We start from the raw sequence: 65,438 nt of genomic DNA on the forward strand, positions 1-65,438 counted from the left end.
TTTGCTGAAAGGCATCTTGCTGTTGCAGTCACATTCTTCTTACATCTTAATTTTAGAAAAGTACTGCCATTATTTTTGTAGAACTCGTGTTCTAATTTGCAAATGACAGTTCAGAGCAAATGTCAATAATTCTGCTCACTTTTATATTGTGTGCACCTACTTTGCAGAGTGGCGATAGATGTCCGGGAGAAGCTCGCTAAATTCTTTATGAATGAGGGCCAAGTTCCGTGGCAAGAGCGCATCGTCACTCGGGCAGGTCAGCGGGTAAACTGAAGCCTGAGTAAAGGCAGATACCCTTTATATCACTTGTTGTTCAAATTGTATTGTCAGTATATATTGTATTGTTCCTCCTTCAAAGAACGGGACAGCGTTATAGCCTCAGTATGGAACTGGCATCCATCTTAATTTGCTTTATTCCCAACTTCATCCTTCTTTTCTTTCCTGTTCCGGCTCTCGTGCTTTTTCTTCTCCTGTCCCAGGGCTCGTACCATTTCACCTAGGGCTCATACCACTTCACCTTTTCCGGTTTCTTGTAATTACTCCTACTGGGGTAATATTTGCAGACTTCCAATTGAAGCATATTCAACCGATCCACGTTCACCAGTGTATTAGACAGTTTTCAAAATTCCGTTCTGTGTGGCTGTCTTGGTCACAGAGTAAGGACCGTAAAATTTGGCACTGTCATCTCTTATTCCTTTCCTCACTAATACGAGGTCGGTGACTTGAATGTCTGGCATGTCTGCTCGATGCCTCTTGTCGAAAATTTTTTTCATTCATTTTCGGTATCTCTCCTCCTGTGATTTTTCTTGCCTCTCCTCAATGATCTTGATGTTTTTTAAGAGTCCCAACTCACGGTGTGCCTGCAAAATAGGGGTTTATACTGAAAAAACGTACTGTAGACTGCACCCAAAGCCACTTGTATAGGATCGATTATGATGTATCACGGCGGCTTCCAAAAAACATTTCCATCCACTAGGAAAACTATCGTACATCTTGATGTACTGTTTCACGTCCCGTATGGCACGTTCTGCCTGCCCATTCGCTGTGGGATGGTGTGGAGCACAGAACTTGATCGATATATTGTGATCCCGAGCCCATCTTGCTAGGTTTTCGCTCTTGAACGCAGGGCCCTTATCGCATACTATTGACCGCGTAGTCTTGGACATGCCTTTTTCAAGGAGGCCTATGACGCTATTTGCATCTTCTCTTCCTGCTTGTGCCACGACCATCCTCGTGTACTCATCTATGGCCAGAAGAAAAGCTTGCGTTTTATTGACTCCGCCCGTTTCTTATTTAGTTTGGCAAAATCCAGGTGAACTACTTTGAAAGGCACGTTCGAGTGGCAAGGTAGTATCATAGCATCCGTGGGCTGTTTATACTTGACTTTGTGTACTTGACACACATGGCAGGAATGAATGTACTGACTGACATCTTTCTTCATGTGAGGCCACCAATTTGTTGTAGGTGCACCGAAATCCGTTGTCTCCTCCAGATTCTGGGCTATCGTGGTACAAACAAAGGACTCTGGAAACAGGTGTTGATGGGACTTCATAACAACTTTCAGTAAAAACCAGTTGTCCGGAGCCATCCAACAGCTTCACTTCATTGATTTGTTCAGATTTTTCTGCGTTCCTTCGTACCATCAACCTTGATGGAGCATCTGCATCGGTTAAAAGTGGCCCTGATCGGTGCAAGATTGTAAAGTCGAATTGCTGCAAGTAATTCACCCATCTAGCAATACGTGGTTTAGTTTGGCTCATATTCAAGAGATTAGTGAGGGCCTGGTGATCGGTGAACAAAGTGAACTTAGTACCTTCCAGGTACAAACGGAAGTACTCAGTCACGTTCAGAACGGCCAGGACTTCTTTTTTCGTAGTAGTGTAGTTAGTTTCAGATGGCTTAAACGTGTAACTGTAGTAACCTACTACAATTCGCTTTTCTCGGCTGGATGCTTCAACATATTTTTGATACAACACTGCTCCAGTCCCATAATCTGAGGCGTCAGTGTTCAATTCAAAGGGTAAAGTGAAGTCTGGTAGGCATAGGACAGATTCTTATGCAAAGAGATTCTGAGCACCAAGTCACGGTAGACTCTCTCACATTCGTCACTCCATTCAAAGGGGACGTCTTTATGTGTTAAACATGCGAGACATCTAGTTTTGACAGCAAAGTCCTTAATGAAAGTTCGGAAATGTCCTGCCCATCCCAAAAACACACGCAGTGAATAGACGTCATATGGTTTCTTCAACTGGCAGATCTTCTCAACGAACCCGTTTCGTGCTTTTGGTGTTCCCATCGAAGACTCATTTAAGAAACACAACTTTTTGTTGAAAGAATGCACTCTTCTTAAAATTTACCTTGAGATGTGCCAAGCTCAAGGCGTTTCACACCTGAGACAGATGGTCCTGATGCTCAGCCTTTGTTTTGGAGAAGACTATTATGTCGTTTATGCACACATTACAGAAAACACCAAGGAATGGCTTTAGCACGTCATTCATGGTCTTATGGAACTATGCTGGCGAGTTTTTCTAACCGAAAGGAAGCCAGTTATACTCGTAGAGATCGGGTGGTGTGATAAAAGCTGTGCACATTTCTGTTTCTTCGGTTAGTGGGATCTGCCTTCCGAATGCGGTCAAAAGTTTCTTCTTCCACTGACTCCAAAAGCCACCACTGTTTTTCTGAATGCACATTTCATACCACTTGAGCACAACACCTCTCAAGTAAAAACGCATGTTAGTGATTTTATCATCATCAGAGAGCCACCTGTTTTTTTTTTTTTTTTTTTTCAGCCACATATTCATAGAACTCAAGCAAACTTTCTGGATTTGAAGAGATACCGTCGAAGGCATCAGGCTCTACGAATTTAGGCACCGGTTTCTCAGCATTCAGAGAGCTTATAAAGGATGTCATTATTTCGTTCTGTTGCATAATCTGTTCATGTTGCAGCTGAAGAGCCTTCAAAACGAGGCTCACCTCTTTCGTCAAAGATCGTGATCCCGAGTCTCTTTGACACGCTGGTTCATGAACTAGGTTGTAGAAGGTCGCCACACGCAAGATCACTTTTACAGCACCTTTCCTTTGTAGTTCAGTAGCGTCCACAGCTGCCTTTCTCACAACCAGGTTTACGAGTTCTTCCGAGCAGAGCTCACGAGGTAGGTCCACCGCTGCTTCATCTTGAACTTGGTACTTCGAAAAGATGATCTTGTCCGTGGAGGTCTCGTCAACGAAGAACGTCACCCACATGTTGGCTTCGCTGGCCCGCTGCGCCAAAATAATGTAGTGTTTCAACTTAAAAGAACGGAGCAGCATTATAGCCACAGTAGGGACTGGCGTCCATCATTCCCAACTTCATCCTACTGTTCTTTCCTGCCCCAACTTTCGTGCTTCTTCTTCTCCTGTCCCAAGGCTCATACCGCTTTATATATGTGTACCTGTTTTTCTTAGCTAGGATCCTTTTTTTGTTCTTTTTTGTTATGTTGTATGTCGCCATATATATGCTTGTTTTTCCCAACAAAATTTATTTCTGAGTCAGCACCCATACTGTGTTTATTCTCATTGTTCCGTGTGCGCTGTATCAACCAAGATTAACGCGTACCTACTCACTCAAGCTTTCATTCTTATGAAGATGCAGTTGTTTTATTCAAGCAACAGTTCTATTTTAATAATCTGCATGCTCTGAGAGTCTACAGTGTAGGTTCACTTTGAACACAAATACATGATACTGTGTTTATCATACTATCCTAACAGAGTGTCTGTGCTAATGTATATCGTAACATAGTATCTTCCAGAGCTAATTGTTATTTATATACAACGTGACAGACGTACCCCAAATAAGCATTTGAGAAGTGCCGTTGATACTGCTTATTCATGCTCTGGCAGCTCATTTTAGTGTTAATCAGAGACTGTTAACCAGGAAATGTCCAGGCTTGCCTTTCTAGCCACTCACTGCCAGAAAGGCAAGCATGGAACACATTTTCTGCACTAAAGAATCATTTTTACCACTAAAGAAGCAGTCGTTCTCATGCACTTTTCATTTTCCGAAACCGGGTATCCCGGCCATCCAACCCATGACATCAGTCTAAATTTCACCCCCATAGGTGAAGGCTTGTGGCCTTTGAGGAGTAAATGCTACAGACATCTAAAGCTGTACCTGACTATATTGTTCGGGCTCTGCCTAAGCTTAGTGATGAGTGTACTGCGTGTGCAACAAAAAAGGTCCCCATCGAGGAAATCATTGACAATAAACTCTAAACGGCTTATAAATAAACAAAGTACACGACTTTTTGGAACGATTTCAAACAAAATACCAAACACACAGAGGGACATCTATAAAAACAATATCGCAACCTTAAAATGCAAACCTACATTCGTAGTTCTTTTGAAAACAGACAAAAATTCCCGTGGTTTAAAACACATCTGAAAAGGAAGGCTCCTCACCAGGAAGAGGCTTCATCACAAATCTAATGGGACAAGGAGCTTCCATCAGCAAAATAAAAACAAGAACCCATCGAGGGAAGTATTCACTGACTATAAATTATCAATTGCTTGTAAACAAAGTGGGTCACTTTTGACAACAATTTTAGAGAACATAGCAAACACTGTGGAAAATCGATAAAACATTAAGAAAACCTTGAAAATTGAATCTATACTCGTGATTCTTGTGAAAACAGACAAAATTTACCCATGGTTCACAAAAGACAACAGATCAAAGCACTTTCACAAATCTAGTAGGACAAGCAGCTCCCGCTAATCATAAAATCATTATTGCCAATGTGTGAGACAAGCAAAAACTGGATTCTTCTAGTTTACTCAGCACTGCATACAAACCCTAGACAATTCTGGAGTGTCGTTGTAGCCGATGGTCGCACACTTAGTTACGCTTATTAATGACAATATTGAACTAATCAGATTTGAGCGATGCATAACAGCCACTGATAATTACTTCTTGACTGTTTTCACTGTCACTATCGGCTCCGAATTTGTTTTATTCCTACAACTGAAAACCAAATAAGTGTACATATTTTATCAAAACTTATAGATAAGTTAAAGGGGTACTGACACCTTTTTTGGGAGGCAAGTTTACTCTGCCATACAAATCTCCTGTATACAGAGACTGCTCTGAGCAAGTGTCACACTCAGCAAATGCTGATCAAATATTTTGTTTTCATGTGAAACTTGTTTTTCTCGTGTCGAATCTACAAACATTGACACAAACTTGATGTCGAGCTACAGTACTAATCCTGGTGACTTTACATAGCAGTGTGGCTAGTTGTGATGATGTCGAGCACCAAAACAAAACAAAAAAGCTAGCTTCCGCCTCACCTTCTCAATCACCTGCTCGCGCCTTCCAGTCACTATCATTCAGCGTACCTGTGAAGCCAGCTAGTGGACTCTAGAACAGGGTATGCGCATGCAAACGCAAGATATACGCTTATCAGAGGCCAGAGAAGTCGTTTGATTTCGAATTGCTACGACAGCTGCGACAGGTGCAGCATACAGCAGACGATTGAAGAAGCGATCTGCATACAGCAGACGATTGAAGAAGCGATGTGTGGACAAGAATACATCGCAAAAACTTATGCATGCATAAACCACCTGGTGGCGCTGCTCGTACTATGCTATGATGCCAGGGTACAATAGAATCAAAACTAGCTTTTAAAGGCCTGCTGTAATTAATTTTCCGGGGCGCACTCATGCTTACCGGTATATTTCCTACGCTCTTGGGGTGTTGGCCTGTCATTTGACACATAAAACAATAGACAAAAAATTTCGTGTCAGTACCCCTTTAAAAAAAATAACATCATCAACTTTTCACCAATCCTTTCATTGTTTATAACCCTAATCATTAACAAAAGGAGGAGAGTTGAAGGGCTAGTTTTTTTTTTAACGGATAGTATAGGGGAGATTTTTCGTAGTAGTTACAGTTAGGTGTGACAATAAAAGTGGACAAAAAGGCAAGTTGCTGTCTATAGCAACCGAGCCTGCAACCTTCGAATAAGGCACCTGATGTTGTACCAATTGAGCTAAGGCAGTTGCCCGTCGGGCCATTCACTTTATCAGGTGTATCTCTGCATGTAAACCTGGGATCGCTTGTCAATGCTGCTCGTACCGCGATGGCGACGGCATGGTTCACAAGCACAGATACATCAATAAAGAGGACGGAAAAGACGGTATTATGATTTGGTCGACCTAATTGACATTAGGTTGACATAATTTCGATAGAATCGCTATATGATGTGATGAATGATTTATAATTGTACACTTGTCCAAATTTGAAGTAATGCTAGTCTCATTAATATGTACTATAATTTCAATCGGAATCCTCCAGACATTCCATTTCAGCTTCATGTAGAAGCTTGTGGATCTCAAAAAGCACCTGTGAGCGCTTTCTCTTCGGTAATGCCTTGAGTTTGACAGCTACAAGGCTTCCAGCTATCTCGCACTCATCGGGCTGCAGTGCTTCTTTTTTCTTTGAAATCGCTTGAATGGAGGTGGAGCAGCTGCCAAGCAGGTCTTTTATACTCGCTTCGATGTCCTCACCACTGCATGTTTTTCTCTTCCTGCAAAACAAACTTACACTTACCGATAAGTGCCATTAAAGTGTTTGCAAAAAGTGTGGAAGGTGTAATTACCGAGATGGTGTGAAATCTGTGGGTTTCCCGGTGGGCCTGTAGAAGAAACAGAAACAAGGCACGGATTAGAAAAGCTGTCGTGAAGTTCATATGCAAGTCTGGGCAGCTTAGTTTCACATGTTGGCACACAGAGTGATGCTAAGGAAAGGGGAAGAAACTGATGATTGCCAAGTGAGTGATTATGCCTGTAGAGAATAAGTGAACTAGCAACACAATGTTAACAAAAACAGACAATTAAGTTGAATTGCGTGATGCAACTGTACATTGACAGCAATACTCAAAGCATGTGACTGCCAACCTGCAATAGGCAGTACAAGCAGAGCACAGATGACACCTGTCCTATGAAAAAAATTGGAGGCAGCTCATGCAGGATGACTTAAAAGATATCTCCAAGCTGCTATTCATTTGTACAATCCAAAAAAAAATTAAAATGTGTGCTGCCAGTCTGTTATCATTTTTCTTGTATGTTATCTATCTCTTCTGACATCACAAATTTGTACTTGCTCAAGCATGATACCTCTAGCTTGATCAAACCCTAGCAGCTTTAATATTCAAAGTTCACATGGGCATTCTTACATTGAAGGTGTGGTAGGTGGCACAGCCGAGCAGTTGCTTCTGTTCGTAGCCTGCGGAGACCTGTAAGAACTGCAAAAACGATACATCAGTGACATCTAGCATACTGCATGAAGCCAAACACGAACTAGCACAACATAAAATTGTAATTATTAGAAGAAAGAAACCAACATTGCTAAATTTGCAGTGCATAAAAGGGTTAGACACTTCTCTAAACCATGTGATCAGATATTCATGAAAATAAACATACCGGGACTCCTACAGTGACATATTGAAGCATCATTTTCATGAATTAAGAAAAAGTAGATGATTAGCTTGCATTTGTATGTTACAAAAAAACATGGTACGTCACACAGCCTAGTCACGCTACATTGTGGAGTTGAACATTCTCTTAGCTGCATGTAGGCTGATGCTCTCATGTGCATCACAATTACTGCCCAAGATTACAGTGTGTTGTTATTATTTCTTACCGCTCTATTCTGAGCTGCTTACAAGGTAAAAGGAGTTAACGCTGTAAAGAGTCGCTGTGTTTGCACCAACTAGTGGAACACGTCAGCCATTGTGTATGCGGCAAAGCTGTATACATGCACAGGCAACTGCACAGCACAAACCTGAATTTCATTACTGCATTCACTTTCCAGTGCTTCCAGCATGCATTTTGCATACGGCTCCACGTTAGCACTGAATGAGAGATTCTGATAAACGCGGCACATTGTTTTCCATGTTACCATTCCACGTTTAGACACTGAATGGTAGGCTTTCTGTTGCACTAATTTACTGGTCCTGCTCTACGCCATCTACAGACGCCGACAACATCTCTCGCAAGTGTACCCCGTCCTCAGACTCCAGTGACCGTTCTTCCATCTTTCCTGTCTCTCCTATCCCCTCAGTTTGTTGTTGCTTCTTCTTCCTCTTTTCTATACCTTTACTTCTACCCTTTTATCCCTCACTGAAGCAGACAATAATGGGGCTCACTTTTCTCTTCCTTTCTCTTAAGAACCACTCCAAGAAAACAGGTACCAAAAGAATTTCTTGGCGGTCCCTATAAAGGAGTTTTAGGGCATCTATTTAGCGTAAAAGAAAATGCTTATAAACAAGTCAATGCTCCTCTCAGCATGTGAACCAAATATGTAACTGAAAACAGCAAGGATTCACAATTATGAACAAAAGACAGCCACGAATTGATTGCTGTGCCGTTAGCAAACTATGTTACAGGTACAACTGTCACAGGCAGATTTTATGATAGCGAAAAAAAGTCATTGAAACTGAATGCTTGTTTTGATTGAATATATTAAAAAAAGGTAAAACTTTAGAAATGTGGCTTACCCTTCAGGGCATTCTTCTTCAAGGCATACCTCTCTAATAAAAAAGAAGTAAAAGAATAAATATGTACCACTAGTGAAAAAGCGTCTGTGCATGCTGCTTGTTATTTTTTGGCATACAGTGTGGGTTTATGCAGAAACTGTTTTTACAAATGAATATTCCAGATTTCTTCACGTCATTCTTTGAAATTTATGAAATGTCACAGGGATGTCCTAATATCGCAGCTTACTCAAGAAAACAGCCGGCACTACGTAGTTGTTCACATTTACCTGTTGAACTATGACCGTTCCTTAAAACTTCAGACAAGTTCGATAAAAGCTATCCTGCATTTAGGTTAGCAGCACAAAAACATTACTTGTGAGCTGTGCCAACAGCAAACAGGTTAGAAGACAGACAAAGCAGTTCTATTTCAATGTGCTTAGATTAGTAGAGAACTGCTTTTGAACACTGAAAAATGAGCATTTGCTGCATCAGCATTGGCATTCATGATGAATTATAACATTTTTTGTTTAATTCATATTTTTTAATTTATTAGATACGATCATAACACAATGAGCAATATAAACAATGTAGTTGGTACATGGGTGACACAGGCCAGTTCTTCGAAGACGACATTTGCAATGCTGTCCTGACATATCTTGCAGTGAAGTGAGCTGCCTATTTATTGGCAGTAAAGCAGATGTGATTCATTTGCATCCCTGTGGAGCACCACACAGGGACAGAAAAACACTCGGGATCCTGTCCTGAACAGCCAGCTGTTACTTCAAAGCTAGCGATCACTATAGCATATGAGAGGTGGGGGGGGGGGGGGGGGGCGCACTTTCCATCATGCACCTAGTATGTGTGCTCTCAACACTCACTCACAATTATGAAACGAGATGTGCTGTGTCTCGCGACAGCTGGCGTGCCCTCGCCGTCATTGTAGGCCTCACCGCATGACCCTACTGTATGAACCGGTCTGTAGCACAAATTCATTGCAAAAAGTAGAATCGATAAATCAGCGTACAACACTTCATTTACGTAGAAGCACTTTTCATGGCCTGCGGTGTTTAAAACGGCATTCGCATGGACGGCGGGAAAGAAAGAAAAAAAAAACGCTCGTCTATGAGTAGTAAATAGTTTTTAGCAGCACTTGTCGTGTCATTTCTCGTACGTGTCTTCGTCGTAACGCTGCCCCATTCAATTCATTATCAACTAGCCCACCTTTCTTATTCTGCAAATAGTTTTCTTTGAGCGATAGCTCGGGAACGTGCATGTCGACCCGGAGGGTCAGTCAGTATTGAGGAGTCTCCCAGCAAAATCAAGATAGTCGGCAGGCATGAAACAGGTTTCATGCGTGCGCTGCAATATGAGACGGCACGTCATTGATCACTTACTTTTCCGCATAATGAGGAGTCTGCCTCAGCATGCTGTCAATAATTGAGAACAGGGCAAGGTTCCTTTTGGCGTTGCTACCTAGCCACCAACGTTACTAGATACGTTTGCTAGCCGCTGGCGTTGCATAAATGGTTGCCAGACTGGGAGGGTCAGTGTTGCCAGACTGCCGCTAAATTTGACTGCGAACATTTTTTTTTTTGTAGTTGTGGTTTTTTTGTGAGATTTTGGTGCCATCTGCGGTGCATTTCGTGAACGAATGACGCTGGCCGTTTTAATTAACGGAATAAACCGCGCCTAGCAGTAGTCGAGCGTGGCGCTGCCATGCGATTAAGAGGCCGTTTTAATTAAGAGAATGAACCGCGCCTAGCAGAAGTCGAGCGTGGTTCGATAAAGCACCTCGATAAAGCAGCCTTCCAGGCGCACATCTAGTTTACTATACATGGCACAGAAAGCCCACGGAGGAAAAAGCCAAACAATTTTTTGCTCTTGTTGGATTGGCTGCGGATGGTTCCAGCTTGTTTTTTTTTTTTCAGTTCAGACTGTGATTAGTTTCGGTTTTGAAATAAATGTGAAATAAGAGTTTATTAGACAATTTATTTAAATACTGCATTTTACGTATATAAACGCCGACTTCCTTTCTCCGTGAGGGTAAACGAAAGAAGCGAAGTCGGCGCAGTGGTTCGTTGTTACGAAGTCGTCTTTGTACCATCTCCAAGAGTCTTGACCATACTACACCATGATTTCATCACTATCAGACTCCTCACTTTCATATTTATCACACTGCCTCTAACTTCCATCGTCACCTTTCCTTCCTCCGTGGCGGCAGAAATTCCACGACGCTCGGCGGGAGAAATAGGGAGCCTACATACGCCGCGTCTTCGTCGTTTCCCTAGGGAGAAAAAGAGAAAAGCGGCGTCACGCGAGCGGCGCGCGACAGAGCGTGGCGCCGCCAGTGTGTTTGTGCCAGTGTCTTCGGACGCCCAACCGCAGCCACCGCTGTGAATGTTCATTACAAAGTTATTCAATCATATAACTCCGTGTTCATTAACCCCCCTTTCCAACCACTTGTCGAGAAAAGACAAAAAAAAATGAAAAGATAAAAATGAAGCGACGATATGCTTCCACAGGGGCCTGCCTTTGGTTCCTGGCTTCACGGTATTGAAGATGGGAAGTAAACGGTTCTTGGAATGCCACATATCGAGGGCTATATATATTATTGACGGGGAAGCACTTATAGCTCAGCGTAAACTGTGTGGCCATGCCAGAAAACTGCCATCATTATGAACGATTTGTGTGTCTCACTACTCGCCGTGACGGCAGTTGCGCCACATGCCCCCCGCCCCCTCTCCCTTTTCTTACCCTTGTTCATACTAATCCCCTCTCGCCCAACTTTCTCTGTGCTCAATGTGGATACCTATGATGTAACGACAACAGTTCAACCACTACATCTAGCACCTCTGGCGCCTCTTATGCTGCTTGTACCTCGCTTGCCGCGATTGCCTTAAAAATAAATTTCATGAATAAGGTGTTGCACGGCGGGCTTGTTGGTCATCCGTAGTATCTGGTGTATAGCGCATCTAGGACGGGACAGAGATGCGCCTTCTTCTCTGTCCCGTCCTGGTTGCGCTATATTAGGCACCTTATGTTGAAGTAAGCGTCAAGTGGAGGACGAGTTTGTCTGCGGTTTTCACAACTCTAATCTCACGCAGTGTCTATGAGCCATCACCATGGGAAGACTAAGTGAAACAACGCTTCGCAAGAAAACGCTATTAAAACTACTGCTTGCAGCAACCAGCTGTTAAAGTTCTTGTGGAGCTCGGCCAACGTGAATTAAAAAACTTATGTAGACGACGATATGACATGAAGCGCAATACTGCTAAAATATGCTTGACATTTGATGAAGGCCATACAAATAAATAATCCCCACTTTTTTGATAGACGACAGTGCAGTGTGACGATGGAAGTTAGAGGCTGTGTGGTGAATATGAAAATGAGGAGTCCGATAATCACTGGAATCATGGTGGAGTATGGTCAAGACTCTTGGAGATGGTACAAAGACGACTTCGTAACAACGAACCACTGCGCCGACTTCGCTTCTTTCGTTTACCCTCACGGAGAAAGGAAGTCGGCGTTTATATCTGAAAAAATGCGGTTTTTAAATGAATTGTCCAGTAAACTCTAATTTCGAATTCGATTTCAAAACCGAAAGTAATCACAGTATGAACTAAAAAAAAAACGAGCTGGGACCGTCCGCAGCCAATCCAACAAGAGCAAACGCTGTTTGGCTTTTTGTGCCATGTGCGCGCTTGTGGTCGTCGCTTTCAATTGATGATAATTTCGAAAATGAGTCATTTACACAAGCTCCTGAGGTTTCTGAGGACAAAACCCTGCATCTGCAGCGTTCGGGTGAGTTTATCGTGGGAAAATCTGGGCCGAGTATTTACTTTATGAAATGTATGTCTGTTTTTATCTGTTTTAGCTAACTCATTTAAGTTTCGTCTACAGTTACTTGTCGAGATTCCTTGCGCAGTTCCACGGATCCTTTAGCTCATCGATAACGCTAAGGCCTCTACGTTAGAGGTTGTGTCGGACTGTCGGGTTATGCGCCGAAGCTGCTTTGTTCTTCCTTAGTGTCGTCTCTGATATTGCAATTTTCTTGACGCAGCCGATTACTAAAGCTAGCAATGCCGTCTCACTGCCGAGCGAGCTCAGCGATGCACTCGATGCGGCCGAGATCAAACACAGGAATCACCCTGGAGCGCGAAGACGGAAGCAAGTCAAGCTTCCAGAGAAACTACTGACGGCGGCCGAAGCTGTTCTCGAAAGTAAGTTCTTCCTCATGTAATAACCACCCGCAGGTTTGAGCAGACGTTGATGAAGTTGCGGCATAGGGGCAATGACACTTACGAAGTCTATCTATATCCCGTCATCGAGTTCGTTGGTAGTGGGTGGGCACCAGGGTTGTGCCTTTTAAATTGCCTTCGTTCTGACGGGCTTTCCGGATGCATGTGCTTTTGATACCCTTTTAGTTGAATAAACAGAAGTTTGCCTATCAGGGTAGCATTGATCATGGAAAGGAGCGATTATCCGTCAAGTTTTGATAATCGTATCACTTATTTTTATGATCACCGCTATGTATGTTACACTCATGTGTATCACGAGTTCCATTGAACATGCTTGCTAGTGCATGTATTCTGCTGCAAGCGTTACTAAACGTTTTACAGAGAAAGCTGTTATCAGATCACAAGGGCGCCGCCGCCTGTGTCCTTAACCACTATCGCACGAAATAAGAAACAAAGCTTGTAAAAAAAAAAAGAAACCGAAGACACGGCGGGATTCGAAACCGGGCTCCTGTGGCACAGCCCAGTATTCTACCGTAGAGTCATGCCACTGCTTGAAAGTCTAATGCAAACTTGCCTTAGGCTGGCTTGATGTCGAGAAAGGAATCGTGTTAGTATGAGTAATAAAGCAATTTGAAACAGCAAGTGAATAACCAGACGTCACACAATGCGAATTGCATCACGATTTGGTCATCCAATGCTCCAACCCATTACAAAACCTTTTTATTGATCTCTTATTAACTGTGGCGCATACCCACTTCAGGCATAATTCTTTATCCTCGTCAGCCACTGGATAAAAAATATGCACAAAATTCCTTGCCAGTGTGCAGCAACCACTCTTCTCCGAAGAATGACGAAGAATAGCACAGGGAATGCCGGCCTACTTCATAAAAATAGTGGTTATTCATGGTGCAGCGGGTATTAAGCAAGTGGGCTTGTAACAGTAACCTAAAGAGTGTTAAGAAAAGGCTTTGAAAAGTCACTGTTCCAGCTTTCGCTGTGACTGTGCTGTGTGTTCTTCACAGGCATGGTGGTTTTTCTGTCCGACAGTTTGTGAGTGACAGTAACGGCTATGCGCACTTTCTGACTGTAACAGCATTACCTGCTTAGAAAATCACTACTATACAAGGTTGCACAAATCTGCTTGTAGTGTGGTTGCCAGACATTATCTGAAGTTGTCATACTAAGTGCTCTCTTTATGTTATCAGAATTACTATAATCAGAGGTGTTGTTATTTGCCCATTTTCGGAAAGGGAGGAGCCAAATGAACTGCGTGGTAGGGAAAGCTCACAAACTAAGTTGTTGTCATGATCAGTATTTCAGGCTTAGTGTGCACGGTTCATTTTAACAGCATGCATGTACAGAAGAAATTCCACTGGTGTTTTAAAATTTCAGTTTATCGCCCAGTGTGTGTGTGTTGGGGTGTGTGAGGGTACTTTATACCTTGCCAATAGTTTATGTGGGATAAGCGTACCACTGTTCTCCCTTGTAGCTAATACTTTTGGCTGTGACATTTCTTATGTTGCATTCACAGCACAAGACATAAGCAAATTACGCGAAGCAGCCATGGTTATCAGGAACCAGCTCTGGTCTCGGCACCTACCCATCGAGAATGATGAGCTCAGATCCCGAGCTATGAACATTGAGAAGGAGCTCTTTGGAAACTGTGAGTTTCTTGCCCTTTTGCTCATATGTTTACTTTCGTTAGTCATAGCTATATAATGTAAATGTGTTGGTGCTAATTTTGCGAGCATCTTGAGATGCCAAGATTTCCATACCTTTGCACGCTCTTCAATGGGTAGTCTAAGATTTTATGCAAACTTTCACAAATCTGTGCAACTTGATTTGTTTAACATTGTTAGCTCACCTCATACAAACAGCACTGGAAGGCAGAGATATTCTTGACATCATCAGTTTCAGGCTATGGTGTGACAATCTGAACTACTTTAATGGTTGTTACTTTTTAATGCTATGAATGATTGTTGCTCATATCACATTTTCAGCACTTGGTGAGCTGATGATTGCTTTTAAAAACACAGTGCTTCAAAGTTTGCGTGGTTGTAAAAGTGGTGTAATTTAGACAGTGGCAAGTTCAGGGCAGTGTACCATGAGCACGAAAGCAATGGTGATTGGTACTGTGAAAATAATGATCTTTGTGAATGAAGTGCATCAAAACCAAGAACACTGACAGAAATAATGAGATTTATTAGGTTACACTATTGATGAATGCAGTTGAACACAAACTTCCATGTTTTAATAATGAAGCCAGTTTGTTCATTGCCAAAAAATAACATGATGCACACATTTGAGGACACATTTCGAGGCAGAAGATGTTAAATAAGTTTGTTTCATTATATTGTTATCTCTATTCCAGCATGTTTTAATAATAAAGTCAGTTTTTTCATTGCCAAAAAAATAACATGATGCACGCATTTTAGGACACATTTCGAGGCTGAAGATGTTAAGTTTGTTTCATTATATTGTTATCTCTATTCCAGCTATTGAGAGAATGAGCCAGGAGGAAAGAGATTACGTTGAAGAAGATGCGAAAAAACAAGTATTTGAGCGCCTGAAGAAGCGAGTGAGATTGTGGAAGCCTATGAGGCGAGTATAGGAGCTATCATTTTTTTTTTATGTCATTGCCGCATTTTTGCTTAAGTTTCCCAAGATAACTCCAATCAGGAGTTCGTTTATATTAACACATTTTGCAATAGTTCAACGAGTCTTGCACCACTGTCACACAGTGCTCCACTGATCACGATTAGGATGGCATTCTACGATAGGGATTGGCTCTCTTCTGCAGCTTCCTTAAACAAGCCAATCATCATCATCATCATCATTATTATCAGTCTGACTACGTCCACTGTAGGACAAAAGCCTCTCCCATGTTCTGCCAGTTAACCCGGTCCTGTGCTTGCTGCTGCCAACTTATACCCGCAAACTTCTTAATCTCATCTGCCCACCTAACCTTCAGTCTACCCCTAACTCGCTTGCCTTCTCTGGGAATCCAGTTAGTTACCCTTAATGACCAGCGGTTATCCTGTCTACGCACTACATGCCCGGCCCATGCCCATTTCCTCTTCTTGATTTCAACCACACACAAGCCAATCACGATCAGTGAATTTGGTCCGGATTCAGGCCTGATCATGATCAAACGTCACCGTGTGACGCAAGTATTAGGTCATAGGCTAAATTTCCAGCCAATGCAGTTAGAGGTTGCAGGGCGCACATGTTTGAAAATGATCATTTACCATGTTTTAGTGCATTCCAGAGGGCCCTTCTATGTCTCTGGGCATTGCCAATGATCAGTTATTGTTAATCAGGAATTATATTGTTAAATTACACAGTACATATATATTTCACAAATGTGTGGTCGAAAACAGCTGAAGTATCGAACAACATTTTGCGTACAGTTTGGGCTGAGAAAGTTCGGTTTCTTGCCAGAGAGCCGGGATCACGGGCACATATGTCTGTCTATCCTGAGGACTACATGCATCGCCACAAATTATGCCGTGTGATTCCGGTAAATTGTTCCGTGAAGAATCTGCGGGTCTGCCTTTGGAACTTCTGCATGCGGGAAAGCACAAAAGCAGTTTAGATGAGTCTCAAATTGCATAAATGAAACTTACCAAAGTGGCTGACTGGGCTAGTTGGTTGTGCATACTTGCGGTTAACAGTGCGAAAATGTGTGAGGGTCGCGTAGCAGACTCAGGGATTGTTGATGTTATTTCGTATCTTTGCTTCCGTCTTTTTTTTTTCTTTCACTGTTTTTTCTGTTCACTCGGGTATACTATATAATAGCCTTCTTGTCAACGAAATTTCACTTTGAAGTCAGCGCTTGTCCCGTATTTTTCCTGTTTCCTGTCCGCTATGCATTATTTTCGCTGTTAAACTTATGTATAAATGATATGCAGTCAGTAGTAGACTTTGGTTTGGAAGTATATGATAAGAAATTTACTTGTAGACACTTATTTTAATAAATCTTGATTTGTTTAGGTATTGATAAGCACCATCTATCTCTCCTCTTTTCCCAATAATAAATCAGCGTCAAACATTCACACAGCGGAACACTTCATATGCATTGTTTCATGTGTAACCAGCATTCCGTACAGAGGCTAGTGACGTACCCTGCTGTAAGTTACATCATCGCTGTCATTGGAAGAGAATCGATTAGGTATTTGACAGTTTTAAAAAAGTGAATTCCGATGTCAAGCGTGCAAACTAGTAATCTCTAGCTTTTTATCACCATGTACCCCTGTCATAGATCACATGAGGAGGTTTTCAAGCTTACCTGTGACATTTCTATTTTTCTCCAATTTCTTTTGTTGTCAAGAAGAGAGGAATGAAGATCTCGTTGAGTTTCAAGTACAACCCAGATAGCCTAGACCATTCAGGTCCCTCAGGATTTTCAATTTATGCGTGCAATCGTTCCTTGTTTTTCTCGGAACCGTGAAAAGGTTTTCCCATGCTTGTGATTTGCTTGGTCTGAATTTATGCTTGAGAAGTATGTGGATTCCATTGCCTTGCACCCTCTCTCGTCGCTCTATGCAGGTATGATGATTTCGGAGCTCGTGGCTACCTTGTCGGGAAACTAGCCGGCGACTATGCAGTTGCCCACGACGTCTTTCACGAGGTAAGATGACATTCCAGCCGTAGAGCTGTGTGGAAATGCTTTTGATGCCAGCATTCGCATTATGTTGCCTTGCGGCTGTACGCAGCTTCTGTCGTTTGTCTCTTGTATTTTGTTTATTGATTTGCACATTTCAGATTCAACATTTATATCCTGCTTTCGCCCCTAATTCTATCATGGACTTTGGGTCAGGTCTTGCTTCATGTTTCTGGTAAGTTTCGTTGGTTCGTAGCAGGAAGTGCTAGAAAAATGAAGAAAATTGGCTATTGTATTGCTACCCAATGCAATGTTTTTTTGTCACTACCGTTATAATGTATACTCATATTGGACAAGGGATTCAGTCAATAGCCTACGTAATGTATGTCAGCTGTAATCTGCGTTACCGAATGAGCTACCATACGTACTTGTAGAAGACCTGCATTGTTTCATATATCTTTTTTTAAACATTAGCAGGGTGCAAATTTCACAGTAATATGTTATCTGACCAACCATTAAAATTGATAATGTATTTTGAATGATGTACTAAATGCTAACACATACACTGCTACCCACAACAAACACACTTGTGTTTGCTTTTCTTTCTGTGGTTTGATGTCTTGTTAAACATGTGCATAATTTTGCTCGTTAGGCAATCTGTAAGCTCCGATTTCTTTAATCTTTTCTTTGTCTTCTGTATATTATCTTACCTATCATGCAATTCAGCATGTAGGTGATTCTTTCGAAGCACTTTTTTCTTTTGTTCATTGATGCACTAACCCACATCACTTTTACGAGTCAGCAGTCATGTGAATTCACATTTTATGACCGGTTTTCTTGTTCCATTCGAGATCTCCTCATCCAGGGTGAACTTTTACCCATTTGGCCTTAAGTGGCATTTCAATAACTGCAAAAGAAGTCACCATGTTACAGGTCACATGACTAAACGAATAGCTTTTGAATTCATTTGGAGCTGCAACAAAAGTGGGTCATAGACCCGTGTTCGAGTGGTTGCTAGTTGATCTGCGACATTTGTTAACTCCACCGCTTGCGTTGCCCTGACTTGTCACATAAGTTTTTCCTGTTGAACTTTTAAAGTATAGAAGTCCATAAAAGCCATTCTTTTCTCCGTATTACTCATTGTTCAATTTCTTTATTGCTTATAAACCTTTGATTTGCCCATAACATGCGCTGCCAATGTCAGTCACATGGAACTAGACTGAAGCGAGAATTAAGAAGCAACAGCTTTCTTACAAAAATAAATCTTTCTTACAAATCAAGCTTCCGCTCATACCCTAGGTTCGTGCTGGGCATTGGTGTAATAGTCAAAGTTTTCTACTCCTTGTGTAGTAAGCCTCAGCTGCTCGAACTTTCTGATGTAGAATCTATCAATCCACTATTTCCTCCTGAAGAAGAGTTTGCTTCTCCTCTCACTAATAACAGTGGTAAACTAGCGGAAATGAAGAGAAAAACATTTACTACCAGCACTACCACTGTTTAAGTGTTCTCAATTGCCATGACTCTACGGAAGTAGGCATGAATCTAGCATGAATGTTCCTTGGATTTTACAGAAAGCGTTAGTTGTTGTTTTTTTCCTTCCACAGGGCTGCAAAGAGTATATGGCCAAAATACTTTCAAGAGTACTTCAGTGTTGACATCTCAAATGAAATGCATGCTCTGGCAAGGCTTTTGGCAGCAGGTAATTACCTCTGCTTGATAGTGTTTGTAATATCTGTGATAAGTTGTAACCAACCGTATGGAAGCATTGGAGCTCACTTCCATTTTAAGAATCTCAAGAGCTATTTGAAGTTGGACACAACGCCAGGAGCTATTTGCTGCTCTTCAAGATGGAGTTCCTTTGCTCTCGTTCCTTAGGGTCGAGGGATGTCCGTTGTCTTGGCACAGCACCATGTAAAATGTTAACGAAAGGTTAACAAGAACGAAATAAAAGGCCACAACACCACTAGCATTTAAGCACCCCTCAATCAAAGCATATGATAAAAAATATTTTTAACAATGAATTGATAGGAATCATAATTGTGACAGAACAGTGTGAAACACCTGCAAGCACAAAACTCTTTATACTAGTCGGTGACTTCAGCGTTCACAATACGGACCTTAGGACACAGCTTTGTCATTGACTCTAACTGTGTCGTGTCAAGGTTTATTGGAGAAACAGTTGCTATAGTCCAAAAGTGTGTATATGTGAATTAAAAAAAAAAGGGTTTTCAATAGATGAACAGCAATCATAATTGTGATGGAACACTATAAAGCCGACAAGCACAAATTCTTCACACTAGTCTGCAGCTTCAACATAGACATTATGGACCGTAGAGCACAGCTTTGTTGTCGACTCTTTATAACCACATTGCATCATTTTATTTCACTCAGTTTACATTATATGGGGCAATGCTTGGGTAATGTATTGGTTGTCAACCATACGATACCCAGAGCTTCACTCATTTGTCATGATTTACTTCGTGGAGATGTGCAATTTTGTTTTTACTTTTTTTTTTCACGGTTGCTATGGGATCATTGTGTCTGTCTCAACACATAGAGCTGTTTTGTTGCAGTAAACTTTGAAAAGAAAACATAAACAGCATAGGCACTTTTTGTTTCTCATATTAATTGAAGATGTACTTTGAAGATAAAGTACTAACATACCGTTAACCCCTTAACTGCTTTGGACGAGCACAGCTCATTCTGCCCATACTGTCACCAAACTGCTTTGAACGAACTCGTTCTAGTGGAATAGGTACTCTCCTTTAGGGTTCAGGCAGAGAAGCACGCATTTACGGCTTACATTGCGTGTCATCCGCTTGATGGGAGCATTTGCTCGAAGATATATAGTTTTCTCATGCGGCAGGAGCGCAGTTTTTGTACGGAAAGAGGGCGTGCACTGGAGGCAGCCCACGCGCAGCTGTTCCATGAACACGAAAACAATGCTATTCGTTTTCGTCACTTTCTTTGAGTGATGATCGTTGGAATACAAATATTTATCTTGTGCCCAGAAGTGAAGGCAGTGATTATGGTGAATTGAGTAGCTTCTCTGGCGATGATGAAGACAGCTTGGACGCGAGCATTGCGAGTGAAGCCACTTTGCGTTATTCCATGTTCTAAAATTTTTGATGCAGCTCCGAAGCTTCCCAGTGAAATACTGCAAGGGTGCTTAACCTACACAAGTGAGGCAAAATGTGGCGTCTGTAACTGTTTGTTTTATGAGGTTTTTAAATTTTATTAGCAGCAGGTTGCTGGTTTTCTATGTATTGTTCAGAAACAAACTTCATTCTGTTGATTTGATTGAGTATGTGTTGAAAATATTTTTTCAACATCGACTATCTACTTTTTAGTACAATCCGATTCGAAATCAGCAATAAAAAAATAGCCACGTTTTGACTGAAAAATTTGACAAAAATGAGCAGTTAAAAGGTTAAGTGTCATAGTATTGATTTGTTATGCTGAACCTTTTCTGCAAACCAGCCTTAATTTCATTTTCCTGGTGCTGTTCTATGTGTCACGCAGCAATGACGCAGACACTGGTCTGGCAGTAGCAGTGACATCTTCGCACTCACCCAGTCTCACTTAATTCTTTGCTCTGAAGCTGACTTTTGCACATACAGGTTCAAAGAGTATCCTGTTCAACCATCAAGTTTGTTTGATGTCGTATTATATTAGATGTACAGTTCAACCTCTTTTTAAGAGACTTGTACCAGGGAGAAGTTTTGTCCCTTATATCAGGTGTCTCCAAGAAGTAGTGTACCGTGGTCTCATTTTCCGATAGATCCCTGTTTCAATGTAAGCACACTGGCATCTCTTTTACCCAATAATCTCCTACATCAGTGTTTCTTTTTTTAAAGGCGTTCAGCTGTATGTGAGTTGCTATATTAGTGAACTTTCTTGAAGTTCGTTGTTGCAGCTGTGCAGTGCTTAACAACTCTTCGATGATCACAATATTCAGGAGGAAATACCAATGCACAGGTGAAGTTCCGCTCATTTTTTCAACGGGAATTTCTTCCATCTACGGATAAAGTGAGTGCTTGATTATCTGTTCACTTGCTTACTACTTTTTTGTACTCTTTTGGGTGCGTATATCGTGCCCAGTTATATTGACAGGACACTTTTATGAAACAATGTCATATTTACTTTGTTTGCATGGCATATGATGAAGATGCAAACATCAGTAGCAATAATATAGCGTGCACTGTTTAATTATTGCCACGGACATGTGCAGTGCTGCCAAACCGAAGTGCTACATTTTCAATAATGGTGACGACTGGACAGCACATGCTGTGCCATTTCTAATGCTTGCCACTGTTCACGTTTCATTTGACGCCAATAGTACAGCTGGTGACAAAAATGATTTTGCCTGTCCTGGCAGTGCCAGATTTACCACACGCGATTCATGGCGTGAAGACTCGAATACTAGGTGTTTAAAAGCTGGTATTTGCAGTGAATGATAATGCGGTTTCCCTAATTTTCTGTTAGGTAATAAGTTTGAAAGAACTTATTCTTGAGTTGGTTTGGATGACTAGCTCACCCACTGACTCAGTTTTTCTCCGACTCATTGATCCACACAAAAACACGCGTGTATGTAGAAGTACTGCAAATGTTGCCATCTGTAAAGAAAAACAGCCTCTCCTTTCTGTGTGGTGGAATTTGTTTAGTGGGCTTGGTACAAAATGATAGAGCGATTGCCCGTGTATTATTGCAAGCATAAAGAAATATTGCTGTAGCATGCTGTCTGGCTTCTAGCCAACTATTGCTAGCGCACTCATTTTTTTCTTCTTCATGTTAATTTGCATTGTAGCCATACTTAGAAGAAGTGCTCGAGTCGGTAGTAAAAGCAGTGTGGCGGTACTCCATAGTCACACCTATATTGTGTTCTGTGGAGTTAACACCTCTGATTAATGTGATGTTCTTTTGATTATGTATTTGTCTGCAGATTACCTTTGACCTTGTGGTCAGTGCATTCACACTTATGGAGCTGCCAAACGCGATGCAAAGGCTGGAAACTGTGGCCAGCCTGTGGGGCAAGACCAGTGGCCTGTTGGTATGATTCAGCTATGTGTCACTTTTTTTTGAGTAATATACACACCCTTACCATCACTCACTATATGCGATATTGACGCGTTCACATCAGGCCTTATGCCAGACTTGATTAATTGAAGTGATGAGTCCAAGTTAAGATTAATTTCTAAAAACTTTAATGGCAAACATATTTGACGGAGATCTGTGTAGCTGGGTAAAAAATTATACGAATAAACAGACTCTCTAGCGAAGCTTAGTCTATAGTTTTTAATATTGAAATTTAAAACTGACCCCTACATTTCGAGACACATTTGGTCTTCTTCAGGAGGAAACTGTCTGGTCACCTCCGAAGCAGGCAACTTTTCTCATTGGTTGACCCCATCTCCACCGTTGTTCTTTCAGCCGTTCTTGTGGAAACGCAAAGACCGACGACAGAGGAGAGGACACCTACAAAGAAAAGTCGCTAGCTTCGGTGCCGGCCTGACAGTCGCCCCCTGAAGAAGAGAACGAATGAGTCTCAGAACGTAGGGCCAGTTTTTAATTTTAATTAATAAGAACCATAAACTAAACGTGGTTGCAGAGTCTGTTTGTTCGTATGATTTCGAAATACGGGTATATTGGTACACCCAAAAACATGGTACAACTGCATTGTCACTATCTTGTTTTAAATGCGGAGCATTTCCTAGTCGCACAATGTTGAGCTTAGACGTTGGTGGCGGCGCCATCCACATTCCCACTGCGCATGCTCGTGTTTCATGCCGGCCCAGGAAGAAACCCACAAAACTTCGCTCTTCTCCCCTTCTCTCGCCTCGCAAGGCCGACGCAGGCAGCGTCTGCTAGTAAAAAAACAACTGCTCGCACTGCACAACCATTCATTGGCCACCCCGTATATGTAGGCACTGGATCGCGCGTTCGGAATCAATTCAAGGGTGTCTTTGCTTAGCTTTTGCTTGACGTTGAAGGCAACGCTTCTCCTTCATTCAATGAATAAGAATAATAAAGACAAAATAACAATTAAGCATTCCCAAACCATACCCAATTACGCAACATTCACGCTATACCCCAACCCCTCTGCAACGCATTTACTCGAGTTCCCCGCGTTGCAAGATGCAGGCGGCATTTTTTTAACATGACTTTTCTTTCTTGTAACGAAAGTGGCACATCATTGTCATCAACCTGTGCAGAAACGTAGTACTATGTGATCATCGTAAAAGAAAGTGTAAATTTAGGAGCTTGTGTTCTTGATTAGACATAATATTAATGAAAACTAACTGACAATACTTGTCTATTAGTTCTCAAGTCATCATTTTATGATGGCTGTGGTGGTAATGCCATTTAGGATGGCAGACTGTAGCAACTGCTGTCAATGTGGTTTCGGATTCATATTCAATTGTAATGGACAGGCTACTTTCACACCCATTCTCCTGTGGTCTGGATTGTTGTGTTTATACACTGTAACAAGTAAGCTAGTGCAAATAGTGAATTTCAGGTTCAAAGTGAATTCGAAGCGAATAGTAATTTTGGTAGAATAATTTCGAATCAAATTCTAATAGTATATGTGACAAATAAAGAAAAATGGGCATATTTATTATCACCTAACTAACCCGCATAATATTTTTTTTTAAATTGAATTAGGGGCTCTATGCAAATTCTTTTTTTTTTTCATTCAAAGAAAGTCGAAATAACTTTGAGTAGTAGCAAGATTTGACTTTCGGCAAGATGTGAGTCATATTCCTTAAAATACGTAACATTTAAAAATTTATTATACTTAGAGCATATAAGCTGTCATAAGAAGCTTTTAGGCTTAATAAAATGAATTCATTTGAGAGTATTAGTTTTATTTAAAGGGGCCATGTGACACTTTTTCAAGTAGCCATGGAATGGATTCACAAAAGAAGCTTATTGCCTCATGAATTCGCCGCTGCAAAAATTTGTAGAATCCGTCAAGTACACGCGGAGTAGCAAAGATTTGTTGCGCACTGCAATTGGATTCTCTCTTCTCTCGCCCCGATGAAAGCGCTGGGAGTTAGGCAAGGAGGGATGGCAAAGGGAAAGAAAATACGGTACGCGTGCTTTCTGAGCTTGTGGAGTCATTTGCCGTGAAAAGAGAGCAAATTTTAGCCGACTTTGAGAGTTTATTGTGAATCGCATGCCGCGTGGTGCGCTATAATATTTTGCTCGCGTGTTCTCGGTAACCTCGACCACCGATCGGCAGCGTTTCCTGACAATGCTCAAAAAGTAATGCAGAGCCCCCTTATAAATTCGAAGGGGAGCTTCGCGGCAGAGCGGATTTCTCCTAAATAAGTGCTTTCACGGCTCAGCATTCCTGCACTGCAGTGAAACCATCTTCACAGGCGGTACATTCGGATTGATGTGCATTAATTTGTTCCTTGCAAATACTTCGAAATCGAAATTTTGAATAATATAAATTTGAATACCCTACCATTTGTTCAAATACTCGAAGAAATTTCACAAGCCTAGTAACAATTCATTGGCTCCACGAGTATGATCCACATTGTCAGTTTTATTTGATGTCTTAGGACTAGATCCTCATGCGTATAACACGGTTTTAGGAACTGTCTTTGGAAGTTGGGGCAGTGTAGTTCCTACAACCAAATGCCTCTTCAGTACTCCGTGAAATGTTCCCACATATGGCTGGCTGGTATCGTTATGTGAAATAAACAGTTGTGGTTTCCATGGTTGCAAATATCATCGACCTTTACTAAAAGCACAATTGCTGTGCATGTGTAAATATTCAAGTTGATGTATGTGCTTTTGCCCCCTTTTCACAGGTTCTAATTGAAAACGGCACACAAGCCGGACATAAGGCCATTGCCGAAGCTCGTGACTTCATACTAATGGTGTGTCTTCTTGTCTTCTCTATATTGCTAGAGTCTGTTGTGTGTGCAATACAGTGTGCTTTTTGAAGGAAAGTGCACAGGCATTTCATTGCGGCAAAGGCATCGTATGGCTTATCTGTTGAAAAATTATGTGACCAGCAGCAGCATTAACAGAAGTGGTGCGAAAAGCCACATGTCACCATAATGCCATGTTAATTAAGATGTGTTCTTGTGATGACATCACATGACATTGCTGTTAGGTGAAAGGCAGGGGGATTCCAAAAGTACAGCAACACCAGGACAGGTGTAGAAAACTTGAGGGGGTGTCGAAGAATAAAGTTAACTGAAAGTAATAAAAAATTTAATGAATGGCCTGCAAGAGCACAGGCTTTCAGCTGTGCTTTCCTTCACGTTACTGAAAAGTACTGCGATAATTTTTTAGCTTTATATATCATCATTTGCTGCAATCTAGCCACACACAATAGAGGTAGAGCATTGGCAATTAATACACATTCCACACAAGAATAAAAAAACATCTCAGAATGCTGGCCACTAGAAAAAGCAAGTGCCACGAGATTAATTCAGTGCGGTACCTCTTGAACTCAAGGCAGGTGTGGAACTTATTGATACGTAGGTTGACATTGTGGCGTCGTCAGGGGGTGGTTTGGGGGTTCAAATCACCTCCCACTGGTGATTCCCACTGAAATCACCACCCACCCCCTGAATTTTTGTGTGTGTACATATGGTCCTAAACATGCAAACCCACAAACGCATGCAGGAACATACTAAAAAAGGTTTCCAGCCCCCCTCCCACCGCCCATTCATACAAATTTGTTGCTATGTCCCTTGTTCACTCATGGTGCCGTGCTTTCCGAAAATAATTATTCTTTTTGCATTTTCACACCTGAATAATGCAGCGGAAGAAAACCAGCATTCGTAAATTTTTTCGACTCGTGTGCGTTGACTTTTTTCTTTCTCGCAAATTTTCATTAGTCGAGGGTGTGGCATTCTCTTTTCGGTTCCTGCCGCCATCGAAAATATTCCCCCTCCCCCACTTTTTTTCTTTTTTTTTAGCATGCTAGTGTGCTCAAATATTCTTGCCCAAGTGCGAGAAATTGGTTGCTTTGCTTTAAGCATCATGGCCATTTCGACAGTTTATTTGTCAAGTTTCAAATAGTTTTCCAGTTTTTTTTTTTTAAATAAGCTTTCCCCAGTGTCAGTGCCGACAATCACGACCTTATTTTCTTCAGATCAGCAAAGATGGCGGTCAAGAACCTGCCCATGTTTTGGCTCCTGTGAGTAATAGCCAATTTTCTTGTCTGTATCTTGTAATGCACAGTGAAAAAAAAAACAAACTTAATTATAGTGGCTCAAAGTAGGCTGCCAAGAGAGTTATCTTTTATAACAGGCCGCTTCATTCTGGGGTGGCACTGTACGTTGTTGAACATTCAACATCTAGGGCGAAAGCCCTAGGTGTCTCATTAAACATGAAAATTGGCAGTGAGCGCCCCTCGACGTCAGCGTCAACACGAGGGATGCGGAAAGTCATCATCCTGTGATGTCACCGTATGATGTCACATAATACGAATGAAGGAAAAACACGAGGGATGCGGAAAGTCATCATCCTGTGATGTCACCGTATGATGTCACATAATACGAATGAAGGAAAGCAGTGTAAATTTAAGGGCTCATTCTTTTTATTAGACACAATATGAGATCTAACTGACAATGATGCCAAGAAAGTAATTGCAATTTAAATGTGAAGAAAGAAAAGGTCAGCTGTCAGATTGTAGTAAGATCACGTGCTACGTGGCACTAGCAGGCAATAAAGAGTGTTCCACACTCACCGCCATGGCTACTGGTGGCGCTGACTGATGGTCTCGCAGTTGAATGCATATATGCACCCTATAAAGTAGACGGATGGATAACCACCATTGTAACTCAGTGGTAGAAGTTCTGATGCATTATTTAAAGCTCGCAGGTTCGTTCCCTGCTGGCGGCAAGTTATCTCTTCGATCACTTTTCTTTATTCACATTTACATTGCAATTACTCCTAATAACATCCCCTATACTTTCCTTGGTATCTTTGTCTGCCAGCACTCATTGTGTCACATAATACTGTCACATGGCGACATCATCACATTTCATCATTGCTTGGTCAAAGATGGGTAGATCATAGAAGCGGTGCAGTACCAGGAGAGGCGCAGGAATCTTTTATAATGGGGGGTCAGTGCATCGACCAAGAAGAAAAAAGACGGTTTTTGCCTTCATCTTAGACAGATTTATAAGTGGCCCTGTTAATTTTTTGAATGAGTGTTATCTGCGACATCTTTGCAACTTCTTAATTTAAACACTGTAAAAGTGTTCGCATAAAGAAGTGGTGTAAGGTGGGACTGGCAAACAAGAAAACTAACCTGAAAGCTGTTTTTTTTTTTCCTTTAATGTGTGTGAGGGCCTTTGTCGAAGTCATTTTTATCAAAAGTATCTCGGGTGAGTCTGCTTTTGAGTAGTTTCATAGTGAAGCTGTAACGACTCGCAAATGTCTCAAGCATGGTTTCAAGATTTTGTGATGAACTCTTGAGATAGAAGTGGAAATTACACTTTTCATGCTTTTAAAATCTAGAAGTAATATTATCAGAAAAAAACACATTATTAGTGCTTCTATGTCTCTTCTATGTTTGCCCTTTCTTTTTGCACTGTTTTAGATACTAATTGTGCCAATGTTTGTTATGCTGTGCCTCAATGTATGTTTTGCCACTCATTTATTTATCCATGCTGCAGTAGACTCTACGTAAACTAAGCCCTCTTAATTGAAATGGCTGCTTAAATGGAGCAACTGGCCCTAATATGGTTGCTTTCATGCTTTAATTCTGCACCCCTGTCTTTCTCCCGGTAAATGAAACTCCTTTTAAACGAAACATGTCAGGTTTCGCTGAACAGGAGTGTACTGTATATTTGTGTGTCTGTATAGTTTCCCGTTTACCTGTGCACCTGCCTGCCTGTCTGTAGTGTTTTGTTGCAGTCTTTTATTTTACCAGCGCGTTTCTCTATCTTTGTCTATTTTTGTGCGTAATGCCTACTCTGTTTCTTTTGTGCATGGAATTTCTAGTGTCCTCATGACCTCGATTGCCCAAGGGAGACGCAGGCTCTCGGAATTCCCTGCACATTCCAAGCACGCTACGAGGAGCCTTTCCTTACAGCCGTTAGTATTTGATAATTTCTAGCTGTGGTCATCCTTTCATTTCTCTGGCATTGCCATCCCTCAGACATTGCTTACAACCTTCTATTCAGTATGAAATATGCCCACTCCTTACAACACACCGCAGAGCTTGTCTGCTGTCACGCCACTACAGCTGGTACTTGCAGCAAACAATTTTTATCAATCTCTCTGAGGTCAAAAAGTGTCCCATGAATGTGTAACACGTATGCCGTTTGCCACTATGGATAAAAATTAATCGAAACTCCTTGCAGGCAGTGCCATTATTAAGCATCACACTTGCTATTTCTTTTATACCGAAACCGAATGCAATCGACGAAGTTCAATCAAAGATTCAACCAAAATGTATATCTTGACTAAGCTTAGCATTGCACTGACATGCCATTTGCTTCGTCTAATGTTTAGGTACATATGCCACGTGCAACAACCGATGGAAAAACAGCGGTCCCAATGCACGGGTCACAATCACTTATTTATTATGTTCAGCACTGAAAGTTGTGCATGCACGTATGCTAGAAAACGAAAGTCTGCACGGTTTACCAATTCCACTGCGCAAAGTGACACTTTCTTGCGAATGCAGCTTCGACAGACCCTCGTATCTCAAGCTCGCTTGTCAACCTGGCACACTTGAAATAAAGCTACTTATCATTGTGGAAGACCGTCTGCAACGAATGCCACAACGCCGAGATTGTTGGCATCTCAATTCGCCCCGTCTTCGACGCTTGAGTAGGTGGTGAGGGGGTCGAAATCAAAATGCGCAGCGTATATGACGTCGTGGCCGCTTCTGCTGCTCGATGAACCACTGGCGGAATCGTGAGGTGATGATGGGGCCGACAACATGGCGGTGGAACCGGTAACACACCGCAACACTTGCAACACACTGACATGTGTGGACCACGTGGCAAGCAACACTGACAACACATTGAACACACTGACTGCATGCGGAAGATGCTGTTAAGTAGCAGACGGTGGCACTGCTTTTTAAAGCTTGTGACGTCATGCACGCCATGGCAATTCAGATGGCAGTTGCCAGCGGTGGGTGGAGTTTACAGCCGATGACTTCTACGGCTTATTTTGGACTGAAGTAACTTTTATAGTCCAGTTTTTACACGTGTACAAGCATATTTGACTCTCTACCTTCATTTTTCACCGAAAACCGTCAATTGTTAGGTAACCATGTCATGACTGCTTCAATAATGCGCAAGGCTTGCCCTCTTAGGTTGTTCTTCAATTTTTGACTTTGCCATGCATTAAGTCTGTAAATTGAAGGCAGAAAAATTATTAGCAGGCAATGGGAGGCATGTGGTTCATTCCAGTTTCCTCATTGGCTTACAGAACATGGTAGTTTTTCTTGTGATGATTGAATCTTGTGAGACAGTGAGTCCAAGCCTTTTGTCTTCACCAATGCTGACTTCTAAATCAGTTCAGTATTGTTGACTTTCTTTGTCCATTCTTGTGTTTATGCCTTTTAGAGCAGGCACCCGGCTATTTCAAGGTACTCTTACGTGGTACTGCAGAGGCCTGGAGAAATTGGCAGTGAGTCTTTCTTTTTTTGTAAAATGCACCAAGCTCATGTACTATATTTAGTATACAGCAGAGCCTCAGTGATATGAGCACTGTTGATCCAGATTGCAGGTTGATAACAATTCGAAAGTTCAGGTGAAAAATTAAGAAGTCCAACAAGTTTTGTTCTGAGATAACTGGAAAATTTGACATAAAAGTGGGCGGATTACACAACTTAACTTCGCTGTCATGAGATGTGCACATGAGAAATGCAAACTGCAACGTATATAGAGCATTGGCAGGGTGCATGAAAGAAAGGGCAGCAATTTTCATGCATTACCGAAATCTCCACTCTTTTCGTAAAAACGACACAGAAAATGGTGTGTCCACATTGTTTTGTTTTTTTGCCTTCTTTGTTCTGTGAGCTAAAAAGTGGACATAAGTTGACTACGTACCCAAGAATGCACGTCTGCTTGACAGCTTTGTCAAAATGAATATCTAGAAAACAGAAAAGCGTTCATATGAAGGAAAATTATTTCACAAATTGTGCGAGACGTTCTCACCTCTACATTGGTTATGGTTTGTTTTGTTGTTCAAGTGCGTGTTTTGAAACATTAAGGGTGTGTAGTTGAGTTTCTGCTACCTGTAATATATGTCCTTTCAGTACAAGAATGGAGTTATCATTGGCATTCTCTTTCAGAGGAGAGAGAGTGGGCCCGTGTGATCCGGCCAGTGCTGCGTCGTAGCCGGCACGTGGTCTGCCGGTTCTGCTGCAAGGATGCACGATTGAGAGAATTTGTGTTCAGCAAAAAAAGGCACGGCAGGTAGGTTTGGTATGCTCTTATTATGTCTCCCTTGGAGGTGCTCTTGACAGACTCATTTTGTCTCGTATGGTTAAAGGGGCCCTCCTAACACTTTTCAAGCAGTTATTTATTTACATAATTGTTGAAGTTTATTGCCTCATCAATCAATTGCTGCAAACATTTGTTGAATCTGTTAAGAACGAGCTGAGTTACAGGGGTGTGTCACACGCTTTCAGCGCTGTCTCTCTTGTTTCATCTCGACGAGCACTCTGGAGGCTATGACGGCATGAGGGAAAGAAGTGAGGTCAGCGTGCATCATGATCGTAAGGGTACATCATGAAACGCTGTCTCCTGCTTTGGTTCCCGTGTGCAGGTGTGGCTGACTTTGTAATGTTATGAGACTCTGGAGTGTGGCACCAGCATGTGATGGCACCCTGTCACAAGAATCTAATCTAATCCAAATGCCATTCTTAATTTATGTAATCTATTTGCTGATAGCATGCTATCTTTTGAGTACATTAAAACAGCAGGTTCCAGCAGCTCCCAAGAGAGTGAGCACAAGCATCTGTATGTCTTCGCAATCCACTTGTAAACACTTTTTTTCTACGCACAATTGTGAGATTTAGCTGAGCTGTTTGTAGGGTATGTTTTGTCACTAAGCCCTAAGAGTGGTTCATAACGCCTCTAACTGTGAACGAGTTTGGGGAAAACATCGTGCACACTGCAAAACAGATTCCTATGAGCCGAAAAAATGCAGCACTTGTGATGCACACTTCTGTGCTCGGCAATGTTGTGCATTGTCCCTTGTGCTGGTATTTACGCCACAGTCAGTCAGTGGAATTGGAAGAACAGATTGCGGTGCAGTGAAATACCTCTTTAGGTGTATGTAAATAGATTGTTTCTTAGACATTTTGGTGTTTATGTCACGGCAGACTACAATGCGTGCATGCACAGCTCCATCCTGGACTTCACCCCTCTTACACATTTGGTACGCCTCCCAGCACGACAGATAGCCTTCATTGTAATAGCAGTGTTTGGTTTGGACTGTAACATTGCTGTATTGCACTGAAATTGATCAAGGAAAGAGATGGATTATTTGGTTAAATTTACCTAGTTAAAGTAAGGAAGTTGCTGATGGCACAGATATTGTGTACTGTGTCTACATTAGCGACCATAACCTGTACTGTTGTACTGGGCTGTTTTCGTTTCCCGTCCTTAGCTTGCCTGCATAAGCATGTGTGGCATACTTTTCTTCTTCTTCTGGCACGACACACTTGGGTTTCGGCTTTGCATTCCTGCAGTGCCACGCACACTCCTAGAGAACTTCTACACCTTGCTTTCATTGCCGAATTCACCACAGACATACGTTATGTAAAAGGCAGCTTTAACAGTGCAGCGGACGCTTTCAGTCGTATTATCATCAAAGCCATGACAGGCACCACCGACCTTTCATTGTCCTCGCTCGCGGAGGCACAGGCATTAGACGATGAGCTTCCACGACTCCGATCCTCTCCTTCCCTCCGACTGGAACAAGTCAACTTTCCCGACGACGACGTTACGCTCTGGTGCGATGTTACACACAACTGCACTCGTATCTACGTTCCTTCACAGCTTCGTCGTGCTGTTTTTGACACCCTCCACTCCATCTGCCATCCAGGCGTAAAAGCTACGCAACATCTGGTCACTGAACGCTATGTCTGGCCGCGCATACGCGCTAACATTCATGACTGGGTTCACACTTGCAGAGCATGTCAGCGTATCAAGGTGCAACGGCACACCAAGCCTCGATGGGGAAAATTTCCTCTCCCTGATGCACGTTTCGACACCATTCATTTGGACATTGTCAGGCCATTACCTCCATGTCGGTGAAATACGTATTTGCTTACGTGTATTGACAGGTACACTAGGTGGCCTGAAGCAGCTCCAATGCCTGACATCATGGCAGAAACAGTTGCTCGTATCTTTCTTGCTGCCTGGATTAGCCGTCTCGGTGTACCATCAACGGTGACTACTGATCGAGGCAGACAGTTTGAGTCAGCGCTTTTCACCTCTGTCACATCTCTACTGGGTTGTGCGCGTATTCGCACAACTGCGTATCACCCAGCATCAAATGGCTTAGTGGAGAGACTCCACCGTCATCTAAAAGCAGCACTCGCCTCGCAGCCTCACGCCGAAGATTGGGTATCACACCTCCCCATCGTGCTTCTCGGCCTGCGTTGAACACTTCGGCCAGAACTTGCCTGGACTATCCGACGCCTTTCTACGTACGAGCTGTGCAACATTTTAAGCGCTGATGAGACAGTGCTGTTTTATAAGTCTCTGCCTGACTAGACAATCGCGTTTAAGGGAGACCCGTGCGTCGGTGGAAAACGAAATAAAGAGCGTGTGACAATTCTTCTGGCTGCTAACATGACCAGCATAGAGCGGCTGCCGCTGCTGGTGATCGGGAAGGATACGAAGCCAAGATGTTTTAAGAATATTGAGCAGTTGCCTGTTGACTACCTGTTCAACAGAAAGGCTTGGATGACTGCCAAACTCTTTCAAGCCAAGCTGCGTCAGCTCGACCTCCGTTTTGCAGCCAAGGCTCAGAAGGTGTTGTTCGTGCTAGACAATTGTAGTGCGCACACGAAAGTGTCCAGGCTCGAAAACATTGAACTGAAATTCCTGCATCCTAACACAACGGCTTTCCTGCAGCTGATGGACCAGGGAATTGTACAGTTCGTGAAAAGCCGCTATTGACGGCAGGTACTCGAGCGAATCTTGCTCTGCATGGAGTCAGGCAAGCAGTACAAAGTACCGTATAGTGCGGAATATAGGTCGAGATTTTTTCCAAAAAATTTCGCTAAAAAGTCACCCCTCGACCTATATACCGGCCCTTGGCATAAACAAAGTGATCGTCTGGCAACAGGGAGTGTCGCATGTTTTTTGGGCATCAGCATCGACATCGCCTCCATGGGCCGACGCCTCTGCCGACGCCATTTTTCTTTTCTTGTTCATTTCGTGTTCGTAGAGAGTGGCGACTTTTACTCTGCGACCAGCTATGAATACCGGGACGCGGCGCCAGTTCACCGCCGCGTTTAAAAGAAAAGTTATAGAATTCGCGGAAGTGAATGGCAACATGGCGGCACAGCGGCAGTTTGGAGTGTCCGAGAAAAGCGTCAGATACTGGCGCAACCAAAAATCCAAACTGTCAGTGTGTAACGCGAGGAAGACGTCGTTTCGCGGTCGCCGAGCTGTGCACCCGGAACTCGAGGACAAAGTGGCGGATTTCGTCCGCGAGTACCGTGCCAAATCCCTTCCCGTGAATGCGGAGCTCATTCGCTCAAAAGCCGTCGAGCTCGCCCGTGAAGCCGGCCTGTCAAAGAAAGACTTCAAGGGATCCATTTATTGGGTCCGTCGCTTTATGCGACGCAAAGGATTTGCGCTTCGACGGCGCACGTCGATATGCCAGAAGCTGCCGGAGATGTACGAGGACAAATTGATAGAGTTTCAACTCTATGTGAACAACCTCCGGCGGCAGCATGGCTACATGCTAGGCCAGATCGGCAACGCCGACGAAACGCCGGTGTGGTTTGACATGCCGTCGTCCACGACTGTTTGTGAACGCGGGGCAAAAGAGGTGAGGCTTTTGTCGACCGGTAGCGAGCATTCGCGCTTCACCGTTATGCTTTGCTGCACGGCCGACGGCAGAAAGTTGCCCCCCTTCATAATCTTCAAGCGGAAGACGATGCCGAAGGAGGCCTTCCCGCGGGATGTCGTCGTCCGCGTCAACGAGAAGGGGTATATGGACGAGGCCCTAATGCGCGAATGGATCCGCACAGTGTGGAACCGGCGGCCCGGAGCCCTCCTGCAGCGCCGGAACATGCTCGTGTTGGATGCATTTCGCGGGCATTTGACAGCATCGGTGAAGGAGAGCCTTCGCGACGGAAGGACGGATCTTGTCGTCATTCCGGGAGGAATGACATCAACACTTCAACCGTTGGACGTCGTCCTCAATAAACCTTTTAAAGACCGTGTGCGTGCGCTGTACACCGAATGGATGGCTGGCGACAACCCGCGGACCCCGACAGGCCGGCTGCGCAGGCCACCTCTCGCGACAGTTTGTGGTTGGGTCTCCGAGGCATGGAGGTCTCTGCCTGAAGAGATGGTGGTGCGCGCATTCAAGAAGTGCTGCATCAGCAACGCTCTCGACGGCACCGAGGACGACATGCTGTGGGAGGCGGCTAGTGACAAGCAGTCGTCGTCGTCGGAGAGCTCCGACAGCTCGGAGGACTGTGAGGACTGACTAAAGTGAAGCAGTGAACGATTCCGCGTTTTTCTTTTTTTTTTTTGCTGGTCAAGGTAAGGGGGTCGACCTATATTCCGCCTCGACCTATATTCCGCATTATACGGTAAGCCTGCTAAGCGCAATCCACATACTGAAATACATGTGGAACAACACACCGCCTGCAATAGTCGCAAACTGCTTTAGGCATAGCGGCTTCGTGCACGACGCTGCTGATCCAGTTGGTGGCCGATGAGGAAACCGGCGAAGAGCAAGACAACCACTATGTGAGCATCATGCTAGCTGATGTGCCCCTGGGTGATTACTTCGCAATTGACAGCGATGTTGCTGTGGCCGGCACATTGACCGACAGTGATATTGTCGCCGAAGTCTTGGACGGCGAAGGCGAATCGGCTGACGAGGACGTAAGTGATGCTGACAAGGGTTCACACCACACTATGACAGAGGCTGCGCATGCCTTGACCGTTTTGGAGGACATATGCATGCTTTCCTCGGACACTGTGCGTGGACCAAGCCACCTGCAGGAACTTCGCAAAATTGTGACTTCGTCGCACATTGCGTCCGTGAAGCAAACTGCGATCACAGATATTTTAAAGAAATAAAAGTATGATGGTGTAGGAGGCATTTTCCAAGTGTTTTGTTCGTACTCGCGATAATTCATACCCTCACTTAATTCGCACATTCTCTCCAGTCCCGTGAAGTCCGAATAAACAGGGTTTTACTGTACCTATGGCTTTTACAGGCTAGAGAGTCGGGAAAGCTATGAATAAATCGGCACTCTTTAGGACCACTGCTCTAAGTGCAGTTCAGTTGCCAGAGCTTTGGCCTCACATGTTTTATATTAGGTACTCTCTATTAAAATGTAGCCCAGAACAGAATGAGTATTCTATAGCCTTGTGGTAACGGGTGTATCAAGTAACTCCCCTCCTTCTGACACCCCAGGCACGTGTACCGATTGGCCCGCTCTAGTGAGTGGGGAGACCAACTGCCGCTGGACATGCTGCCACCTGACGAAGAAGGAACACCACTGTGCGATGGCTGTGTTGAAGATGTCGACATTGACACAGTTGACGATGTAGATAGCAAATAAACAGTACAAGTAACATTGTTAATCAGTAAGACTGGTCTGGGTATCAGTAGGCCTGGATTTGCCTGGATGAGCCCACCACTAGCCACATATGAGTGGATGAGCAAGAATCGTATTCTGAGGCTGTGTGTTGAATTTATCTATAGTTCTGTCATTCTGCAAAAATTAAGTGCTGTTTTTAGATGCGGAAGCATCTTATACACTCGCCTTGTAGTGCGCCGTCCGCACCGCTTCTCGAACATTCGACAGCTGACGCGCGCGCATGCGCCGTCGCGCCGTCGCCCACCATCTGTGCCGCGCGCGCTTCTCCTTCGAGAACATTCGACAGCTGACAGCGCATGCGCCGTCGCGCCGTCGCCATCTGTGCCGCGCGCGCGCTTCTCCTTCGAGAACATTCGACAGCTGACAGCGCATGCGCCGTCGCGCTGTATATATACTCAAGGTCGGCGCTCGCTCGCTCAGTTGCCGCTCGTCGGTTGGTTTGTACGGCACGTCGACGTCCAAGGTCGCGGTGAAATGAATTCCAACGAATCCACAAACACAATGATCGACGTCCCTTCGACCAGCGCCGTCCTTTCGCATACGTGTGTACGTGTTCACTCATTTAACACCCCCTCCTACAACCACGTTAACCAATTTAGCCATCGACCCAAGTAAGTCGCAATTTAACACCCCATTTCACAACCACGTTAACCAATTTAGCCATCGACCCAAGTAAGTCGCACTTTAACACCCCGTTAACCAATTATATGCTCCGCATCCTCCTCAGTGTTCCCCCGAGGGAAGCTGCGGGCAATTTTTTTCTGGCTCTCCGCCTTTTCAGTACTATGCAGTGAAATGGCAAAACCAGTTCGCTTCCATCAGCACATTTATTTGACCTCTAATTACTCAATCACCTTCATCATCAACCTGACATCAACCATTACAGGGTAAAGGCCTTTCCTGTGTTTTGCCAAACAACACAATCTTGTGCTTGCTGTGGCAATGTTATACCTGCAAGCTTCTTAATCTCATCTGCCAACCTAACTTTCTGCCTACCTATCAATGCTTGGCTTCTTTTGGAATCCAGGCTGTCACTCTCAATGACTAGCAGTTACATTGCCTTTGCACTGCATGCCCTGCCCAGGCCCTTTTTAGGGAACTTCGGGCTCTCGGCGTGTCGGCGTGCATCGTCCATTGTCTGCTAATGTGACGGTCGATTTGTTCAAGCGCCAGAGACAAACCGCCTTCTCTCACCAAGAGAAAGTTTGCTCTCTCTTGCCAATGCCTCAGCGTGTGCTTTATGATGAGAGAGAGAAATAACGAACGGCGCGCGTTGGCTGTAGAAACGCCCCCCCCCCCCTCTCCCGCAAGAGACAACGCGCTGCGCAATGGTTCACCGGCCGCTGGATCTTAACTTGCAGTGTTGTGCCAGTGCGAGATATCTGTTGCGCGTAGATCAACAATAAAGATTCGCAGCGTGCGTATTACCTAAAAGCGGGCTGGCTGCATCTTTCGCCCCTCCCTCGTGTCGTGTCTCGCGCTTTTGCCCGCGCGGCGGACAGACTCGGCGCGGCGGCTGCGTGGACTGTCTCCGTCTGTGGTCGCGGCTGATAAGCACGTGCGCGATAAGCACAGTGATAAGCACAGCGCGCGATAAGCCAGGCGCGGAAGGTTCTTAGCATGAAAGACTACTCCACCGACGTACTTCCATCACGAATATGACTGTAAAACACACGCTTAAGAGGTGGTAAAGAAAACAACCAAAAAAGAGAAAGTTCTCTCGCCGAAGGTCGAAGCTACGACCTGTTGCTCCGCAGCGCGCGGCTCGAACCGACTCTGCCACAAAGCGTGCGCTCTTCAGATTGAAAGAGGTGAGTTATTTATATACATCCTTTACCGTTGGCAGTACTCAAAGATCGGCGATTGCAACGTATTCTTGTTTGCAGTGGCAAGAAAGGCGCGATGGGTCCGGAGGGTGCGTTGTCGTCGCTCCGTGCATTGCGCTGCGCGCGCGCTTATTTCGCGACAGGGGCGGTTTGTACGTCTTGGGCTTTCACCGCAAGAGTGCGTTGAAGTCGCAGAGAGCACGAAGGTCACTTCGCTCGCTGAAGCGGTCGCGCTTGCGAAATGAGTCCTCTGCTCACACACGAGTAGCAATAGACAGTTATAGTTTAGCGTTGTTAGCGTGATAACGTAGGTTAAGGGAATGACGCTACCGTGCAGCAAACGTTCGTTGTAGGCAGCGTGTTATAGTTTAGCGAAATAGCGCTTACGTGGTTTACGTGCCCCCAAGTGGGATGGTGGCGCCACCTATTAGATGGCTGATAAGTTAAACAGTGAAGATGAAAATAAAACGAGAATGTTCGCCTGCGTCACCGAGCGAAGCATTGTTAGAAGTTGATTTTTGTGATAATAAAAGTAAATAAATATGAACCACGCACAAAACGCTAAAACATCTACGTTGCCGATTTGTTTACATTGATCTCGTAGTTGGGCCTAGGCGCGTTCGAAATGGGAAGCTATCTCAAAAACTACGCCAACTTATCCGTAATACTCAGTCATCGAAGCTAACTGAAGGCAAGCGAAGCCACTTTGAGCAGTCCTTTGCTGCGAACAAGGTGAATCTTTCAACAACTACGCCAAAATCACTTCGAAGCGGGCGTCCGAGAGCGCCGCCATGTTTACGTAGACTACGTGCGCCTACGCTACCTTAAATATGAAAAATACCGCGCGTACGGTAAGCGGTACGCGTAACGTACGTATCTGCGCATGCGCACTTCGATTTTGGTATCACGGTACGCCCGGTATCACGGTAAGCCCGGTATACTATAACTCTCTAATTCTGACAGTTGTTAGTTCACGCTCGTCCCATGTATGTCATATTCGTGCAACCTTTCTGCCTGAATAGTGAGCTGCAAGTTTCGAGCTGCTTGCTGTTATTCCAGTTTTTATAGCATTCCTTCGGCCTTATGGCGAAACACAAGTACCTCTGTGAAAACGCGTTTCGCTGTCGTGTTGTACCGATTCCAATGACAGAAAGATGAGTAATGTTTTCACTTTACATTAAAGTTTGCTCTTTGTGAACGCTGTGGGTAATGTAGACCAATTCGCAGTGTGGTGCGAGTTGCACTAAAGCCTAGTTCACACTGAAACATCCGCTTTCTACAGCGACCGAAATTCCCCTGCCGCCGAAACGCAGTGTCGTTCGCACTGGACGCGCCCCGCGCCGCCGAATATGCCATCTACTACGGGGCGAACGCGGGATGGATGCGCTGTCACCCGGTTGTTGTCGTGGCTCGCAAACGCTGCTACGCTATCCGGTGGTGTATACTTCGACGATTTTCGTACGCAAGAAGCAAGAAAAGACAGTACTGCTTACTTTGCTGTCAAGTGGCTGTCTTGTAATGCACAAAGAGCAGAAAAACCACCAACGGTGGGTTCGTTTTGCTCTGCAAGACCGCAACAAGCCCAGTCACGCCAACAGCAAGCTCGGTCACCTTTTTCACGAAATACGGAGGCGAAGTAGGCACAGAGTAAGTTAAACTCCCGTTGGTTTTAACATTCAGTTACGTGCACTGCGGCATAACAAGTGAGTAGGGCTTGGCCGCCATTTTTCAAAATTTCTTGACTAGCGCTCCTATTGGTCCGCGATGACAGATTCGACGGCAGACGCCGCAAAAATCGGTCCGAGAGCGATCGGCGCGGAGAGGGCCCTTTCGGCGGATCTCGCCGCTGCCGAACCGAATTCGGAGCACTTTCGGCGGCCGGAATGCTCAGTGTGAACGCGGCCTAAATTCCTTTCATCTGTAATTGATTACTTACAATCAATTACAATAAAATGCGATTAAATTACTCGGAGCGCTACAGTTTCGAAAAGTTATCGATCGTATTACAACGTTACGAGTGAACGTTGATTACAAGTAATCAATCGCACGTAACGCGTCGCGTGCAACTCTGCTTTTTAAGATGAACTGGGTGATTCCGCGAGAGATCGAACGTGCGTGTCCGGACGGTATTTTTTGTTTCGCCTGTTTGTTTACATGTTATGTAACTATACTTGAAGTGCACGGAACCGCAAATTTTATTTCCAAAAACTGGTCCCAGCGCGCGCCACGAAAATGTTTGAAGGGGGTGGCGCGCACCGCCATGCCTTGCCGCGACATTTCCCGATTCCGTAGTCGAATTATTGCGCACTGTAAACATTGTGTCAATTTTTTTCCTTGTTTGGATATACATCACAGTAAGTTACATCCACGCTTTCCTTGAGCTGTCTGCAGATACAAAAAAAAAAAAAGAAAAAGTCTAAAAAATGGTAAACTCGGTCAAAAAAAAAAAAAAAAAAAACGTCTGGTATTTTTTATGCGCTTTGGCGCATTTCTTATTTCACGCAAAAATTTCAAGAAAATGTTCCGATATAGAGCAATATAATTTCTAAATTCCTACAAAAGATTGTGTTCCTAGACGTAGCGTGATAGAAGAAAAAGTTCTTTCAGAAAAGCTCATTTTCGAAAAGGAAAATAAAAAAAAAACCCGGCCTCAATTTTAACCAGTATTTTTTATCGAAGTCCGCTCATGCCGCTCAATACATGGTTTCAATATTATACGTCCCCATTTTCTTTGTTCACGAAATAAAGCGGCCAACGTTGCCTTTGCTGAGGATGCTTGGTTCGTGGCCATTACTAGTTGTCCATGAGCCAGCATTCTACTGAAACCTCCTATTCTATTATTATTATTATTTTTGCAGCAGAAGAACTTCATTCTGTTAGTTTGCGTTGAATAAGATTATATCGAGGTTTTATCAGATCTAGGGCGCCCCTTGTGTGCCAGACCAGAGGATGGCCACCCTCTAAAGTGATAATGCGTGCCCAGTTTGCAGCGTATACAACGCGAACTGTCACATTATTTTGTTGCAAGACCATGCGAATCATCGCGAGAGGATGTTTTGGGTGCCCTTGCCATAACCAGCCAGGTGCACACAGTACAACTTGAAGGAAGCCTCATCCGTAACTGCCGGTTTCCATTTAGCAGGTTTGCCGTTATGGAGCTACTTTTTCACTGCCCTTTTCCCTTGCACCCCGAGCAGTAGGGTGGTGGTAGTGGTTAAGTGAAGAAGGAAAAAGACGCTTATTTCTGCAGCCCTTAAAGGGTCCCTGAAATGTTTTTTTTTTTACATTCCGTTGTTGATTAGACCACTACCTGGAGCAAATAATTGGCACCAGAGTTCAATCGCAACACCCATTATTACCGTAGCTACGATTACTAAAGAGTACCCTCCTCCGCTCCGCTTTTCACCATCAACTGCCCTCAACTCTTCCTTCGAGCGTTCGGGGCTAAACTCCGCCTTCACGGCGCCTACGTCACGATGTGGCGTGAGACCGCATGCGCGTAAATCCCGCCGCCAATCCGATACCGGCAGTCTGGGCTGCCTGTTCCACAGCCTATCATATCAGCTGAAAATGATGACGTCAGTAGGGCAAAGCGTGTCGCTTGGTGTATGGGTGGTTGAAAACGCGTTCGGCCGAGTCGCAATGATCATCTCCAGCGATCTGGAGTGATTCGCAGCTTTAACGCGTTGTAATAAATTACACAGTTTACGCAGTGAGCTAAAATCGGTCTCTAAATTACCCTTGGGAGTTGGTCTACCGGCCAAATTTGTTTGTAAAAGGTCGTCAAAACCGTTTCAGGGTCCCTTTAAGGGAGCTCGACGCAGCGTCTTGTAGGGGGATGAGAGGATGGAGATGTAAAAGAGTATAGTAAAGATACAGTCAGAAAAAGAAATAAAAGAGGTAAGGGAGAAAAACAAAAGGAGATAGGAAAGTTGGGAGGCGGCCGAAGCAGTCCGAGGATGGGGCACAACACAGCGAGAGCTTCACGGCGTCAGGAGACCGCGGAGGGCGAACCAGCCGGCGGGAGCTACGCTGTCGTCGGAGATCGCGGGGGCACGACCATTCAGCTTGAAGTCCTCCGAGCAGCTCATGCAGTAGATACGGAGACCTTCAAATACGTAGTGCAACCAAGGAGGGTTAAAAAAAAAATGCTGGAGTGGAAATCATTGCCTAGGAGTGAAGCTGTGCCTCTGGTAAGATGGCGGCTGTGGCGGCCATCTTACTAGGGGCATAGTTAAGTCTTACCGTTCAGAGATTAAGGACAGGGAATTTTATTGCAAACTGGTAACAACATTTCAGGTAAGTACAACTGTCTGGTGTAAGAAAGTCACTTCAGTGGCGTGTACAAACAAGAGAACATAGAGAGGATGTCACACACAGCACTTCAATATTCCCCCAGATCACAAATCACTCAAAAGAACAAAAAGAAAAAGAAACGCGAAAAGCACTAAGTTGGAACAGATTCGCATATTACATGGGACGAGAAGCAATTTTTTTTCCCGACTTAAAACGGCAGTAACAAAGCGTTTCCCTCGCATGCCCAAAGAGTTTAACGTAGAAACGCTTTCGGGTCACATAGTGCTCCAAGTGCGTCCTTAGTATTCCTAGTTTTCATGTTTGTTCTTTGTAATGCTTGTTATCCCCCCACAATATTCGGTGTTTGCTATCGTCCCCTGGTAGTGACCCCGTTTTTGTGTCTGAATTCCACGGGGCTATTCGCTCCTTAACTGAATCTTATCGAAATTTTCCGATACTGCTTTTCGGCGACTTCAATTTCCCGGCAATACCTTGGACTAACCTAGCATGTGTTACTTCCAAAAACAGTATAGAGAGCGATTTCGTCAATTCATGTCTAGCGTTTGGACTTACGCAATTAGTCGATGAACCTACGCGCGACAGTGATAACTCCCTTCATATTCTTGACCTTGTTCTCACTTCTGAGCCTGAAAGAGTGTCCCAGGTGACGTTCCTACCAGGACTCAGTGACCACTTAGTAATCCATGCGTCCTATTCTTGTAAACTACACCATTCAACAAAAACAACAAAAAAATACAACACTGTATAATAAAGTCAATTATTCCGCTATAAACTCAGATCTCGAGCAATTCGCTGCTTTCTTTCTTATCGACCTTTCAAATCGTTCGGTCGAAGCTAATTGGCTGCTATTCAACAACAAAATATTAGATCTATTCACCAAGCATGTGCCCACGATTACCGTAACCGAGAAAAAGTCATCCCCGTGGTTTAACATCCCATTTAAACGCCTAAATAACAAAAAATAAACGACTCTTTCGATTGGCAAAGCGGTCCAATAGCGCATGTACGTGGAACAGGTATTACGCTACAGAAAAAGAATTCGATAAACTTGCTAACAAAGAGAAACTTTTATTTTTTTCACAAACGTTGCCCGCTATGTTAAGCAACAACCCCAAACAATTTTAGCGCACAATTAACCCCAGTACCTTCCAACCTTTAGTACTGCATAACGATCAAAATCATCCAATTCCCGATCACGAGGCCGCCGAACAACTTACCAGCTTTTTTTCTTCCGTGTTTACCGTTGAACCTGTCGATAACTTGCCTTCATTTCTTAATCTCAACCATAGTGAGATGCCTGACATCACATTCTGCTCAAACAGCGTCGCAAAACTAATCGACTCACTGAAACTCACATCTTCATGCGGTATCGATGGTATCAACGCGAAAATCCCCAAAAACACGAAATTGATTGCTAGTACACTACTCTGTCATATTTTTCAGCAGTCACTATCATCAGGAGTGGTGCCGGAAGATTGGAGAGTGGGCAAGATTGTTCCAGTGCCCCAAAAAGGTCCTTCATCTCTTTGCAGCAGTTATCGCCCCATTTCCCTTACTAGCGTTTGCTCCAAACTAACGGGGCATGTGATTTACTTTAACATCGTCAAGTTCTTAGTCAGCAATAACTATTTTCATTCCAGTCAGCACGGCTTTCGCTCAGGATTTTCATATGACACACAACTATAGCTTTATTCTATCATGATGTCAGTTCCAGCCTTGACATAAATATACCTGTTGACGCCCTCTTCTTAGACTTTGAAAAAGCATTCGACAAAGTCCCGCATCAACGTCTACTACTAAAGCTTTCTCGTTTAAACATTATTACAAATGTATTTAATTGAATTTGCAGTTTCCTTACCAATCGCCATTAATTCGTGCATGCTAACTCCGTCTCATCTAGCCGTTCCTCTGTAATCTCTGGTGTGCCGCAAGGTACAGTACCCGGACCATTACTTTTTCTCATTTACATCAATGACCTTTTATCAAACATCTCTTCAAGTGTTCGCCTCTTTGCAGACGACTGCGTCGTATACCGTCCCATAGCAAACAGCACAGACACTACTACACTTCAAAACGACCTCGATCTAATTGTATCCTGGTGTGATAAGTGGTTAATGTCTTTAAACATAAAGAAAACTTCATTGGTATCTTTTCATCGCAGGCCCCATCACCAGTCAGCAGAATACACCATTTCCGGCACTGCAGTCTCACCCGCTGAATCATACAAATATCTTGGTGTCACATTTTCAAGTAACATTTCCTGGTCAGTCCACGTGACTAACATAGCCAACTCCGCGAATCGCACTCTGGGTTTTCTGCGTAGACACTTCATACTTGCGCCGCCCCCATCAGTTAAACTAATATCGTATGTCACACTTGTTCGTCCAAAATTAGAGTATGCATGTTCTGTCTGAGATCCCCACCAATCTCGCTTATCCAACATTCTCGAATCGATTCAAAACCGTGCTGCGCGTTTTATCTACTCTGAATATACCTACAATTCCAGTGTTTCCAAACTTAAAACTCGTGCTCACCTTTCTAATCTAGAATCACGACGTCACATATCTCGACTATGCCTTTTTCACAAATTTTATCATGCCCCCATCGAAGTCCCAGCCATCCTGCCAGTCCATCGCTCATCAATCCGCACAAACCATTCAAGCGCAGTGTGTCTTCCACCAGCCCAAAGCACCGCACATCTTCGCTTTTTTTTTTTGTGACAACCGCATGGGACTGGAATCGTCTGTCTGCACCACTCCGACACGCATCAATTCAAGATTACCCTCGAATCACTTTTTTTATTCTGTAATTAATACCCATCCCTCATGTAATACCCCAGCTGGGGCCTTTGAGGTATTCAAAATAAATAAATAAATAAATAGTTAGCCTCTTATTGGAGGCAAAGTTATCAGGAAATTCAGTCACCCATACTCGTTTTTATATGATATTTCATCGGAAACAACTATATTTTACTATAGAACTAACGTAGAATTTACACTAACATATCAAAGCCACTTGATCTCTAAGTGGGTACTATCAGAAGAGAGCATGTTTCCGACATCTTGGCAGTGGCAAAAGCTGGCTTCACTCCTGCAGGCAAGGCTTTGAGAGAGCTTCCACTCCAGGAATAGTGCAACGCACAAAGTACGTAAATAAGCTTTTGAGATTATTATATCACCCATCTACCAAGCCATTCATTTTGTTTCCCGTTATCGCCTCTTCCGCGTCGCTATCAGGTAACTTCTACCCTGTATTACCTCGACCCCGGCGTTTCGCCTGTTTGAAAACGTGAAGATGGCGCTTTACGTCACAAAACCACCACGTGATTATGAGAGACGCTTTAGCGGAGGGCTCCGGAAATGTCGACCACCCGTTGTTCATTAACGTGCCCCTAAATCTAAGGTGACTCGCCTCTACCAGTTTGGCACCCTAGAAATGTGACCTTCACGGCCGGGATAGCACAGGTGCGCCGAGGGCTTCAACGGACGCCATCTTCAATAATTTTTTTTGGCGCGTTCGTATCAGTTTTTGGAAATTAAATTTTCTGTTCCGTGCACCTCAAATATATCCACATTACATATAAAACGCCAGACAAAAAAAAATCCACAGCACATTCACACAGTGAATTATGATGAGTGGGCGAAGCGCCATCAGCCCGTTCGCGCTTCCGTTCGCGCTTCCGTCCGTGCGTCCGTCCGTGCGTCCGTCTGTGCATCCGTCCGTGCATCTGTCCGTCTGCCCGAGCATCCATCTGTCCATCTGCTGATCTGTGTGTCCGTCCGTGCGTACGTCTAGCGAACACTGCAAGTACCGCCATCTCGCATTTTTTCATCACATATTCATCATATAGAAGTACAGCGATCCAGCGGACATTCCAAGGACTAAACAAGAGGTGGCTACCTACTACTACTACTACTACTACTACTACTACTACTACTACTACTACTACTACTACTACTACATACATCGCGGACGCACGACCCACGGCTGAAGGAGCTTAGCCCCTAAAATACCGTCCGGACGCTGCGTGTTCGATCTCTTGTGGAATCACCCAACTGGCATTATATTCGGGGCTGTTTTCACTTAGACCCTACAAGCTGCCCTACAAGATTAAAGGGGAAAAAAATGTTAGAGTCTGTCTGTCTGTCTGTCTATCTATCTATCTATCTATCTATCTATCTATCTATCTATCTATCTATCTATCTATCTATCTATCTATCTATCTATCTATCTATCTATCTATCTATCTATCTATCTATCTATCTATCTATCTATCTATCTATCTATCTATCTATCTATCTATCTATCTATCTATCTGTCTATCTGTCTGTCTGTCTGTCTGTCTGTCTGTCTGTCTGTCTATCTATGACTTGTAGCTGTCCTGGCCGTTTCGATAACGGCATCGATGCCAAATTTGGCACGGCATAACATGGCTGTATGAAGAACATATTTGATGATGACGATGATGATACGGGGGGGTTTAACGTCCCAAAACCACTATATGATTATGAGAGACGCCGTAGTGGAGGGCTCCGGAAATTTCGACCACCTGGGGTTCTTTAACGTGCACCCAAATCCGAGCACACGGGCCTACAACATTTCGGCCTCCATCGGAAATGCAGCCGCCGCAGTTGGAATTCGAACCCGCGCCCTGTGGAGGAACATATTTGACTAGTCATAACATGAAAATCATGATATGTATGTCAGGAATGTCATGATTTACATTTCATGGTCCTGCAGCTCTTGCGGTGGTTTCGTTCGCATGGCATGTTGCAAACCTTGTATGGTATGACATGATTGCATGGCAAACACAAGCTGCAGACCAGGGGCGGCGCCAGGGGGGGGGCAAGGGTGGGCTGGAGCCCCCCCAAAATTCTCGCCTGCCCCCCCTATGCCCACCCAAGTGCCCGGAAGCATATATTGAAAACCTAGTAGGAGCAGAGCTAGCTTGCCCCCCCGGAGGAACTCACTTTTCGTGGTTGCCCCACCAGTAAAAACATCCTGGCGCCGCCCCTGCTGCAGACCCCAACATTTATATTGGTAGCACTGGTTTAAATAAAGACGTGTACATTAAAGATCCCACTTATGTATCCTCTCGCCTAGATCATTCCCGCAAAGTTCGCGAAGTAACAACATTTACAGCTCGACACGTAACGTTCAAGTAAAAACGACGCACTAAACGTATGCTCACAAGTACAGACAGGACGATTGCGAACTGACAAGTGTCTCTGCTTAATCTTCATCCCTCTCTGAACATATAGCCTTTCTATTTACTCATTTCCTTAGGCAGCAAAGCCTGCGTCATAGTTCAGAATTTCAAATAAAAAGAAAAGATGCTGAAAGAAGGCTGACAACTTAGCCCGTAGCTCTGGCTGAGCACGACTGGACGGCTCAGCCGAGTTCGACTTGTCATTGGTTTGAACGTTGTCGTCTACGCATGCAGTGCCGTCAAAGACGAGAGTCGTAGGCAGGAACACTTCCCTCAGGCGTTCAAAAGAGGTCATCCGTAATTTGCAGATGAGAAAGGAAATCGGCAGATTTGCGACTTTGTAAACGCTGAGCGAGATATCGGACTTCTGTAAGAGACAGCTGCAAAAGCTGTGTGTGTGTGTGTGTGTGTGTGTGTGTGTGTGTGTGTGTGTGTGTGTGCGTGTCGTGTGTGTGTGTGTGTGTTTCGCAAGGTACACGTTGAGAAATTATCCACACGCAATTCATGTCTTCATGTGCAGTCTTCTATTCAACATCTACGCAAGATATCCACAAATGCAACAAATTTAGGGAAAAGATGTTTGAGTGAAATTTCCGTGATGACCCGTTCCTCTTCGTTATTGTGCTCAACTTGTTTCTTTTCGTTTATGGTAGCTAATTTATTGACCTGTTGATGGGAGAAAGCGTCGGGAGCAGGAATTGTACAAAAGTGTATCGCACGTTCCAAAACGCGTTTTTTTTCGTCAAAAAAAAAAAAAGGACACTTCAAAAAAGGGACTTTTCTTGGAAAGGTCCGCCAAGCTGCCTTTGAATGATGAGTGAAGCATGTCTTGAGTGACAGCTAGCTTGAATCACTTTCCCAGCCCGCGGCTGCTGCCATCTCACTTTGTGCCGGAAGCAGAAGCTCACATCCCTCAGAACCGCGCGTTGAAGTCTCCTTTTGCATCACTGCCCCGCCACGCCTTTGGAATGCGGGAAGTCTTTTGAAAGGGTGCTTGCCCAAAGCCGAGTTCTCCTCTGTTTGTGTTTTTTGTTGTTGTTTGTGAAGCACAGTTGTCGCAGTGTGGTGCACAGCAATCCCCATAGTGGGGGGCGTGATGAGCCCTCCCCGAAGGGCTTGCCAGCGAAAATAGGCAGGAATAGACTGTGAGGAATTGGTGGATTCTGCGTGTTTTGTTCGTTTGCTGTGAGCCCTAACTGAATTTAGCTCCGAGTAAAGAGCTCGCGCTTGCCTCACAAACTTGTCTACTCTGTGCGAAGTTTCGGTACAAGTCTGAGACAATGAATGCGATAAGAACACATCGGACTTTTACAAGAAGTAACTCTGGGAGATTCAGGAACCATACGAAATCGGGGAACATGGTCGATTGTTCTTGAATTGACAGTAACGCAGTGACCACAATAGCTATACAGGTGTTGTTGTGAATAGCTGACTGCGTGACGTCTTAAAGGAGGCCAAGTCCGTGTTCAGCATCGAGAAACGCGACTAGCCACTGGTTTTCATGTCGAAGTACATTAGCGTTGAAATCTCCATTGGCCATCACCAGCACATTCTATAGGCACGCCGCACGGAAGTTGTGCAGCAAGAAGTTCGTGACGTCTGTCTGCAAGGTTCCTGGTGAGATGTGCACTGTTGCAACGGCGAAGCCGTGCGATGTTTCAACGCCCACAACTCATCTGGAACAGCTAGTTGAGTTCGTCCATCTGACAGGAGGTCCCCCTTCTGCTAAGTGCTCTGGGACCTCCTTCTGTATGATTTTGTAAGCATGTATGTTTTGTATTAAAGTAAATACATAAACTGAAGTTGAAAGTGATAGCGGTAATGGGAATTTCGATGGGAACGGAAGACACAGGTACGACAGGACCGGCAACTTCCCGAATAGTCCTGAACTTGATGCGAGCAATCTTTCCTGTTGCTTCAGTGTCAAAGTGGAGCTGGAGACATATTGCAACGCTCCTTTCATGCAACTGTATGTGCTTCAGTGAACCCACCCCTCCATTGGTAAAGTAATCGGACACGTCAATCTTTAGGGAAGGCATGTGCGAATTCTCCAAACATTATACACGCTTTGTTCTAGAACGTTTCTTTTATGTCCATTGACAGTAAGCCAGTGGAAAATTGTGTATCATACAAAACTCGCCATAAAGTGTGGTGTGACAGTATGAGCCGCGTGGCCTAGTTTGTTAATGCAGAGTGTGCTGCATCTTCTTACTTTCATGTTTCTTTCTTTTACATACATACATACATACATACATACATACATACATACATACATACATACATACATACATACATACACACATACATACATACATACACGCATACATACATACATACATACATACATACATACATACATACATACATACATACATACATACATACATACATACATACATACATACATACATACATACATACATACATACATACATACATACATATCCGGGACATGACGGTGACGGCGAAAATCAATCGAGAGTGTCCATATAATTGTTATCACAATAAATTCGCCAAAGGTGACCCGAAGGCACAAGCCGTCGTCTTCTTTTTTCTTCTCACGAATACAACCACATTCCCCTACGAAAGCTTTCTGCCTCTAACGGGATTTCGCATTGCCTCCAAGATCGGAGGCATTGCAAGCTTAATGCACCTTACTTGCTTTTGCACAACCTCAGTGATCGCTCCACATTTGATCAATTGCGACTAAGTCATATGATCTAATCATCACATGGCGTCGTAGTAACGGCACAAGTTCTGGCTATTGTTGTCATGATGAAGTCACATGGTGTCGTTACCGCACGATGTTGCTTAACGCCAACGGCGAAATTTCGCGTTTTATGAGGTCTGTTTAAGGCTCTCGCCTCAATAAATAAAGAAAAAAAGAAGATACGCCTAAGCTTTTGGTTTTGCGCAGTACAAACTTGCTTAATCAGCGTCTGCGCTCGTGGTTGTAATTTTCAGTCGTTTAGGCTGCAGTAGCTATAATTTACTGTGAGTAGGCCTCGCACTCTCACCTGCTCGCCTCCTCGTTGCAGCCAACAGCGGCAATCCCGAAACCTGTGAATCGGGCCTCAATTCCATAGGCAGCAGCAGGATTTTCTCATTGAAGGGACACGCACGACAAGCGAGTATACTTCAGAGGGGCAGGGAAGCGGAGAACTTGAGCGATGCGTTTAGACTATGTTCTCCTCTTGGAGAGGGCCGGAGAGGGGGTGGAGCAGGCGAACACACTTCCTTGTACTACAGCTCGAGGCACTGCGCTCCCGACCGGGTTGCAGAAATTAGGTGCCTTTTCTCATCTTCTAACCACTACCACCACCACTACAGCTTGCGCCACCCTTCTCCTTTATTGGACCAGGACGAATGATTCTTCAAACCTTTGAGAGACAAAAAAAAAAAGTGAGCTTTACGAAACTCGGGACGGCTAACTAACCGGGCTCTATCGAGTTTGTTATCTTGCACGTTAGTAGGAATACGGAGCATATAGCGGGGGAGATAAATCGTTGCATACGTCATCATCATTCGCGATAAGCATGCACACTGGCGCGCTTTGTATGTCGTCTTATGCGCATGCACCTATAGTCTGGTGTTGCTTTAGAAGTCTGCGTTATTTCCTCCTCAAAGGCGGATGCACATAAGCCCACACCAATGGGTGAGCACTCGAGATGAACGTCATGATCCGTACGGCTAATGATCCCGCATACGGAGAACATTGCTGAGTGCACGAGCGGTACTATTCTTGTACTCGTGGAGGCGATCGGCTGCTGCGCTTCGATCATTTGGGCGGGTCCTCTCCGGCCTTTTTAGATGGGCCCTGCAATGTATTTTTCGGCGTGGTCAGAAAACACTGTCGATCGGTAGTCGAGGCACCCGACAACACCCGAGCCAAACATCGTAGGGCAGAACACGGTCAGGAATTCACAATTGATTCTCAATCTCGGCTAGAAATAGCTCCCTCTTCTTTCTTCGGATGACGCCATATACCCAGATGACCGCGTCATATACCCCGATTCACGACCATTGGATGACTGAGGCCACCACGGGCCCCCGCCCACGCTCGCGATCACACTGAAAGTAAGCCGTGCGCTCCAAGAAAAAAGTAAGACAAAAAAGAGTGCTCAAGGTCATGACGTGCGCGTATTGTAACTTCTTTCCACCGTGTCATCACTCCTTGCGTAGCCTCCAGCGCGCTTAACGAGGGGAGAGAAAGCAATTAAGCTTGCGACTAATCTCACTAACTCCTCTCGTATTTTACGTCTTTTAAAAACATTTGCGGTTGTCGATTCGTGAGGCAGTGGTTGCTTACAAAGGTGCTACAGGGTACCTGCACGTTGTGTTCCATTACACCTTCATTTACGAACTGAAAAAAAAAAAGCTTGAATCTGGCTGTCCGAGAACATGAGCTGTGCAGTCAGGCTCCGAGGAATTTCGCTATTTCGCTGTCTGTAACAGGCTAATCGTCAAAGCTATACTCAAAAATACTATCGTGCTTTCAGTAACGCGGGTTATGTTTCCGAAATATAAAGCTGATTGAATTAATGAGTAAATGCACATTTCATCAGACTGATTTCCCATTTCGAGATTGGCTAAATCTTTCCGCAGCACTTGTTCAAAACTGTTGTACATAGCAACACAGTGCGAACGTGAGTCAATTGATGGCTGACGCTTTTTCTTTTTTCTCTTATAGAGAAAAAGGAAAGTTTTATAGCACCGCATCCAAGTAAAGGAGGCAGGAAGCTTAGCTCCTCACTTGATTTCCTTCCTGGTGTAGTGTTCTGCGTCATGACAAGTCCTCCCCGCTAGAAAGCTTGTGTAGATGGGAGCACAAGCACGATCACAAAGTCGTTACGCGAAATAATCGGGCGGCACAAGGAGAAAATGATGGGGGGCCGTGATCGCTTGCTTATATACACTCGAAGTGTCAGAGATTTGAAATGACGTATAATATACTATACAACATCGAGGCGAACTACCGAACGAAAAGCAAGGGAATAAAAAGAGTGTTCGATGCGAGCTCTTTGACGGTTCGTTCACCGTTTGTCTGAAAATCGGACTCCTTGAAGATTGTACAAAAAAAAGAAAGAAAGAAAGAAAGGAAAAAAAAGAAGAAAGGAAGGTAAGAAAGAAAGAAAGAAAGAAAGAAGAAAAGAATGAAAGAAAGAACGAAAGAAAGAAAGAAAGAAAGAAAGAAAAAAAGAACGAAAGAAAGAACGAAAGAAAGAAAGAAAGAAAGAAAGAAAGAAAGAAAGAAAGAAAGAAAGAAAGAAAGAAAGAAAGAAAGAAAGAAAGAAAGACCTGGAATTGGTAAAAAGCGGTGAGGAATCTTCAGAGTGCACATGGATGCCAGTGGACGTCGGTCTGTTGGAAAAGATCACTTGCTCGACGGTCCGCGAAAAAGTGGCCCCTGCAATCGATTTCTCCTCCGAGTCTGCGGAGTGTACGTCGACTTGCCGCCTATCATAATGTCGCCTTTTATAAAGCAGTGCCTGTTTATATAGTGCATTCCTTACGGATTTCACGCTTGCATGACTCGGTATGTAACGTATAATCAGACATCCTTATACACTTGCTATTGTTCCGATGTTATCTCGCCCCCATGGAGCTTGCCTCGGTCGATCTTTGTGAGTTCCCCTATCGTACATTGCTGTGTGTGCGTGCGTTGGTGTGTTTGTGCGTGCGCGCGCACGCGCGTGTGTGTGTGTGTGTTTGTGGGAGTGTGTTTGTGTATATTCGTGTTACATCTAAGAGCATAAAGCGAATAACGGAGAAAATAACTGGCAAAGTAAGGGAAGAAGAGAAAATCGTGTTAAAAATAAAAGCATTATGCAAAGAAAAAAGAATGCAGCAAAGAGACGTCGTACGTAATCATCTATTTGCGAAAACTAGCTCCATTGTGCTCTGATACAAAACTCTGGGAATGTTCGCATCATAAGGTCCTGGCGTTAAATTCTTGAATTCAAAATCATGAATGAAATTCCGGCCGTTCCGTCTTTTAATAGCGAGCTAGGGCGTGGCTGGGAAATGGCAGCAATAGAATTTCCACATGTTAACTGTTGAATCTGGACTGACTGCGTTTCGTGCCTTTCGCAATTGATAAAGAACTCTTTCAGGCGTGTAAGTCGTGGTATTCTGTCGCTCTGAAGATGCGCGCGGGTTGCTCCTTTAAAGGCATTCATGGCTTCCGGTCGGAATTGGCCACCTGCCCTCTCGCGCCGCGTCTGATGACTTCGGTGGACAATTCGCCGTGGTTTCTAATGCCGGACACCACTTGGCTTAATGACGCTCGTTGATATATCTCCAGCGCTCGTTAGCGGCAGCCGGCGCGTGCCAATGGTGGGCGTGCTGCGGCGATGCTCGTTGCGACCACATCTTTTCTTCTCATATGAGGGCCTTGATAACTGCATTTGTAGAGTTGTGAAGGCTCGAGGGCGAAGCTTTGAGTTCGTACTATTTACTTTTTCGGTACTCTAAAGAAAAAAAAATAAACTACGTTGTACTAACGGCACAAAAGAGGAATGTGAAGGAAACAGTCATTGTCTTATACTTGTTTCAGTTGTGTGTGCAGTTTCCTGGAGACTTACAGTTGCGAGAAAAAAAAAACATGCGTTTCTTATGGCCCCGCCATTACACAGAGGCTCGCCAAGGATGTCATTTCCTTTTGCGTGTACATTCGCATGAGGATAACAGAAGAATGTCATGATAAGAATAGAAACGACAATGTAAACGTGCCGCCTGTATGGTTGAAGGACGCTAGCTTTCCTAAGATCAACTAAAGGGGGCGTGCGGAATGCCCTCCGGAAACAACAAAAGAGGTACGTGTAACTTTGCATCAACTGGATGTATGGCTGTAGAATGAAATAGAAGATTGCCATCCACCGTTTGCGGCTTTCCGCGACTACGAAATCCACACGGCTTCCTCGAAAGCAAAAGCTTCTTGCAGACAGACAGACACAGAACTTTATTGAGGTCCCGAGGAACACTACCTCAAGGAGGTAGAGCAGCGGCCTTCTGGACAGCCCAGAGTTGATGTGCAAGTTCTGAGCTCTTGAGCGCACAGCTCCATTCCGCTTCGGTCATGTGCCGAGAATCGCGTGATGAGGGAGGGGCACTGCCAGAGCGTGTGGTCTAACTTCTTAGTTGGCAAAAAATTCGTCCTGGTCCGGGCTTTGAAAGCGGAACGAACGCCATTTATGGGCTATATAGAGAATGAAGATCGATGTATATGCCACGTTAAAATTAATCGCGTTACGATTCAGTACGCTACGTTGTAATCCGTTGTTTTAATCATCAGCCTCAACGAAAAATGGCGCGCAGTTACGTACACGTGCAAGCATAGACGTGCGCGTGAAATGGTCGCTCCCCCCCCCCCCCCTCACTCTATTTACATATGAGGGGGTGGGCGCAAAGTCTGCCCCATACATTGAATTAATAGTAGAGGTGGCGCGCTGTGAGGCGTTTGCTTACGTAGCTGTTTATACCGTTTTGTGATTTCCCACTGTGAAGAACCATGTACACTTTGGCTGCAGTACTTTTATACGAACAAATTTTCACTCAACAGAAGAGTTAACGCGATTGTCACACCGGACCTTTCATGTGTCTGTGTACAGTTATTCATTGCCTCGGGAGCCTCGTGCAGAACGAAACTTTGTATCATGTCACCGCTAAGGTTATAGCTCATAAAGCGGGAACACATGAAAGCATATACGATAACGCGGTCACGTTTTACATTTTCGCTCGTACGTTGATAAATCGCCAGCAGTTAACTGAAGCGTGTGAGAGATTTCAGGAGCTCGTGGTGTGCGTGCAAGAAACGAGCTTTCATTATGATTGCGTCTTGCGCTCATTTCGAGGCAACGCTTCATGTTCCACTGCCATCGTGGGGATCAGTGATTGATGGCTCGCCAGTTGCCTGCTCGAGAACCTTGAATAAATGAAGACGTCACACTGCCCCCTCCTTCATATTCCTCTCGCGAGGGATATGAGGTAGTGGGGAGTATGACGTCTCGGAAAAGAATGAACTACATACATGACCGCCCCACTGCGGTTATCGTGCTTATTCCGGTACACTGCGTGAAGGCTCTTTTCACTGTGTTTATTTAGACTCCCGCTTTGATAAGCGTAATTCAGGTGCGTGGCCAGAATTTTTTTTCGGGGGGGGGGGGGGGGAGAAAGGTTTTTCGCCTTGAAATTGTCATTTTTTGCACTCTATGCCATAGCGAAAAAAATTTTCAGGGAGGGGGGGGGGGCACGGGCATGGTGTGCTACTTCCTGGTTACGCCCCTAACGACATGCTTTGCGTTTATGCGTGGCCGTTCGGAAAACTGATGCGGCTTTGTTGCACTGAATGTTTCTAACTCTAGACGCTTCGTTTGTAGCACTGCAACAGGCTGGCTGTGCGCAGTTTGCTGTGCAACATTGTGCTAACGGCAGTTGTGCAACCCCATTTACCACAGGATAACGGAGAGGTGAATAAGGGTGCAGAGAGATACCCTTCGGGGAGGGGGGGGGGGGTTAAGGTTCGTCGTAGAGCCCCCACTGTCCCCTATGGAGTCAAAGTATGATGATGACAATGGGGAAGACTTTACTCGCCTCATCCCCTCCCGCCACCATGCGCACAACGCCTATAATCAGGTGGGAAAGTTGACATGGGTTCATAATTTTGGTAATGCAGGACTTGACAACGAATGCATATGAGCGAGGCTGCGCATGTTTTCTTCTCGTTTGTTGTTGCGTAGCACTGTCCAACCATATTTATGCTCAAGTATGATTGAGAGCAGTACGAAGGGTCAGAAGTTTATTCCAACAAGAGTTCAGAATGAATGATAAACACAACCGTGAAAAACAGCAAACTGAAGCTTAAAGTAGACACAGGATCATAGGTAAACTTGATCCCTCTGCGTTGGTTCAACAGCTTCGGATGTCTGAAGATCGAACTTCAGAAGAGCAAGGCGACGCTACGTGGTTACAGCGGTCAAGCTATCAAGCATCTCGGAACAGTTGTGATCCCAGTTACGTACCAAGGCAAGACTATGAGCCTGAAATTTTTTGTGGTGTTAAAAAGATGCGGTCTACTCGGACTTGCTGCGGGTGAGGACTTTGACCTCATGCGTCGCACCGTGGAAGAATCAGCTGTGCTGTCTCAAGCTGGACCGGGAAAGGCAACGCTTCAGGAACGCGTCATGAAAGACTACCCCAACTTGTTTCGCGATTTGGTATGCGTTCGAACGCCGTACAAAATAGTGGTTCGACAAGGAACATGTCCAGCCCCACCGCGGTGGTCTAGTGGCTAGGGTACTCGGCTGCTGACTCGCAGGTAGCGGGTTCAAATCCGGGCTGCGGCGGCTGCATTTCCGATGGAGGCGGAAATGTTGTAGGCCCGTGTGCTCAGATTTGGGTGCACGTTAAAGAACCCCAGGTGGTCGAAATTTCCGGAGCCCTCCACTACGGCGTCTCTCATAATCTTATGGTGGTTTTGGGACGTTAAACCCCACATATCAATCAAGGAATGTGTCCAGTTATTCAAAACCCACGTCGAGTGCCCCCACCTCCTGAAGCAACCGCTTAAGGAAGGGTTGCAGTGTATGTAAGACGACGGCATCATCGCAAGGGTTGATGAACCGACTGAATGGGTGAGTCCTTTGGTCATAGTTCGAAAAAAAAAATGGCGCTCAGAGAGTCTGTATGGATCCACGGAACATAAATGAATGCCTCAAGCGTGGGCACTTGAAATGCCCAAGCGTGAAGACATTCAAGCCGACCTGACAGGCGTGCGTGTCTTCTCAAGATTAGATGTCAACTCTGGTTTCTATCAGATACCGTTAGACGAAGAGAGCTCTCGTATTTGCACATTCAGCATGCCGTTCGGGCGTTTCAGATTTATTCGCCTGCCATTTGGTTTAGCGTCTCCACCAGAGGTGTGCTAGAAAGCCATGTCGCAAGTATTTCATGGCCTCTCAGTTTTGAGAGTATACGTCGATAATGTGCTCATATGGGGCTCGAATGAAAAAAAAAAGAGCATGAAGAGCGTTTGAGGGCTGCGTTGGACGCAGCTCAAAAACGTGGATTCACACTAAACGCTGAGAAGTGTTAAATGGGCAAGAAAGAAATAATTTTTCTAGGTGATAAGATCAGTGAAAAAGGCATACAGCCATCGCCCGAACTCATCAGCAGCGTCTTGCAAATGCGCGAATCAAGCACAATGCAAATGCTTCAGCACGTAACCATGCTTAGGCATGGTTACGTATTTCGCAATATACGTGCCTCATCTTTCACAAAGAACTACTCTTCTCCACGAACTGTTAAAGCACGATAGGGACTTCTCGTGGGGACCTGAACATACGAAAGAGTTAGACGCCATTCAAGAGGCCATAACAAGCTGACCAGTGCTTGCGGTGTACGATCCCAAAAGAGAATGTACAGTGTCTACTGATGCCTCAGGATTCGGACTTGGCGCTGCATTCTTCCGAAAGCATGGTTCAGATTTGCGACCAGTGGCATACAGCTCAAGGCGCCTCACAGAATGCGAAGAACGATACTCGCAAACTGAAAAGAAGGCCTCAGGCGTTGTCTATGGCTGTGAAAAGCTTCACGACTTTATACATAGGCGAAGGGTGCTCATAGAAACAGATCATCAGCCGTTGATTTCGACATCAAAAAAATGTATTGGTGACATGCCTCCCCGACTACAACGCCTGTAGCCCCGACTGATGAGATACGAACACCAGGTTGCCCATGTTCCGGGTAAACTTCTAGTCCTGCCAGACATGCTATCTAGGGCTTTAAATCCCCACTGCAACGTGACAGAAGACGAAGATAGCTATGTAGAGGTACATGCAGTATCGGTCCAGTCTAGCCTGGCCAGTGATAAAACCAGCGCGAAACTGGTCGAAGAGACGGCGAAATATTCAATTCTCTGAGATGTGATCAGAGTAATTCAATCTGATCAGGAGCAACCGCTTACGGGTGCGTACAAAGCTTACGGCTCAAAATTGTCGGTCATTGGAAAGCTGTTATTTGAAGAAGCCAAAGTGGTCATACCGTGGTCATTGCGATCAGAAATACTGAGTCGGCTGCATGAAGGCCACTTAGGTATAAACAAAGCACTCGTGAGGCAAGGCTTTTGATGTTCTGGCCAGGAATGACTCAAGACATTAGGAACATGATCAGCAGATGTGAAACTTGCAAGATCAATGCATATGCTCTACCTGGAGAATCGATTTTGATGAGAGAAACCCCGCATTTTTCATGGATTAGTTTTGGGGCAGATCTATGTCAATATGCAGGTAAAATGTACCTGGTGCTCTACGACGTGTATACTCCAATTATCCGGAGGTTGAAAAGCTACAGGGTACTTCAGCACAAGAAGTGATACGCAAAATGTCGTCCATATAGGCATGGAGTACCAATTGAAGTTCTCAGCGACATCAGGCCCCAATATGCATCAAGAGAGTTGGCCCGATTCGCGGCGTCGTACGACTTCAAGCATATCACGTCGAGTCCTCGCTTTCCACGTTTAAATGGACCCGCGGAAAAATGCGTGCTAGGGATGAAACATATTTTAAAGATCCAGCATTCACGAGGTGCCTTTTACCAAGGCGTTCTGAATTATCGCACAAGCCCTCTGGAGCCATCGGCCATACCATGCTGAATGCGCCGGTTCTCGTCCATCCCTCTGGAGTGCGGTAGTTCTCCTGGTGAACTGCTAATGAATCGCTGCCTCCGGGCTGGTCTTCCCTACTTTAATCGGCCTGGCAGCCGAAAAGTCACAAAGCGGCCTCAACGCGGTGCACGGAAGGGAACGCTTTCAAGACTGCAGTCGGGTGACATCGTCCGCCTGAAAAATGGCGAACGAGGCATGGTCGAGAAAGCGATGGTGCTTGAGCAGGTTACACCTCGTTCCTACATGGTATTCTTTGAGGACGATGAGCAGTACAGGCGAAATAGACAACATCTACGACCCACGTCGGAAGCCTTCAGTTTTAGGAACCTATCTGATGATGGGATGACAAAAGATGTGCAGCCAACCCGCGATTCGGAAGTGCCTCGAACGCCTGACCAGGATTACAATGACAGTGCTGCATGGTCGTTTACTCCTGTGACTGACCCAGTAGAACCAGAAATCACCGAAAACAGCACTTCCGACACAAAGCCTGTTCGAAGATCTCTGAGAGCACGGCGTCCACCGAAGTTCCTGTCCTACGACAAGCAGTTCAAGCAGATCTTCGAGATGCAGTGTTGACCAACGCGTCTCCGCCGAGAAAGGGAAGGGCAGCGGACATTTTATAGTTGTCCAGCAACCTTGGACTATGACTGAGTGTGCGCGCGTGTGCTGCCGAATGTGCTGTGTTTATCTCTCTTCCCTCTCTGCTCTCTATCTTTCATCTCCCCCATCCCCCTCCCATGCGCAGGGTAGCAAACCGGCTGCATAAAGCTGGTTAACCTCCCTGCCGTTCTTTTCCTCCTATTTTCCTTCCTTCCTTGGGCTGCATCCCCTTACTAGTGGTCTAACAATAAACCGGCACTTGCGTATGAGAGGCTACAGGTGCGGCATCGTCGTGTGATCTCTCGAGTCCGAGTGCGCCTGTTCTCACAGCGTGACTCAGGACTAGCGTCGGTTCACAGGTCTGGCAAGCCTTTGCGTGCAACGGCGATTGAGGACATCGGCGATTAGCATGATGGACAATTTGGTCGATGAATTTTAGCACAATTGGTGGTGGCCGCGTGCCATTAAAGAGTATACTCCTCCACGTAGCATGTACACGGTCTTCTCAAATGACCGTGTACACGCTTGAACAAACGAAAATATTCGACAATATTCAAGATAGGGCAAAACGATAAAACCTCTAACAGCTGTTCGATGTTGGATCAGTTAAAAACTAGTTGCAAAGAAGACAATAAACAAACATGCGGCGGGTCGCTGGGAAACCGCCACGCAGATTGCGCAAGCCACTGAAAGATTGAGAACTTCTTCATTTATTTAGGATCATGCTATTTGTACTACATATATATCTATCCACAGCGCTGTACTTTGGATGCGTGCTTTGCTGTATACATACTTTAGGGAGAGGCTGTCACGTTGCTTTTAGCGTATGTTTTTTCGCAGTTCTTGAGGAAAATAACGACAAATCGACTTCACCGCTCGAGTTTCCAGCGCAGCCTATATAGGAGGAGCGTCTGCGCGGACTTCGCAGTTCTTACCACCAATGTTAGTTAGTTCCGAGAGCTTGCTCTTCCTCTTTGGGGTCCCGTCGTATTTGTACGTATATCTCTTTCGCATTCTTTTTGGAATACGCCTGGGAAATCATGGCGCGCGAAGAACTGCCCGCAGGTCCGTGCATAACTTATGGAAGCATCGTATGATGGGCCCTCAAGCTGGAATAGGATGTATACGGCCTTTTTAGCGTTGGTAGAGAGTGGCAGCACTTCGATATATCACGCCTGGGAAAAGAGATGCGACCAAAATGTAGCCACGTATCATAAAGAATGCAAAGCAGCATTTTACGCTGTCTGTGTCGTCTTCCTCGGTATCGATTGTTCTCGGAGAGAATTGGGGTCTGAACCAATTTTTCACTTCGGTGCCCGAACAGTCTACGCCTGGGAAATTCGAGTAAGCAGCAGAGCTGGCTTTCCCGCCGCGCCACCAACTGGTGAACGCAGATTGAGTTAATTCTTCATATTTTCTCTTCGTTTTCTTCTTTCTTTTTTGTTTCTTTCTTTATCTATTCCTACATCTTATTAGCCTTCCTCTCTTCTTCATCTTTCCTGAATTATCTTTTTACATCTTCTTAATTTTATTCCTATCATATATATTGTTACGCACAATCCAAATGGTGTAAGAATAACTGTTTATTTGGGCTAACTTGTGCCCGAAAAGTAAAGGAAAATGTAGCAGCGTTTCTAACAAACGATCAGCAAAATGAATCAATCTCCGAGAAGCCCTCGAGCGGTTCATCACTTCTTTTTTTTTTGTGAAAATTCCGTGCTGAGGAGGCACGCGCCGTCACGGCCTTTTCTTGTCTTTTCATCGGGCCGCTGGTCTCTTGGGGGGCGCACGAACTAGCGCGCGTAGTTTGAATACTGTGTTTGGCGTCAATATTTATCTCTTGTATATTGCCATCTTTCTCTTTTTCTGCCTCCTCCTAACTCTCAACCCTCCCTTCATCCTCACCTTTATTTGCCCCCCCCCCCCCCCCATTGCTAAAATAATACTATACAATGGTAAATATGCTAAATAATGTGCAAGGCTGGGGCGTGCTTTGTCCTCTCCCTTTTCTCCTCACCGTCACATCACTTCTTCTCACCCTCACTTCCTTTCCCACTTCCTTGTCATACATGACTGTGCATGACTGTGCTATGCTAGGAGCTGCTTGGCACATACCCGCTCTCTGTGGCACATAGCCGCCCATTCTTCTGCCAACGACACCGGCCTTACCCCGAGCTCCGGTGCCTCCCGGTGACAATACTACCGCGGTTACGCCGCCGTAGGTCGAACCAACCAGCCCGATCAAATTGTCTGCCGTAAGGAAACGCGAAATTATCATCTAATAATTGTTCCCCGTAATACGCTCTTTCTAGGGGGGGGGGGGGGGGTAGAAAAGTCTCACCGGAGCCCACCCTCCAACTCCCCTCCCATTCATGGTCGAGTACTAAAAAAAGTAAACCTCACATGGGATGCAGAAATGAAAATGAAGCGATGGTGTGACTCGCTCTCTGGATTTCGTGCCGACGGGTTGTGCCCCAGCGATCTCCGACGACAGCGCCGCTCTGGCCGACCGGCTCGCCGTACGCCATCTCCTGCCGCCAACAAGAGCTCTCGCTGAGTGGTGCCCCGTCCACGGATTCCTGCGACCGTGTCCGTCTTTCCTATCTCCTCTTTACTTTTGTCGTTTTCTGTCGTTCGCTGTCCCTGCGCCTCGTTCTCTCCTTCCTCATTCTGTATATACCTTTTAATCTTATCCTTTGAATCCCTCCTTGCCCCCATCCCACGTGAGCTACTGTTGAGGTGTCACACTCTGATGCAGACAGTTACGGGGCTCACTTTTCTCTTCTTTTCTCTTTAATCACATAAGAAGCGATGGTGTGTCTCTCACGGTGGCCTGCCTTTGTTCCTCGACTTCGTGGGTGTGAAGGCGGGAATCACACAGTTCTTGCAATGCAACGTCAGTGGTCCCCGATCTCCGTTATCGTCGAAAAGCTTGCGCAACCACAACCCTATACGCCATAACCTTACATGTGTTGCGTGATTGTGTGAGGAGGGGATCAAACATAAAAGATGGCACAGGTCTAGTGAGATTTCGCTATACTTGAAAGATGATCTTCTTCTATGGAAGTTTTGAAACGAGTTTCCCGACGTTTCACACACCAGACATTTTTTTTTCGAGTTATTGGGGCTGGTCATCTGCGGCAAAATATTATCGACTGATATTCCTGTACTTTATTCACGTCCACACCTTGATCCAGACTCTCGTCAAGCTGCACGTCGCTCGTGTCTTTAAGCAACCCGAGAGCGGCTTCGGGGCACTCGGTAAGCTCGCTTTTGTTCCCCGCAGCGGAAAGACCCCTGGCTCTGAGTCCTTGCTTTAAGTCGGCGACCTTCATGTTCGAACTGATTCCGCATCTACCTTTACATACCCGTATGAATTGCATTCACACGGAGTACAAAACTTGGCGAAACTCGCTCAACAATTGTAGATTCTCAATTCGTTCTGCACTCACACGTGTTTCATGATTATGAATATGCAGATAATTATTGTGTGCCTGAATATGGTATATAAGCGAAGAAGCGGTAATTTAAAGGCTCGTTTTTTTCTTGCCAGACGCAACATTAATGACAATAATAATGTTAGTTCCCATTAATGTGTTAGTTCTCACTTAATAAATGTGGCGTGTGGTGCAGTATAGGAAGGTGGCGGGCTCGTGCTAGTTTAGTACATTCACATTTCGCGTTTGCAAGAGGACGAGGAAAAAATGAGTGTGATCCATGAATGAATGCCGGTGTCCTCGGAGGTGCGTCATCCATCTGGCTGTGTCTATGCTCTGCTTCTCTAACACGTAGCGCGCGGCTTGAAACAGAAACGAAACAGAACTGGTTTTGATAGTCTGTTTACTTCCCGTTTTCTTATCGCGAGTACACTTAGGGCCTGACTGCCGACACTTAATTTGCGACAGCCGCGCATTATATTCAGATGACGCCGTTGCGTCGCGGAATGTCCTCGTGACATGTACCAGACGCTCGCGCTGGAAAAACTTTTACGCCGCCACAAGACGTCGCGTTTATGCACGGTCGTTGTGACGACGGCTTTTTATAAACCGCGCTGTATAGCGATGATTCCGCGTTGAGTGAATATAAGGCTCGGCTCTGTGCGTAGCATCTCTTTAACGGTGTATACACTGGCGCCGAGTGCATCGGAAAATTTCCTACGCGACTATATAGCGTCGAAGGACGTTAATGTAGTGAACGTCGCGAGTGCCTGCCTTTCGTCAGTCCGGCGAAGGGACACTGGCATTAATGACGAGCGCACGTGGAATTATTCCGCTGTCTGCAGTGACATCACCGTGAATCAAAGGCGGAATGGCGTTTAATTGCGAAGGGACTCTTTATGCGCAGTGCTGGTCAAACGTTCGCAGGCCACGCTCCCATAGCGCTACATGGGATGGTGTCGTGGAAACTTTTGACCACCCCACCGTGCACATGTACTCTATATGTAGAGTATTTTTATACCATGCATGTTAGTGGGCCCTCAGGCCCTCTAAGGGAGTTTATAATGCTTTTCACCCGAGGCCTTGGCTTTTCGTCTTTGGCCTGACTCCAGCAGCACACATGTGCTTATACGAGCCGTCATCGCTTTCTTAGAAGCCACTCGACTGGACGCACGTCTGTAGAGTTACCCAGCCTAATAAGAACATATCATCTCTCTACCTTACCATCGTCATTCATCACTATTTCACTCCCCAGTCACCCTTCCCCAATGTAGAGTAGCCGGCCAGAGCAAACTATAGCTCAGGCCGACCTCTCTACCTTTCTGTAAACGAACTCTCCTTCTCTTCGCCTGAGGGACTGGGAATAAAAAGTTCATTTCATTTATCAAATTAAGGCGCACAAAGAGTGGTGTTGCGCAATACTCGCACGTTGCCATCTCCCGCAGTATTGGTGATGTTCTTACACGACACCATGGTGTAGTGTGTTTCGACACTATACCCACTACAGGAGACAACGAGACCGGATTCTCTGGATAAAACAAAGAAGATATAACGCCCGGGGATGGGCAAGATCACTTACGAGCCGAGTCACTGAGTTTTACTTCCTCATTTTGGGCGAGTTGAGTGTGAACTGGCATCTCTGCAATTTCCTATGCGCCGGAGGTGTAGCTAATGTGGCTGTGTATAACTGTGACGTAACTATGATGTCACATAAGATGACAGCACGTGATGGCGTTGTCGCACGACATCATCGCACTCTGTCAAATGCGTGCGGTGCAGCAAGTACGTAGCCAGGATTTTTTCTTAGAGAAAAAAAAATCCAGGCTACGTACTTGGCTACGTACTGTTATCCTGGCTACGTACTGTTACCCGAGAATCCCACTGCAGTCGCTTGACTTTGGGACCCTCGTCTGCATACTACATTCTACGAATTTTGTATTTTGAATGAATGAATAAACTGAAACTGAAAACGGAGGGGGGTATAGCCTAATTGTTTGAAAAAAGTCTGTTCATGCCAAAAGGATCAAGAAAGAAGTTGCCGGCGATTATGGCTGACTAGACAAATTTCTGGAAGGGGCTGCCTCCCCTCTTCTCCCATTGCCACGTGTCTGCCGGGCAGTGCAAGGATCCAGAAGTCAATGCCTTCGGGTCCTTCAGAGAGCACAAGACCACGTAAGGTGCAAAAAGTTTACAAAGGAAGAGAGGGGTGGGGGCCAGGCTCAATACAA

At 44.7% G+C, this 65,438-nt stretch overlaps 2 protein-coding genes across 4 annotated transcripts in view; one reads left to right on the plus strand and one right to left on the minus strand.

Annotated features, from left to right (window-relative positions):
• Positions 1 to 10,019, minus strand: part of LOC119160104 (uncharacterized) — a 12,178-nt gene extending 2,159 nt beyond the window's left edge. Inside the window, exons 1-6 of one of the 3 annotated variants that reach the window (XM_075889011.1) lie at positions 9,905 to 10,019; positions 8,532 to 8,564; positions 8,181 to 8,247; positions 7,209 to 7,277; positions 6,633 to 6,668; positions 1 to 3,261 (exon numbers count right to left, since the gene is read on the minus strand). The exon at positions 1 to 3,261 is cut by the window's left edge and continues 2,159 nt beyond it. In XM_075889011.1, coding sequence (XP_075745126.1) covers positions 2,752 to 3,261; positions 6,633 to 6,668; positions 7,209 to 7,277; positions 8,181 to 8,247; positions 8,532 to 8,564; positions 9,905 to 9,936 — 747 coding nt within the window. In that variant the 5' untranslated portion in view covers positions 9,937 to 10,019 and the 3' untranslated portion in view covers positions 1 to 2,751. Of the gene's footprint in view, positions 3,262 to 3,609; positions 6,561 to 6,632; positions 6,669 to 7,208; positions 7,278 to 8,180; positions 8,248 to 8,531; positions 8,565 to 9,904 lie in introns of those variants that run through there. The other 2 variants (XM_075889013.1, XM_075889012.1) reach the window with 2 other exon arrangements.
• A 2,132-nt stretch (positions 10,020 to 12,151) lies between these two features.
• On the plus strand, positions 12,152 to 36,139 carry LOC119163568 (ribosome assembly protein METTL17, mitochondrial). The gene is made up of 15 exons (XM_075889014.1): positions 12,152 to 12,311; positions 12,571 to 12,730; positions 14,280 to 14,411; positions 15,244 to 15,349; positions 17,297 to 17,378; positions 17,513 to 17,586; positions 18,956 to 19,050; positions 21,310 to 21,380; positions 22,294 to 22,401; positions 25,172 to 25,240; positions 26,470 to 26,514; positions 28,329 to 28,421; positions 29,909 to 29,972; positions 30,640 to 30,763; positions 35,970 to 36,139. The coding sequence occupies exons 1-15, from the start codon at positions 12,234 to 12,236 to the stop codon at positions 36,115 to 36,117; spliced, it is 1,449 nt and encodes a 482-aa protein (XP_075745129.1). The 5' UTR covers positions 12,152 to 12,233; the 3' UTR covers positions 36,118 to 36,139.
• The last annotated feature ends 29,299 nt before the right edge of the window (positions 36,140 to 65,438 follow it).

This window comes from Rhipicephalus microplus, chromosome 3, assembly GCF_043290135.1.
Source record: "Rhipicephalus microplus isolate Deutch F79 chromosome 3, USDA_Rmic, whole genome shotgun sequence".
Taxonomy (NCBI): domain Eukaryota; kingdom Metazoa; phylum Arthropoda; class Arachnida; order Ixodida; family Ixodidae; genus Rhipicephalus; species Rhipicephalus microplus.

What these genes read in the sequence shown, in the direction of transcription:
- LOC119163568 (XM_075889014.1), top strand. Translation starts at nt 12,234, where the DNA reads ATGATAATTTCGAAAATGAGTCATTTACACAAGCTCCTGAGGTTTCTG. An exon ending in CCTGCATCTGCAGCGTTCGG is followed by an intron (nt 12,312 to 12,570) that starts GTGAGTTTATCG and finishes TTCTTGACGCAG; the next exon opens with CCGATTACTAAAGCTAGCAA. An exon ending in TTCTTCCATCTACGGATAAA is followed by an intron (nt 21,381 to 22,293) that starts GTGAGTGCTTGA and finishes ATTTGTCTGCAG; the next exon opens with ATTACCTTTGACCTTGTGGT.